Source organism: Rhinoraja longicauda, chromosome 4 (assembly GCF_053455715.1).
Source record: "Rhinoraja longicauda isolate Sanriku21f chromosome 4, sRhiLon1.1, whole genome shotgun sequence".
Classification (NCBI taxonomy): domain Eukaryota; kingdom Metazoa; phylum Chordata; class Chondrichthyes; order Rajiformes; family Arhynchobatidae; genus Rhinoraja; species Rhinoraja longicauda.
Genome location: NC_135956.1, coordinates 45,999,922 through 46,072,010, shown reverse-complemented (window position 1 = coordinate 46,072,010; position 72,089 = coordinate 45,999,922). Strand labels below are relative to the sequence as shown.

Sequence of the window (72,089 nt, the reverse complement as noted above, 5' to 3'; positions counted from 1 at the left end):
TTGTTGAGACGTTGCTGAGGCCGCACTTGGTATATTTTATTTAGTTTTGATCACCCTGCTGGAGTAACAATGTAATTTGTTTGGGAAAGTGTTTAAAGAAGATTTATGATGATGTTGCAAAAACTTGAGACCCTAAGCTGAATGGGGATGTTGTGCAGGCTAGGACTTTATTCTTTGGAGCGCAGTAGGCTGAGTGGTGATGTTATCAATGTCAAGTCAAGTCAAGTCAAGTCAATTTTATTTGTATAGCACATTTAAAAACAACCCACGTTGACCAAAGTGCTGCACATCTGATTAGGAAAAAAAAAAAGAAACATACAGTGGCAGGCAGCCAAACACAACGGCGCGGCCATATATTAAAAAATGAGGGGAATAGAAAGGATGATTGCACAGGCTTTTTCAGATTGTGAATGCACAGGGTAAGGGAAGCAAGAACTAGAGACCATGGGTTTAAAGCTGGGACAGAAAGATTGAATAGGAGCCTGAGGGGACAACATTTTCTGCAGACGTTGGTAAGTACATGGAAGAAACAGCCAGAAGAAGTAGTTGTGGTAGATACAATAACAACATTTAAAAAACATTTGGACACGTACTTGGACAGGAAAAGTTCAGAGGGATATGAGCCAGACACAGGTAAATAATACAAACCCGGGTCCTCTTGGTCAGCATGGCCGAAGGACCTGTTTACGTGCTGTTTACGTATTCTATACCACTGTTTACGTAAACCACTGTTTACGTGCTGTATTCTATAACTTCATTGCCACAGACATTTGCGCTTTCCAACCTGTCAGTCTCACATTCAAAATTAACAATTGGCCTAAAATCTCTGTCAAAGGATCAGCAAATTTCTCTCCCACTCTCTTGGTATGTGAGTGTTTCATAATTCTCTATTGACGTGCTATCTAGCAAATCATACTCTCTACGAGTACAATTTTGCCATACACTGTACTCACAGAAGAAAAAGGCACAGCGTGCTGGAGTAACTCAGCAAGTCAGGCAGTATATTTGGAGAACATGGATAGATGACGTTTCTGATTGGAACCCTTCTAATAAACAAGCATCTGCAGTTTCTTGTAACTACACCATACAACAGGTAGCTCAAAAAGAAAAATAACCAGAGTGCAGAATATAGTGTTACAGCATTACAGTGTTTCACCTAGATAGAAAGTGCTGATCTGAAAAAATTGCAAGGGCCACAATGAGGTAGATTGGGAGATTGGGACTACACTCTAAGCTTCTAAGAAGTAGTCTTTTCAGTAATTTGATAACAGCAGGGAAGAAGATGTTCCTGAATCTGGTGGTACATGCTTTTAAGTTTGATGGGTGACTTGAGAAGAGGGAATGACCAGGGTGCGAGTGGTGCTTGATTATGTTGGCTGCTTTCCCAAGGCAACATGAAGTGTAGATGGAGTCGATGGGAGAGGGCTAATTTGTGTGATGGACTGGGCTGCATCACATCAAGCACCAGTTTACACTGATCCCACCCTAACCCATTTTATTCTATCACATTCCCATTAACTGACCACGCCAACCGTCCACCCCGCCCCCCTCCAACCCCCCTGCCCCGCCCCCCCCCCCTCCCCTCCACTCTCTTGCACACTAGGGACAACTTTTGGTGGCCAATTAACCCACCAACCCACCTGTGTTTGGAATGTGGTAGGAAACCAGATCACACATTGGGATTTAAAATCACACTGCCTACTTCTGTCTATTATTGTTTAAAAAGTAGAACTGACAGAATTGCGGCCAGGGTGAAAATTAATCGCAGTGCATATAAACGGTTCCCAACTGAGACAGCATGATCCAGTTGAGCTTGAGGATGGGGGAGGGGAGGTGGGGGGGGGGGGGGTAATGATCATGTTTAGAGAGGTCTTTGTTTAATAATATGAGCAATTTAGCTGAAAAGTACACACGGAAAGTAAAAGTAATTCAAAATATCCGTGTCACGCCCATTGTAGGTTGATCGCTGGGGCGGCCCCTCTAAAAGGTCATGCCATGACATCATCATGTATTTTTAGGCAGGGCTGAGGTTATTTTGCAAACAGTGGACAAGTGACTGCTTTAATCTGAAACCTCTAGTGTATATAAGAACTGACGAGGCTGGTGGTACAGTAAAGACCTCTCCTCTACAACAACTCCCTATCCGCACTGTCTCAGTAATCATGCAAACCAAGAGCCGATACCTCCAGTAGCATCCGATACAAATCCCCTTGATCTATTGTAAAAGCACTGGTTACAGTGAGAAGGGGTTCCTGCACATGTTTGGACTTTAACCAAGTTTTTAAATAGTCCAAAGGTTTTACGTAATGTTCCAACATGTAATTCACCAACTATTCACAATACTAACGTTTGTAAAACCTGGAAGTGACATGACAACAGTGAGTTAATATAAAGTGAGTGAGTTAGTAATAAGTCAGTCAATGAGAACACGTCTCGTTTTAAACAGACAGACATATTAATGCAACTGACTTATTCAAACTGCTGCAGTTCAGAAATTTGCCTGAAGGTTAGGAAGTAATCAGATTTAGAAGTGAAGATATACTGTGTGCACAACTTTTGATAGTTTCTCTTAACTGAAAGTTTTACTCAGACACATGCACACACTCATACACACACATACACACACACATGCTCACTCTCAACATGCACACACACAGACACATGCACACACTCACTCACATGCACAAAGAAACTCATCCACACACTCATGCGCAAACATACAGGTACACATGGACATGTGCACTCAGATATGTGTGCAACATAAAACAATCATATATATTTAAACACATTTACACACAAACACGTATAAGCAGGTGCACATGTATACACAAGCCTGAATGGACTTATGTGTACCCACAATCGCACATGCGTATTTGCCCACATATATATACACACATGCTCACACATGCACATACAAGTGGCCATGACAACACGCAAACACATGCATGCACATTCACACGCTCAGGAACACCGACATGTAAAAATACACACAAACACATGTAGCACATATATCCACATGCGTTCATGAGTGTGTGTGTGTACCCAGACATATGTGTACACAAACATATGCGCGCAAGCAATCTGCTCGGACTACTTACAATCCTTATCACTGAAGCAATATCACTAAAGGCCGATCATTATCACAATGTTACTGGGAAGCCTCTACCCTAATCGACATCACATTTCCTCATTTCATTAGTGACTGTGGTGATGAATGACATTGCACCATAAGTTTAACTCGCAGGGACATGCCTGGGTCTTGTTTCTGGGACTTCCAGTTGTTTGTCATAGGGTCATAAGGAATAGTAGAATTAGGCCATTCGGTCCATCAAGTCTACTCCGCCATTCAATCAGGGCGGGCCAGTGTCAGGTTGTCTCCCTTACCCAAAGTGGCCCCAGGTTTGGTGTCCAGTTAGCCTGCCAGTATTGGGCAAGTGAACATTAGTCAGACACAGAAGAGATGCAGAGAGTCCAAGCACTTTCCAGATATGTATTGCTTTTCTATCTCATGGAGATGGTGAATGGCAGCTGGGCCAATAATTTCATGTTCATAAGTTCTCGGAGCAGAATTGGGCCACTCGGCCCATCAAGTCTACTTCACCATTCATTCATGGCTGATCTATCTTTCCCTCTCAACCCCATTCACCTGCCTTCTCCCCATAATCCCTGACACCCTTACTAATCAAGAATATGCCTTAAAAATATCCATTGATGGCCTCCACAGCTATCTGTGGTAATTAATTCCACAGATTTACAACCCTCTGACTAAAGATTTTTTTTCTCATCTTTCTAAAGGTACATCCTTTTATTCTGAGGCTATGGCCTCTGGTCCTAGACTCTTCCAATAGTGGAAATATCCTCTCCACATTCACTCTATCCAGGCCTTTCACTATTCGGTAAGTTTCAATGAGGTTCCCCCTCATCGTTAGGAAGGAGAGATAGATCAGCCATGATTGAATGGACGAGTAGACTTGATGGGCCAAATGGCCGAATTCTACTCCCATCACATGATCTTATGATCCTTCTAAACTCCAGTGAGTACAGGCCCAGTGCCATCAAACACTTATCATATGTTAACCCAATCATTCCTGGGATCATTTTCGTAAACCTCCTCTGGATCTTCTCCAGCGCCTGCACATCCTTCCTCAGATATGGGGCCCAAAACTGCTCACAATACTCCAATGTGGGACACCATAGGATTCTCAGTTGAGTGGGCCGATGGTCTCCTATTCTCCAACCCCCAGATCACCACAGTGTTTAGGTACATGTCCTCAGTTCCACCCGAGGGGTCAAGGAGAGGTGAAACATTGAGATATGTAAGAAGGAACTACAGATGCTGGTTTAAACCGGAGATAGACACAAAAAGCTCGAGTAACCCAGCAGGACAGGCAGTATCTCTGGAGAGAAGGAATGGGTGACGTTTCAGGATGAAACCCTTCTTCAGACTTAGATATTCTGCAGCAGAGTAGGGAAGGTCAGACGTCCTCAGGAACTGATGGGTGAGACTCTGCCTGATGAGCATGGGGAAGGGGTCCCAGGTTAGTGGCCTTTTTCACGGACGTGCTAATACTCAGAAGTAGCATAGGCACATCCCAACATTGGCATGAAGACAGCATCAGGTCCAATTCACTTCTTTAGCAAACGTAGGAAGATAGATTGGGAGCAGGAGTAGACCACCAGCTCCTCAAGCCTGCCCATAGATCCATAGTTATGGAATATGGACAGGCCCTTCACCCCAACACGTCCATGTTGACATGATATCTTCCTTAGGGGGAAAAAAAGGATGGGTGACGTTTCAGGTCAGGACCCTTTTTCAGACTGGTCTTCAGTCTGAAGAAAGTCACCCATCCTTTTTCTCTAGAGGTGCTGCCTGACCCGTTGAGTTACTCCAGCACTTTGTGTCTATGTTTGCTATAAACCAGCATTTGCACTTCTTTGTTTCTACATGATATCTTCCTCGACAGGTTCCCTATATTTACCCCCAAATTCTTCTAAACTTCTCCTTTCTATGACCTTGTCCAAATAATTTATTAGACTTGTAATTAAACCTATCTCAAACACCTCCTCTGACAGCTTGTTCCATGTACCCACCACCCTCAGTGTGAAAAGCTTGCCCCTCAGGTTCCCATTGAATCTTTCCCTTCTCACCTTAAACCTATGCCCTCTGGTTTTAGACTCCCTATTTTGGTGGAAAAAATCTCTGACCATCCACTTTATCTATTCCCTCCCTCCCTCCCTCCCTCCCTCCCTCCCTCCCTCCCTCCCTCCCTCCCTCCCTCCCTCCCTCCCTGAAGAGTTTTAATATATAGATAACAAAATCATCCCTCAGCCTCCTTCGCACTCGGGACAATGTTCTGACACTAAATAACACCATGGCTGACCCGACTGCGCCTTCAACTCATTGACACTGATTAAACACTTCAGTGATCAGCTCTTGGACATGACCATGCCATTGGCCAATGCCTGGCCAACTCTGGGCGTTAACAGCTGTGTAATCCAGTTGTGCCTCGTACGTATTATTCCATTAACTGATTCAGATTCAGATGAGTTCATTGTCAAATACACCAGGGTGCATTGAAATTTCCTGCTCGCAATCTTGTGGAGTAAACAGCATACGTACAATAATGATAAGTACTTCAGCGACTACAATGACGAGTGCAAAACAACAAAATGGCGTGAGATTGGAGTGCATTAAGAGATCACCCCTCCCCTCTCCCGTCAGGCAGAAGATACAACAGCATGAAAGCACAAACCGTGTAGGAAGGAACTGCAGATGCTGGGTTACACCGAAGATAGACACAAAATGCTGGAGTAACTCAAAAGGTCAGGCAGCATTTCTGGAGAGAAGGGATGGAGGTGAGAAGGAAAGATAAATTAGCCATGATTGAATGGCGGAGTAGACTTGATGGGACGATTGACCTAATTCTGCTCCTGTGATTTATGCACTTATGACTTATTCCCTAGTTGTACTCATGTGTGGTATAATTTGACTGGATAACATGCAAATAACGTTTTGTGCTATATCTCAGCACACCTGACAGTAATAAACCAAAACTGGAATGGAAGTTAGTTGACATATAGGAAACAGAGAATAGAGATAAAGAGGTCTTTTATAGGGAGGCTGTGATAACTATTGGAATACAGCATTATTGGAGCTTGGAGCCTAGCTATTCCCTATAGGATAAAAGCATATCTTCCCACTGTGCCGTTCTATCTATACATTCAGTGTTATCAATTCTATACATTGGGAGTGCTCGCACATTCTGTATAAAAGGCACTATTTCAACAGATGTGGCCTCCTTCGATGATACATCCTTCAAGTATTTGGGAGGCCTTTAACACAGGGCCATTCTCCTAATGGCTTGTGGCAGCTAAACCCTAGAATGTGGTTCTTCCCTAAAGAGTCTTTGCAATGGCTGCTTCGAGACTCAGCACGTACTCCTGTACCCTGTAATGTATCAGTCAGAAGCATTGCCTTACGGCCAACAAGATTCGAACAGACGAAAGAATGTCTTTCACTGAGTTGATGATCTTCCAGCAGAACTTGATGTGTAGCTCGGGGTGCATCAATGGGAAGAGCCCATGGATCAGAGTCCTCTGTTACGCAACTGCTCAGGATGAACCTCGATAAGGATGGCAAAATGGCGCACTGGTACAGTTGCAGCCTTACAGTGTCAAGGACCCGATTTCGATCCCGACTAAGGGTACTATCTGTACGGAGTTTGTACGTTCTCCCTGTGACCGAGTGGGTTTTCTCTGGGTGCTCCAATTTCCTCCCACATTCCAAAGACCTACAGATTTGCAGGTTAAATTGGTTTGGTAAAATTGTAAAATTGTCCCTAGTGTGTAGGATAGCATTGATGGATGGGGTGATCGCCGGTCGGTGCGGACTTGGTGGGCCGAAGGGTTTGTTTCCTCACTGTATCTCTAAAATCCAAAGCCTAAAATATAAAGAACATTTTTTCCAGACTTTCTTTGCAAATAGTCCACGAAGAACTGGGTAAAGGCTTTGTGGGGAAAATCCACAGTTTTGGGTCCTTCCACTACTAGATGCTGAGGGGCCAGGTCTCATGTAACAGTTCCTCAAACACTTCACAAGTATATTATTTAAGGAGTAAACATGAGATGCACTGATGCAACGTATGACGCTGTTTGAAACTGATGGAGCAATGAATGTAGGGAGACCCATGTATCAAATGCATTTAGATGCAAATATCTGGACTTACATAGTGGGACAGGCAGCATCTCTGGAGAGAAGAAATGGGTGACGTTTTGGGTCGAGACCCTTCTTCAGAAGCATTTACCATGAATAAAGAGACTTTTTGAAATCACAAAAAGGAATGTGTGCTTGCCTGGCCCAAGCAGATGACTAATCTCAAACCAGGGTAAAAGCATCCCTCCCCAATATTTGGTATTTCAAATTGCAGTCCAACCTTGCAAATAATTTAATGACCTGCACTTACTAAACTGTGTTGACGATGTTTAACTGTGTGATGATTGCTTAACTGGGAAGCGTTTCCCGAGCTGTAAGTGATGAGTTTATGTTGATTGTTTTTCGTCTGGGCAAATATCCAGTGATTATGCGAGCCCTCATTCTCCCATCCCCCTGGCCACCACAACTGAAGGCTTCTCAAGTACTGTGAGTTGACTCTGGAGAGGTCATTAACGGCTCCTTTTGCGCAGCTCCCACTGTCTGGACATCTTGGTAGAATATTAAACAAAAGCACATGTGGCTTCAGGCTACATTGCATTGCCTGGATTTACATTGCCAGCCTTGTGTTGTCACACTTCTTTCGAGATAAGGACGACACGTGTGGCTGATTCGGGAAAATAGACCGGGGCATTTTTACCCTCTAAATATTCAAAACATTTCACAATTAAGTTTCGGAGATACCTTGGAGTGGTTTAAAAAGACATTTGGACAGGTACATGTAATGTTTGAGAGGTACAGTATATGGGCAAATGGGACTAGCTCAGGTAGCCAACTTGGTCTGTTTCTGTGCCATGTAATTCTATGATTCCATAACCCGTGCACAGCACACAAACCCAAATCCCTTCCCATCTCCCACATAAGCCAATGCAATGTTGTAAAAGAATCCCACCCCTGCTCTGGTACAACATTGCTTGTCTCAGAAGTCCAACAATTGTTGCAAGTTCAACCATGCAAAACCCAAACTCAACCATTGCCCCTCAATTCTCTTCCATCTTGTGCCAAAGATACTTTAAAATGTTGTTGATTCAGACATCTGTGTTAAAAGTAGAAGATGCTGAAAAGACTTAGCAGTTCACGCAGTTTCTGTGGAGAGAGAGAGAGAGAGAGAGAGAGAGAGAGAGAGAGAGAGAGAGAGAGAGAGAGAGAGAGAGAGAGAGAGAGAGAGAGAGAGAGAGAGAGAGAGAGAGAGAGAGAGAGAGAGAGAGAGAGAGAGTGAGAGAGTGAGAGAGTGAGAGAGTGAGAGAGTGAGAGAGTGAGAGAGTGAGAGAGTGAGAGAGTGAGAGAGTGAGAGAGTGAGAGAGTGAGAGAGTGAGAGAGTGAGAGAGTGAGAGAGAGTGAGAGAGTGAGAGAGTGAGTCGTAGAATCAGGGGTGAATAGTTTAGGGCTGAGATGAGATCAAATTTCTTCATTCAGTGGGAGGGCTGTAGTGATTCAGTCACTGAGTCAATTCAAAGCAGACATCTTAGTTTAGAGATAAAGCGCAGAAACAGGACCTTTCGGCCCACCGGGTCCACGCCAACCAACAATCCTCGCACCGTGGGCGGCACGGTAGCGCAGCGGTAGAGTTGCTGCTTTACAGCGAATGCAGCGCCGGAGAATCAGGTTCGATCCTGACTACGGGTGCTGCACTGTAAGGAGTTTGTACGTTCTCCCCGTGACCTGCGTGGGTTTTCTCCGAGATCTTCGGTTTCCTCCCACACTCCAAAGACGTACAGGTATGTAGGTTAATTGGCTGGGTAAATGTAAAAATTGTCCCTAGTGGGTGTAGGATAGTGTTAATGTACGGGGATCGCTGGGCGGCACGGACTTGGTGGGCCGAAAAGGCCTGTTTCCGGCTGTATATATATGATATGATATGATATGATGATATTAACACTATCCTATACCCACGAGGGACAATTTTTACATTTACCAAGCCAATCAACCTACAAACCTGTATGTCTTTGGACGTACCTGTACATCTATATCAAATTGTCCAGTCAAGAGCTCAAATTTTGCAATCAGTAACAATGTGGTGGTTCTTCCTGGAGAATAGCTGGCCACAGAGATTGAGAGTCATAGAGTCAGCCTTTGACCCAACTTGCCCATCCTCGACCAACATGCCCCATCCGCACTTGTCCCACTAGCCTGCGTTTGGCCCATATTCCTCTAAACCTATCCTATCCATGTACCCGTCCAAATGTTTTTTAAATGTTCTCATAGTACCTGCCTCAACTACCTCCTCCAGCAGCTTATTCCATATACCTACCACCCTTTGTGTAAAAAAGTTGACCCTCATGTTCCTATTAATTAAACCTATGTCCTCTGGTTTTGATTCCCCTATCATGTCTCCTTTATGGACATCAATGGTTTCAAAGAGATACTGCAAAGAGATTCCTGGCAAACATAAAGGTTTGATCAAAGCACAAAGTGCAGGAGGAATTCAGTGAGTCAGGCAGCATCAATGGAGAGAGCCTACCCCTGCTAATAAAGACCCCTTTCAAGTGAATGGAGTTGTACTCAGGCTGGGGCAGTCTGAAGAAGGGTCTTGAGCCAAAACGACACCTATCCATGTTCTCCAGAAATGCTGTCTGACCCACTGGGTTACCCTAGCATTTTGTGTCCTTTTGTTTATTATCTAGCATCTGCAATTCTATGTTTCTCATACACATCTTTTGCCAAAAACTAATTGATTATGCATATGAAGGTAGACAAATCTCCTTGGCCTGATCAAATATATCTGAGGAGACTGGGAAGCCAGAGAGGAAATGTAATTGCCCTGGCTGAGATTTACGAGTCTTCATTAAAAGCATGTGAGGTGTTGGAATACTGAAGGATGGCAAATGTTATGCCTCTATTCAAGAAGATCTGCAGGGGAAAGCTTGGGAACTTCAGTTCAAAGTTTAAGGTGAGTGGGGAAATGTAATGGGAACCTGAGGGGTAACTTTTTTACACAAAGCGTGGTGGGTGTATGGAACGAGCTGCCGGAGGAGGTAGTTGAGGCAGGTACTATCGCAACGTTTAACAAACATTTGGATAGGTACATGGATAGGATAGGTTTAGAGGGATCTGGGCCAAACACAGGCAGGTGGGACTTGTGTAGATGGGACATGTTGAACGATGTGAGCAAGTTGGGCCGAAGAGCCTGTTTCATTGCGGTTTGACTATAACTCCCTTCCAGGCTTGTAGATAATTATTTCCGATATTAAGGGAATCGAGGAATATGGGACCAGCATTGATAAGTGGGACAGAGATACAAGATCAGGCATGATTATATTGAATGTTGAAGCAGACACGAGGGGCCAAATGGCCTCCTCTTGTCCCTACTTCATATCTTCCAACTAGGATGTGCTCCAAAGTGATTTTGTGGCCATAGCAGCTGCTTTATTGGGAAGTAACCTGATGTTAGCAGGAAATTTCATGTTGAGCATTTATTAAAAACGGGCAGAGATCTCCATAAAATCTTTAATGGTTTCCATCAGTGAGCAGAACAGATTGATGCTTTTACAGAGCAGTAAAGTTATTGTCTTGAATTAACACTTGCATCTAGATACTGGAAAGATCATCTGTATGTAAGATCTTTAACAGCATGGTAATTAAGTGCAGATTGTTTTTTTTTTGTTTCCTTTCCTTTAACTGGACAAATGTCACAAGAGTTTTCTTGTATTTATTCATGAGATTATAGATATTTCTGTCAATGTCAAATTTTGACAATGCTGCTTCATCACCCTCAAATAAACCTGCTGGACCATTTACAGACAATTAAGAGTCGCCCATATTGACACAAAAATCAGCAGACGCTGGAATCTTGTGCAAAATAACTGAATAACTCAGCGGGTCAGGCGGCATCTGTGGAGGGAATAGATAGGTGAGGTTTCAGGTAGGGACCCTTTTACAGACTATTTGTAGTTGCGGGGAGAAAGCTGGAAAAGAGAGATAGGAGCTGTACAAAGCCTGGTAATTGATAGGTGGATGCAGGTGAGGGGGGTTTGATGGACCTGGAGTCATATCTAGGCCACAGTGGGCAGAGATGGCAGGGTTTTCAGTGACATCAGTGAACCAGATAGATCTTAACAACCATCTGATGGTTTCATTATCATCATTACTGATACAGGCCCACCACCAATTTTCCAGCAACTGATGGTCTGGCACCTCCTCTAATCCGGACAAAATTACGAGAGTGCACTTGAATTGCCCCCTGGAAGTCCCCCAGAAAATGTGGCTCCTAGGCTGGGTGAGGCGGCCGATCTCAACCTTATCGGGATCACCACCGACTGACTTCCGATCGACGGCTTGAACTTGCCCTCTGCGGCTGGGACTCTGGAACGACAGTCCGGACCCATTCCCATAGCCAACCTCTGCGGCCAGACTTCGGATCAGTGGTGCTTTAGAGACATGGGAGGGGTATAATTAGTGGTTCAGAGGTATATTGTTCTATCATTATTATGTAACTACTGTTGGTCCGATAAAACGGATAATCGGGCAAGGTTCTGGAACCGAGGTTGCGGAAAAACGGTGGTGGACCTGTATTAAACCTTTCACCACAGATTTATTTCATAAACTGCATATAAATCCATGTGGAAATTCATTCACGTCTCTGGAGACCTGGACCCAGTTTCTGGATCTTTTTCTCAGTCAATGCTTGGGGTTGAGGATGAGTTGCTTCCCTGGATCATAAGCATGGACTCTTAATCAATTTCCTAATTGCACTGATTTTGCTTGGAAATGTTCACTAACATAATTCACTCTGGACATTAATACAATCTACAGCAGGATAGAGATCAGCAGGATAGAGATTGGCCAGTGCCTGGAACATGCGTCCAGGAGTGGTGATATCATATCATATCATATATATACAGCCGGAAACAGGCCTTTTCGGCCCACCAAGTCCGTGCCGCCCAGCGATTCCCGTACATTAACACTATCCTACACCCACTAGGGACAATTTTTACATTTACCCAGCCAATTAACCTACAAACCTGTACGTCTTTGGAGTGTGGGAGGAAACCGAAGATCTCGGAGAAAACCCACGCAGGTCACGGGGAGAACGTACAAACTCCTTACAGTGCAGCACCCGTAGTCAGGATCGAACCTGAGTCTCCGGCGCTGCATTCGCTGTAAAGCAGCAACTCTACCGATGGAGGCAAATACAACAGTAACATTTAAGAGACTTTTGGATAGGCATATGGATATGCAGGGAATGGAGTGACATGGATTCTGTACAGGCAGATGAGAGCTGGTCTTAACATCATGTTCGGCACGGACATTGTGGGTCACTTGTTCCTGTGCTGTGCTGTTCTACATTCTATATTCTATAAATATTGCTCAATCTCTTTCCATTAAACATCCTCTTTCTGCAACATGTTTTTCATAGATATTCCATCTGCCATGTTCTCGCCCACTCGCTTATCTTCTCAATTTCCCTTGAAACTGCACACCATCCTTCTCCCATCACACAATCTAGTTTGGATTTTTAGTGTCAGCAAACTTGGAAATATAACATTTGGTCCATTCTGCACATATCACTGATATAGTAGGTGACTCAATACTGGATTATATAGTAACATTTTTTTTCAGTGCTTAGTAACCACATTTCTTGGCGATAATCGTTTACATCCAGTGAGGTTAGGAGCCCTCGTCATTACTACATTTAATTTATTTTAAAGTTCCACAATACTCTCCTGCCAAAACCTTTCCACTACTATATGAGAGGATTTTGCCAATTCACATTCATAGTCTCCTTTCATCAGCTTCCAGAACTTTACCTCATAATTCCTCTGCTCTTTCACAGTCATTCATAATTCAAACCTGCATCTTTCTTATTAGAAAAAAGATAATTGCCACTTGTGTTGAAGAAACTGAATCATACCCCTATTTCCATTGTTCTTTCATTAAAACTTTTGGATCTGCTCTTCTTCTGAATCACATACGGTTGCATTGCAAGGGGCCCATTTCCTGGCAATTGCGTGTGCTTCCTTGGTCATGAGCTAGTGTGTGACGCAGGATGCTGAGGAATAATAGATTCATAGAGTTAAACAGATGGAAACAGGCCCTTCAGCCCAACTTGTCCATGCCGTCCAAAATTTCTATCCGAGCCGATTTCAACTGCTTGCATTTGGCACATATCCCTTCAAACCCTTTCTGTCTAAATGTCTTTCAAACATTGTAATTGTCCCCACCTCCACTGTTTTCTCGTTACATATATCCGCCACTCTCAACTGCAAAAAACAATTTTTCACACACATTTCTCCTGTGTGAAAATGTTGCCTTCCAAGTCCCTTTTAAATATTTCCCCAATCATCTTTGATCTAATGCCCTCCAGTTTTTAAACCCCCCAACCCTGGGTAAAAGGATGTAACTGTCCACCTTAGCTACTGCCATAATGACAACAAAAGCTGTGGAGAAAATCCCTTCAGTAGTTCCTCCGATTGTTCAGGCAGTTTGCTTTTTACTCCAGAATTTCAAATAATATGGCGAATTGTTTGCAGAGTGGAACTTTCTTCCTGGAGAGGCAGGTAGAAAGCAAAATTTCTCCTCTCAGCCCAAGTCTGGTGGGATCAAACGACGCAGGTCAGGGTGGTGGCATTTTCACCCAAGACTGAAAGGTCCTGAGGTCCTAGTCCCAACCCAGAGATGTGAGTACGTAGTCTAGGCTTAAGTTCCCAGCGCCAACCTGAGGGAGACCTGGTTTCACCTCTGAGGCAATCCTGGAATGAATCTCATAACCATCTACCAATGCATTTTGTGTAGGAAGGAACTGCTGACACAGCGGGTCAGGCAGCATCTCTATAAAACAGGAATAGGTGACGTTTTGGGTCGGAACCCTTCTTCAGATTGAAAGATATAGGTGGGTGGGTGGGTGGGAGGGGAGGGTATGGTGGCGGAAACCATTATATTTTGATGGTTATGTAGAAAATTCTTCTCTCAGTGTGAATCTTTGGAATGTTCTGCCGCTGTGGATGGTGAAGACAATGTTATTAGATATACTTAAGGTGGAGACAGATAAATATTCACACGATCTGTTGGGTATTTTGATCTGTTGGTAGAGTTGCTGCCTTACAGCGAATGCAGCGCCGGAGACTCAGGTTCGATCCTGACTACGGGTGCTGCACTGTAAGGAGTTTGTACGTTCTCCCTGTGACCTGCGTGGGTTTTCTCCGAGATCTTCGGTTTCCTCCCACACTCCAAAGACGTACAGGTATGTAGGTTAATTGGCTGGGCAAATGTAAAAATTGTCCCTAGTGGGTGTAGGATAGTGTTAGTGTGAGGGGATTGCTGGGTGACGCGGACCCGGTGGGCCGAAGGGCCTGTTTCTGCACTGTATCTCTAAATCTAAAACATCTATAAAAAAAAAGCATTGTTGAGAAGTTGATAAACTTTCATCACAACAGGTCAGGCTGGGTTATATGAAATTGTCAAACAGTTGAGTCCCAAGGGCTGTAGCTTGCCCAGTCAGAAGGTGAGGTGCTGTTCCTTGAGCTTCTACTGAGTTTAACTGGACCAGTGTAATGGGCCAAAGACAAAAAGACACAGAGGTCAGGTGAGGGGGTGTAGGATGGCAGATTAAAGTGCCAAGTGAAAGGAAACTCAGTCTTGTGACTGAATGGGTGATTGCACCCCATCTACTGTACATTTGATTTCTCTAATGCTGAGGAAATCCCAACAGATGCAGTAACCTAGATCGGGAGGAGTACAAATCTGGAAGGAGTGTTGGAATCACTGGATCATGGGATAGAAAGAGTGAAAACATCAGACGTTGTAACTACTGAGGTCCCTTTTGGAATGCTGAAGGAGGAGGGGAGGGGGGGAAATTATGTAATGGTGACATTCCGTTCAATGTTGTGGAAATTATGGAGGCCAGTCCATTTAATATGGAGGTTGTGGGGTGGAGATCGGGAAATCCTATCTTTGCTGTAACATATAGAATCATAGAGAGATACAGCATGGAGACAAGCCCTTCGGCCCATAAAAGCCAGACCAACCACTTGCACTAATCTAACAATAATACCTTTCTCTAAATTCTCTCTCTGAATTCCCTTTAACCTGCCCCAGATTCTACCACTCACCAACATGCCGGGGGCAATTTGCAGCAGCTAATTATCCCACTGGCTTGTGATGAGAGGGAAAACTGCACAGTCACAGGGAGAACGTGCAAACATTACTCAGACAGTACCAGAGGTAGGGATTTAACCCAGTTCTCTGGAGTTGAGAGGCAGAGGCTCCACTCACTGCGCCACAGAGAGAGAGAGAGAGAGAGAGAGAGAGAGAGAGAGAGAGAGAGAGAGAGAGAGAGAGAGAGAGAGAGAGAGAGAGAGAGAGAGAGAGAGAGAGAGAGAGAGAGAGAGAGAGAGAGAGAGAGAGGAGAGAGAGAGAGAGAGAGAGGAGAGAGAGAGAGAGAGAGGAGAGAGAGAGGAGAGAGAGAGAGAGAGAGAGAGAGAGAGAGAGAGAGAGAGAGAGAGAGAGAGAGAGCAGGAAAGTGAAGAGATCACAAGAGCGCTGGAGTGGGAAGGCGTGGCCAGTGAAACAAGATGTGACAGGGCTGGCAAAATGGAACGCAGTCCTCACAAAGAGCATGGTGGAAGGAGCTGGAGGAAAGACTGCTGCTACCCACAGAAAGGGTGTATTGTTGACTGGAGGTGTTAACTCTGTTTCTCTCTCCACAAATGCTCCCTGGCATGCCTGAGTGTCTCCAGTATTTTCTGTTTTCATCTGAATATTGATTATGTTCAGGAGATAGGAGTTACAGAGATAGGGAGGGGTTTAGGGGTCAGAGAGAGTTACAGATGTAGGGATGATATAGGGTGCAGAGAGGTGGTTACAGAGACAGGCAGGGATATCAGGGCAGGAAGAATTGAATTGAATTGAATTGAATAAGTTTATTGGACAAGTATGTGCACATACAAGGAAGAAGTTACAAAGATTGGAAGAGAGTTAGGAGACAGAGGGAGTTACAGAAGCAGGGAGGGTATAAGGCCAGAGGGGTGGTTACAGCAGTAGGGAGGGTATAAGGCCAGAGGGGTGGTTACAGCAGTAGGGAGGGTGTAGGATCCAGAGGGCATTACGGAGATGGAGTGGATTGTAGTGCCCAGAGGATGTCACAGAGGTGGGGAGGCGTGTAGTAGCTTGAGCAGGTTGTAGATATGGTGTGAGTGAAGAGGCTGCAGGAGTTACAGAGATAGGGAGCAGTGTAGGGGCTTAAGGGGGTTAGAGAGATAGGGGCAGTGTTGGGGCTGGAGGAGTTACAGAGATTGGAAGGGGTGTAGGGGCTGGAAGGGGTTACAAAGATAGGAAAGGTGGACGGGCCAGAGGGGATTACAGTGTTAAGAGGATGGAAGAGAGTAGATAGTGAAGGATCTTGGGGACTGTGTGGGATACAGAGATATAACCTTTCCTTTTCGTTCATGTAGATTGTATGTAGTAATGTGCGTCCGTTGCGTTATTTGCTGTTATACTGCCGCCCAACGCCCAGCTCTGACCGAGAGCCTGACTCAGATCCATCCCAATAATGCCAAGTCTGCCATTCGCAAAGGGCCCTGTTGCGAGAAATGCAATAAACTCTCCAAACACCATATGCATAACTAATCCCCAGAAACGGCCTCCCACTGCCTGCAGTATGTTTCCCTGGAGTGGGAAACGCTTTTGGTCAAAGTACTTTGGGGAATTGACAAGAATTTCAGGAGCCCTTGTGTGGGATTCATAGGTGGTAGGATATTGAGGGCAGCCGGCGGCCTCACTACCGTCTGGTTCACGGTACAGGCTGCTCTCCTGACACTGCACGATTAGAAACTTCACCTTCTGTATTTTCAGACAGGTTTGACAGAGTCTGAACACTGAGGGGGGGATGAATGACCCTTGTGCCGTGGTGTACAATGGTGTCAAATTCAAAGCTAATTGTTTTTGCTGAAGATTTGTTTTCACGAACTGCTAGATTCCGTGCACTGTTTTAAGACACGTCGATTACCATAAGTGGCTACTGGTGGTTTGAGATATATTGTGTCACACACAGTCCCTCGGCAAAGGAACACGCCCTTTGGCCCACCTATCTATACTAGCCCCTCATAGAGTTCTACTGCACAGTAAAAGGCTCTTTGGCTCAAATGATCGATATTGACCAAGGTGATTTGCTGAGGGAGTTCCATTTGTGTGAACTGGAATATACCTCTAAACCTAGTCATAAAGACATACCATATAAGCTCTTCAGCTCAACTTGCCCACACCAACCAACATGTCCCATCTACACTAGTCCCACCTGCCTGCATGTGACCCATGTCCCTCTAAATCTGGCCTAGCCATGTACCTGTCCAAATGTTTCTTAAATGTTGCTATACTACTTGCCTCAACTACCACTTCTGGCAACTCGTTCCATACACCCACCACCCTCTGTATGAAAAAATGACTCCACAGGTTCCTAATAAACCTTCACCTTAAACCTATGGTTCTTGATTCCCCTACTCTGGACAAGAGACTCTGTGCATCTATCTGATCTATTCCTCTATTCCTCTGATTTTGTACACCTCTAAAAGATCACCCCTCATCGTCCTGCGCTCCAAGGAATAAAGTCCTAGCCTGCTTAACCTCTCCCTATAGCTCAGGCCCTTGAGCCCGAGCAACATCCTCATAAATCTTCCCTGCACCCTTTCCAACTTGACAACCTCTTTCCTATAACGTGGTGCCCATAACTGAACACAATACTCGAAATGCGGTCTCACCGACATCTTGTATAACTGCAACATGACCTCCCAACTTCTATACTCAACTCTATACTTTTCCTGTAAAGAGTCAAGAGTGTTTAATTGTCATATGTGCCAGGACCAGAGCAATTACATTCTTCCTTGTTGCAGCTTTACAGGCACATTAAACGTAAGAGCACAATAAAGTAAAAATATAATAAATAAATCAATTATTCTTGGTAAATAAGACAATGATAGTGCAATCCAAAGTATGAAGTGCAGCCTATATAATGTCCACATAGCTTGCTGTTGAGGTAGTTTGAGGTTAGGGTTGTGTAGGGAGGTTCAGGAGCCTGATGGTTGATGGGAGGAAGCTATTGTTGAATCTGGAAGTAGATTCAAGAGATTCAAGATTAATGGTTCTTAGTCCCCTGCACCTTCTTCCTGATGGAAGCAGCAAGATGAGATTGTTGCCAGGGTGGTGTAGGTCTTTGATGATATTAGTTGCTTTCTTAAATGGTTGGGAGAGCGATACCTGTGATGGATTAGGCAATGTCCACCACTTTCTGCAGCCTCACTCATTTCTGGTCATTGAATCAATGAACCAAGCTGTGATGCAACCAGTCAGTATGCTCTCCACTGTACATCTGGAGATGTTCAATAGAATATTCGGTAACATGCCGAATCTCCTCAACCCTCTGAGGAAGTGGAGGCATTGATGAGGTTTCCCTGTGATTGCATCAATGTGCTGATCCCAAGACAGATCTTCAGAGATGTGTACAGCCAGGAACTTGAAGCTGTTGACTCTCTCCGCCACAATGTCCATGGAATTGTCCAAATATCTTTTAAATATTGTAATTGTGCTCCTTCTGCCGCCCCCTTAGTGTGAAACAGTTGCCCCTCAGGTCTTTGTTAAATCTTTCCAATCTCATCTTCAACCTATGCCGTCTAGTTTTATATTCCCCTACCCTGGGGAAAAGACTGTGACCCTGATGATCCTGTCTATTCCCAACAGGGAAATTCCTCTCTCGGGCAGAATCCATGACAGTTGGAACCTCTTGGTGCTGAGGCAAATGGCACAGGAAGGGCGGAGGTGCCTGGTGGTCATCAGGTAGTATGCCGGTTGATAGTGTATCCCTTCCACCCTTTGCATGTGGTCTCCATGTGGTTCCATAGACGAGGCTCAACCCATCCACAGGACAACAATGTGAGCACTGAGACACTTGGACAGGCAGGGCCACAAGAATCCCAGCCTCCTATTCACTTCAGAGATGTCCCCTGGAATATCTAAAGCAGGCACCTCAACCCACCATTGTGATACCACCAACCCTGCCTCCACAGAAGCTCCCAAATCCACTGGCAGAAGCCAGTACAACACAGAACAAGACACTGGCATGCTCTTGACCCCTTTTCCCTCCACAGATATTCCCTGGCTTGCTTTGTGTTTTACTTACCCTTTCATAAGTCAGGGGGTATGGGGAGAAGGCAGGAACGGGGTACTGAATGTGAATGATCAGCCAGGACCACATTGAATGGCGGTGCTGGCTCAAAGGGCCGAATGGCCTACTCCTGCACCTATTGTCTATTGTCTATTATAACATCTCATTCATTTCTGTGCTTAAGCTTTTTTAGGATTGTGTGCCAAGAAACAGTGGTGCAACTGGTAGAGCTGCTGCCTCACAGCGCCAGAGACCCGGGTTCGATCCTGACCTTGGATGCTGTCTATGTGGAGTTTGCATGTTCCCCCTGTGACCACATGGATTTCCTTTGGCTGCACTGGTTTCTTCCCATATTCCAAAGACATGTGGGTAATTGGCCTCGGTAAATTGCCCCTAGTGTGTCGGAGTGGATGAAAAAATGGGATAACATATAGTGTGAATGGGTGATTGATGATCGGTGTGGACTCAGTGGGCTGAAGGGCTAACATGCCATCTCTAAACTAAAATAACTAAACTAAACTAAAGAAAACACAACATGACAGGGATGGACCAAATCGCCTTTTTTTCTGCCATCTATGGTCCCATGCTGCTGTCTGAGGGTTCCTGGCATGTTCAGGTACCTCCAGTGTATGTAACTATTTTTCACACTGAGATGTGGTTGGTAATTATATGGACCCAACGGCCAGAGGTGGTGGTGAAGGCGGATACAATTACGTTGGTAAAACTGCATTTGGACAGGTACATGGATAGGAACATTGAGGGATATGGGCCAAACGCGGGCAAATAGGGCAGGTATCTTGATCAGCATTGTGGTGTTCGGTGACTCTGCAGCCCCTCTCTCGCACAGTTCAGGAGACCGTTCGGTCCATCACGTTTGCTCTAGTTACAGTCCGAGCGACCGAGTTCTTTTCCCTCTGTGACCGGTGCGGTGCGGTGCGCTTCAAGCCTGATACTATAGTGTTAATGCGAGTTGACAGCTTTCGGTTTGCGGCCGTTTCTGGGCGATTACTTCCTGCTCTGTCCAGAGTGTGTTTCCCGGAGACCGCCTGCGGCGCCCTCTGTTGATCATTACACGGGGAACATTGAAGCGCAGACAGATGTGAATGTGAATGGGTCTGCTCTGTCCCGCTGCAAATTAAGTTGTAACGTATTTTCAATAGAGCCGTTCCCGTTAACGACACCCAGATGCAAAACCTCCTTTCTCAAAACAAAGAGATACACGTACAGTGCCATTGTCAGGACATAATTGCTGGAAGGGGAAACCTGCAGAGATCTGAGCAGAAAAAAAGGAGTGGGGTTGATTAAAAAATCTCTTTCGAAGAACGAGTACCAAGTCGTCAAGTTGGAAGGACCGAGCTGGAAGGGCCGAGCGGTCTCCTTGTGTGCTGGGGGATTCTACGTTTTGTGTGTGGTAAAACGGTTCATTGCATATCATGAATCCCGAGATAACAGCACAGACGAGTAGAGAATGGAAGCCAGTCAGCCCATCCTTGTCATGTTGGGTCTTGGTACACAATCCGAAATTGCTTAAAGACCGAAGTCAATGTGATCTTTAGGCACTTTCAACCTGACACACATCTAGGCACATCTTTAGACCTTGATTAGGATGGGTGTCAGGGGTTACGGGGGAAGGCAGGAGAATGGGATTGAGTGGGATGCTTTCAAGAGAGAGCTGGATAGAGCTCTTAAGGATAGCGGAGTGAGGGGGTATGGGGAGAAGGCAGGAACGGGGTACTGATTGATAGTGATCAGCCATGATCGCATTGAATGGCGGTGCTGGCTCGAAGGGCTGAATGGCCTACTCCTGCACCTATTGTCTATTGTCTATTGTCTATTGAAATGAATGGTGGAGTCGACCAGATGGGCTGAATTGACTAATTCTGCTGGAACTAGAACTTATGAACTTCTTGGAATTTAAATATAGGATAAATAGGTCTGGAGAGGATAGCACCTTCCTTACACTATACTGGATCACCTTGACAGTAATAACACCACTATCAGGTAGCAATTCATTGATGACAGCTCAGCTTTCATTACCACATTACTGATATAGTTCATCTCTAAACTTCTGGACCTTGGTATTGGGGCCTCCATCTACAACTGGCTTCTGAACTTATTGACCGGCAGATCTCCGTCAGTGAGACTCGATCCTTAACATGAAGTCCCATTGAGTTGTGTGCTTAGTCCCCTGCTCAACTCCCTGTACACCCATGACAATGAGGCCAAGTACAACACCAACTCAATCTTTAACTATCGTTGGCTGGGTCCATAACAACAAGGAAATGTTTGTTGTATGACAAATGATGAATCAACGGGGTTTTAGTGGGAGGGAGGAAGGGGGCTCCTTCCTTGTACCATGTTTTCAGAACAATCTATCCCTCAAGGTCAGCATGGTGAATGTGCTGGTTGTTGATCTAAGGAAGTGGTGGGGGATGGGGGTGGAGGCGCTTTGCACAGACTTGTCCTCTTCAATGAAGCTGCTGTAGAAATGATCACACCTTCACGTTCCTGTGCATCCATATCACCAGCATCCTAACCTGGTTCCTTCACACTGATGCGGTGATCGAGAAAGTGCATTTACTTTCTTAGGTGTCTGAGATTTGGCATGTCCACAAGGATTCTCTCAAATTTCTACAGACACGCAATTGGAAGCATTCTGACAGGATGCATCTCAGTCTGGTATGGCAACTGTTTTGCTCGTGAGCTACTGAACCTGCAAAGAGTGGTGAACACAGCCTGGTCCATCACAGGTTCACCACTTCCAGCGAAAAGCTACATCTTCGTGGTGCATTGCATCAGGGAGGCTGAAAGTGTGGTCAAGGATGCCTGCCATCTTGGCTATTCCTTTTTCTCTCTTGTACCTTCTGGGAGAAGGTACGGGAGCTAGAAAGCCCAGACTTAACATCAGCTTTATCTCCACTGTTATCAGATTCCTGAACCACAGAAGCCTCTTTCACCTTACTTCCCTGAGGTGCTGCTGGATACACTGACCCTTAACTCTACCTTATTCAGTTATTTTGTTATTATATTGCAGTATTTCTTGTTGCATTACTTCGAATTGCACTGCAGTGGATGCACCATTTTGCTGTTTTGCACTCTTTGCTGTGTTTATTGTTGTACTCATCAGCATGTATACTGTTTATGCACTTCATGTGAACAAGGAATTTCATTGCACCTTGGTGTATTTGACAATAAACTGACCTGCATCTGAATCTGACCAAAGTTAAACTTTCTCTGACACATATACATACAATCAGACACAGATGCACAAGCACACACACACCCACAGCAGGTGCCAGAGGGAGAAGGTAAGCGAATGGGTTTACGAGGGAGCGATAGATCAGCATGATTGAATGGCGGAGTAGACTTGATGGGCCGAATGGCCTAATTCTGCTCCTATCACTTATGTTCACATTCAGACAGCACACAGAAACATTCTTTCTTTCTCTCTCCCCCTCTCTCACACACACACACACTCAAGCACACGCATGTCTTGGCCGGTGACAGCGGTAAAATATAAATGTTCCCCTGTTCGTAAGTACAGCGTGAATAGACTACTACAGTTAAAGAATTCCAGCCTTTTTCCAGGTAGCAAGGCAGCGGAGAGGGTTGGTTTCCAGGGAAGCTTTGATTTGTGCTCAGTCCGCCGGGTGGGCGGGTTTTAGAATCCCCCCCCTCCCCTCCCTCCCACCGAAACCCCATCGATTCATCGACCAAAAAAAAATTGTTAGCCTTGTTATAAAAGACGTGAAACTTCCTTTGGGCTGTACTAGTGTTAAGAGAAAGTCAGTACACCGAAGAGGAGGAGACCCGAATAAAGAAGCCTGTTAAGATTACGCACGATTTAGTGGGAGGAAAGTGACTTCTGCGCGGACTTGGTTCTCCTGGGTTTGATTTCATCCCTGGGCGCAAGAAGCTAACTGCGAATGAATGCAAAAAGAAAGAACCAATGCGAGTATTCTAAACATATTTAAGTTTTATTTATTTTGGTAACAGACGTGTCTAGGTTGATGCTGAAAAAAATCTTCACCAGCTGGGGGAAGCAACATTTTAACCCTCTGGTGTTAGGACTGAAGATTTGATGAGTCCAGGGACGCAGGAGTGAAAAGTTGCAGAAGCTTTTGCTGTTTTTGGAAGCGTCCGTTCTCTCCGCACAAATTCAAGTCAAGCTCAGTTTTTTTACAGTTCGTGTACGTGCCGTTTGATCCAAGTGCCCCCCGAGCACAAGATGAAGCACTGACTCTATCCCGAGACTTGAACTGAGAAGACCGCACACACACACACTCGCGCACACACACGGGACAACTGTGCTTAACTCAGGAGTGAGACCACTTCAATCAGAGGACGTAGCGAGGTGGGTGAATTAGTTTTTAATTACCCGACGGACAAGATTGTTATTACTTAAATTGCAAGAGAAAACACAACATTGCGATTGCAGCATCCGCAGAGTTTTATTTTATTTTTTTCATATTTTGCAATTGGTTGGTACCAGTAAACTTTTCTGATTCTTAGTGACGGATTGCAAAGGGGGAATGCAAGAACGGTTCTTATTGAAACGGTGAAGCACTTTTGTACACGATGGGTTAGTTAGGCCCAGCTTCTAGTCTGTGGCTGGGGTTGGGTTAGACAGATCTCTCAGCCCCCCCTTTCCTGCAACAGCTATACATCTGGTAAATGTAGCAGGAGTGAGGATGGGAGAACTGTACATAAACTAGGGGATAACGTGCATCTGTCTTTCAGGGAAATGATCGCTGCTGGTAAAATCAAAAGATGCATCGGCAGGATTTTTTTTTTTTGGTAAAGGTTTGTTAATGATGGAATCTCTCTTGGAGCTTATTATTTTAGCCTTCTGATCCACTTGAGTGGAATGCATTTCAAATCATTTTTATTTTACCGCCGCGTGTAAGAGGGACTTTTGGAGCACGCTTTAAAGTCATGTTGAGGTTGCTGCTGGACTTGGAGGCATTTGTTTGAAACCGTTGCTGCATGAGTGAGTGCAAGTTACCTTGCGAGAGATGAAAAGGCGGAGAGGTTGGGGGGTTGCTGCTGGAGCTGCCTCGTTGAGAGGGGGATCTCTGGCGAGTCTTGCCCACAGACTGGTGAATGTGCGAGGGGTCATTTGCAGCGCAGCGCAGCCCAGCCCGTCCCGTCACCTCCCTATTGTGGGGCAACCTCGTGGCGCCGCCGACCTGGGGAACGCCCCCCTTTTGTTGCGTCACTATCCCATCCCACGTCACGCCCAGCCGGCCGATTGGCTGCGTGCGAAGGGAATTCCCCTCGGGACCCGGGAGCCCCCGGGAGTGACGCGTGGTGGCGGCGTGAAGGTGTGGACAACCCTGGAGAGGATGATCCACCACGAAATAAACCCGGCGACCAACCACTACATATCTCCCAACTGGCGAATATTCCCAACCACGGCAATTGACTATCCATTGGCGTCGCATATTCCCAATGCATAGACCCAATGATTGCACATTGCCATCCCCTGCATTTTCCCAATCGCTTAATCCCAGCTATCCAATATCTCAATTTATCGCATATTCCTCACCACTGGATTTCCAAGCCTGCTGAACATTCCCAACGATTGTACATTCCCACGTGGCCAGAATGAAAAACGACGCTCACTTGTCTGGAAGAGCTTGTTTCGCGTCTTCGGGCCAGACACCTTTTCGTACAACTAGAAATGTAATTTAAAGTAAGACAAAGTCGCAAATAATATCGCAGTTCTAAATTCTAAAATTAAAGTAGAACTGTTGGGAGTAGAACTGTTCCCAATCACTGGGAACAGGTTCTTCAGATGAAAGGATGTAACCCCAATACGGAAACCCCCGTTTCTTTCCCCACAGATGCTGTCTGACCTGAGTATTTCCCAATATTTTCTGTTTTTTTATTTCATTTAAACAGCATTTGTTTGTCAATGTTAATGGGTTTGCATTAGTGTTGGCAGAATCTGGGCCAGTTACTAGTGGACTTTGAATGGACTGAATTATAATTTTACCTCAGCAGCACAGTCCAAGTAGTTACCAACGCAGCCTTGTGAATTGACAGACATCTCGGGGTTTGTCAGATGAATGATATTTGGCATTGGGTGCTTAAAGACTTTACAAAGAAAGTAGTGTTTCTCGCAAGCCAGAGGGTTTGTAGACGTGGAACTCAATTCATTTAAAGATAGATGCAATCAAGTTTATCCAAAAGGAACCGAGTGTTTTGCCATTAGCGTTTTAGACTTATGTGGTGCTCTGAATCTGCCTTTGAGTTTCTCTGTGGCAGTGTATGCTTTAATCCTTGGTGAAGTTATAAATGTCCCAGTGGTTGCCTGAGAGCAAAGATGAAGCACAATGTATCACAGAACTGAGGTTTGTGTAATGTGGACAATGTGTACAGAGAATCCAGCATTTCAACTTTTCCGTCAACATCTCAGAGGAGTATTAATAGTTGCCTAGTGCATTGCAATGGAGGGAGAATTGTGGGGCGATTCTGACTCAATAAGTAGTTTGAATGTTATATTGAGCGGTCAAGAGTCAAACGGAATGGCAGCCTCGAAATAAAGTGCAGGACAGGAAGAGGCAATTGGAGCCAACTGTGTTTATCCTCCAGTGCAGACCCTCTGTAATCCCACTCTGTTCCTTTACTCTCTCCTACCCTCCAATCACTGGCCCAACTCTATAAAATCTCGACCATGCTCTCGGTTACAATCACTTGATTTCCATCTCTCCTTGTCGGGAAGTGAAATTACACGGGATCTGTAAAGTTAGAGACTATTTAGAAGTAAGTTAAGGCACAAGATATAGAGCCTTGATTGTTACATACACGGTTGCTGGGTTAGTTCAGTGAATCAGATCCAGATGTGACCCTTAACTTCCCATCTGCAGGGTGGGACTTTCAACAGAGTCTGTGATTACTGCTCACAGATGGCCCTGATTATCCTCAGAGCTTGATTTGAACATTATTAAAAAAAGAGGGTTTCTCTTAGCTTTAAAGAGAGCGGGAAGCTATAACCCAGGGTAGTCAGATACAAGGTATGAGGAGTCATCTGATGTCATTGTACAGCTTGACTCCTTGTTTGGCACCGGCAACCAGTCTCAAGTTACAGCGCCCCTAATATCTGGAGGCCATAATTCTCTCTAATAGGATGATAAAGCCTCATTAGTGCAGCTGAGAAAGGTTTGCATTGGCATAGCGCCCTTCACATTGTCTTCGTGCATGAGGTTGTGTGAGGTGATATACAGTTGCAAGCCTTTCTACGGCCTTCTCATGCGAGTGGCACTGTGGCTTGAAGAGATAGTTGTTGCTGATTGTTCCTGGTTATCATACCTTCACTCCGACATACGCTCACACACACTCACACATACACACTCAAACGTATACAAACACGCGCACTCTCACACACACACACATACACACTCTAATACACACACTCGCATATACACACACTCGCTCACACACCCTCTCTCACACACACATACATACACTCACACACACACACACACACACACACGCAAGAACCAACCCCCCCCCCCCCCTTCATCCCTCCATTTAAAATAGCCAAGGTGTAGCCAGGGTAATGCCTTCAGCCTTTCTCAAAAGTGCTGCATGTCATCCAAGCAGGCCTTTCGCCACTGCGACCACTGAAACATGCCTTAGCCCCTGGAGTGGTACTTGAGCCACCTATGTTCTGACATAGAGACCACTGGCCCTATCTGAAGTACACTCTACCCTGCATTCAGTATATTATGTGTGGGATCAACATTTGTCCAAAAATTGCAATGCAATAAATTACAGGCTGTAGACAATGTTATTGGTTTGGGCCAGATAATGCTGAACAAGGATGTTGTTTCTTAGTGCTCCAGGTGGCATGTTTTTTTTTTCTCTCTCTGAAACCCAAAGTACTTCAATTCATGATCTATCCATCAGAAAAACAAATGTTGGAAGAACTCGGCCAGTCAAGCAGTGTCTACAAATGAGAACGCAGTCAACGTTTCGAGTCAGGGACCCTTCCTCGGAACCTCAATGTATCAATAGATAGCGTCAGATTTCTTGTATGCTGTGCATCTTTTGAGATTAAAGGTTCATTAAAACAATAGAAACCAAAATTTTCCAGAGCCTTTATTTCACGGGAAGGTTTATCACTTTGACTGATTTTGTTACAGGATCAGTTTATGTGTTTAACCCCATCAAGTTTGCTGATGATTGATCCTGAAATAGTGACATTGCCATTTGAATAACCATTCACGATTCACCAATCTTTTTAATACCAAAAGGCTTTGAACAGAATTTTGTGAATGTAGTCTGCAAACAGGGTCTTACATGGTATGAGGGATCACAATAGCACCGAGAAACAATGAAAAGCATTTGAAAATAAACCTAGCCTATGTACCTTGCGGACATATCTCATGCCATGAGAGTACAGATTCCCTGCAATATCCCCCTATTGGAGCCGAACTATCTCAGCTGTATTTTCCTGCATTATTCCCTATCCTTGAGACCACACACTCAAGCAGCAAGGAAATAGGCCCTAGGGCCCAACTAAATCGTGCTATATCAGGGAAATAATCAAGAATTGCAAGGCATACGGATGCTTTGATGATTTCCTCAAATAGTTGAAAATCACAGAATAAATCGTTCTTAGGTTCAAACAAAATGTTCCTTGTATGCTTTTTAAAATAACTCCTAGAATCACCTGATTTCTTGAAATATATTGTTTTCTCATACCAGTGGAACAGAACTTTCTCATCCTTGAGTCCAACCTAACCTCTTGTGACATCCCCAGCTTTACCAATGCTTCGTGATCCAAAATGCAGACACGGAAGGAACAGCAGATGCTGGTTCATACCGAAGATAGGCATGAAATGGTAGAGTAACTCCAATGGATCAGGCAACATCTCTGGTGAAAAGGAATAGATGATCTTTCAAAACCCTTCTTCAGACTGGAAGAAAGATTCCGACCTGAAACATCTCCAGAGATGCTGCCTGACCCACTGAGTTACTCCAGCTTTTTGTGTCTATCTTCGACACTTGAATTCCCCCTCCTTACCACAGTTGATGTAGGTTGTACTCCATTGACATTGCTGGAAATCAGAACATCAGGTACTTCCATGAGGCAATCTAGATATCCAGAGGTTCACCTTGAATCTCACTTTCATAGCTGACATTTGGCAGTTACTTAATTTAATTCAAAATCTGGAGGCTACTTCAGACTTGCAATTCCATCAAGGAATGTGGAATAAATCTCCGTTCACAGAGAGTAAGGAGAACGTGGAGTATCCCTCCCACAAGGATTAGTGAAATGAAGAGTAAAGATCTATTTAAAGGAAAGCTGGATAAATACCCAAGGAAAGAAGCAATAGAAGAATATGGCAATGGTGAGGACTGGACAGAAACCCCAACCATCAGCATGGAGCAGATAGATTTGTTTTGCTGTTGCACATTGTATGTAATTAGTTACATCTTGCACTTGGAGTGCTGTCCAAAGTACTGGTCTCAATGTTACAGAGGGTGCAGAGGACATTTGTGAAAATGTTGCCACACTGGAGAAGTTTAGTTATGAGGAGACGCTGTCAAGGCGGGGGTATTTTCTTTAGATCCGATGAAGCTAATGGGAGGTTTAATCAAGGCACATAGGATTGTGGAGGAACAGATAGGATAAAACAGAAGGACCCTTTCCTTTGGCATAAAAGACAGTAACTTGGAACATAGATTTAAATAAATAGAAGGGAGTTGGGGAGGAAAGTATCACTTTCAAAAGAGTGGTGATATGTACGCTCGCTCCATTAAAGGGTGGAGCATAGACAGATAAAGAGATATAGCCTGAAAACAAGCCCTTTGCCCCACTGAGTCCACACTGACCATCGACCACACATTTATACTAATCCTACACAACTTTATTCATGCTATATAGATACCAATTCAACACAGATTTAACAGCTCACCTACACACCACGGCAATTTATTGTGGCCAATTGCCCTACCAACCCACATATCTTTAGCATGTGGAAGGAAACAGGAACAGCCTGCAGGAAAACATTGTGGCCACAGGGAGCATAAAACAGACTCCAGAAGACATCAGCCGAGATCAGGATTGAACCTGGGTCTCTGACACTGTGAGGCAGTGGCTCTACAAGCTGCGCCACTGGTGGAGGAAAAACCATTACCATATTTTAAATTACCTTGATAACCACTTGAGCATCGACTCCATCTACACTTCATGTTACCTTGAAGCAACCAACACATTCAAGATTATCCAATTTTATTCCAGTCCCTCTTCTCCCTTCTGCCAGGGAGAAGATACAAAAACTTGAAAGCATGTACCACCAGATTCAGGCACAACTTCTCTCATTGTTTGCTTTAGACTTTAGACATATAACACGGAAACAGGCTCTTCGGCCCACCGAGTCCGTGTCGACCAGCAGTCACCACCCCGTACACCAGCACTATCCTACATACTAGGGACAATTTACAATTTTATCAAAGCCAATTAGCCTACAAACCTGTACATCTTTGGAGTGCGGGGGGAATCTGGTGGACCCAGGCAAATCCCATGCGGTCACAGGGAGAATGTACGAACTCCATACAGACAGCACCCGTAGTCAGGATCGAACCCGGGTCTCTGGCGCTGCAAGGCAGTAACTCTATAGCTGCACGACTGTGCCGCACCTTGTTATCAGATTACTGAATGATCCTGTCAGAAGCTAAGGCTGTAGTCCCAATCTCCCAACCTACCCGGCATTTTCTCTGCAACTGTAATGCAAAAAAAAAGCTAATATTCTGAACTCTGGTATATTTCTGTTGTCACTGCTGCTGTACTTGCCTACGGCTTGATTGTTCTCATGTACAGTATGAATTGATTGGACAGCACATAAATAAAGCTTTTCACAGTATTTTGGTACATGTAACAATAATGAACCAATGCCAATCCCAATATAAATTCTGAGCTGAGAGTCAGGTTCTGAGATTAGCCCAGCACTCCCTTTATGGTCCAACATGGACATGTTAGGCCAAAATGGCTCCTTGCATATTATTAGTATCAATGATTCTATGAAGCAAATTAAGGAGATAGGAGCTGGGGGTTTAAAGACACTGGATATTATTTATAGTCAAGGAACATCTCCATCTGTTCCTTCACTTGTTAATCTCACAATGTCTATTAAATTCATTGTAATTGCTGGATGCTCCTTGTAAAGATTTGCCACTGAATCTTCTAAAAACACTGTGTGTATTTGTTGTATGTTGTGTTTTTCACATTAATGATTTAGAAAATCTCACCCACTTTCATTTTAACACCTGAAAGATTATTGATGATTATTTTTGGGGGGTTTAGTCCGCAGTCAATTATCAATGGAAAAATCAAGCCTTCGACACTACAAACCTGGAAAAGCATACGATTAATATTCCCCCACTAACTGAGAGGTCAGGAGACAAGAGACTTGCAATCAGGAGTAACGCGCTCCCATGCTCACGACCATGAAGTGATTTTTCTTTAATCAACCAATGTAGTAAATGGGCCAGTGATTCGGAGCAGGGGCCTGCCTGGCAAATGAGGGCAGATGACATTTCAACGTGAGCTTCCTCCAAGACAGCAGATGAATAAACACACTGAATGGCCAAAGGAAAATGAATAATGAAATGTTTGCATAAATGTAGCTTCTGTTGAATAATTGAGTCCAGTGTCCCTTTGATGGTGGGGAAGGTGAGGGGGTGGAAGCTGAAACCTAAACCCATCCATTGCTTTGGCTACAGACTACAGGAAGTCAGTCAGTCATTTCATTAAAAGGGGCTGACATCATTACAGAATACTTCAGGAGTCTCTAGCTCTATATTAAGTTGAAACAATCAAGTTTCCCGACTCCAATCAGTGTTTCACCAATAAATATCACCTGGAGGTGTCCACACTTTACAAAGCAGAAAATAAAAATCTCTAACCCTGCGATTTTGCCCTCTACCATTGAATCTGATTGTGAGGAAACAGACCCATTGGTCCTCCAAGTCCCTGCAGAGTGATTTACATGAATCACTCTGAAGAGGGGTCCCGACTCGAAATGCTGTTTGTATATTTTCCTCCACAGATGCTGCCTGGACCACTGAGTTCCTCCAGCATTTTACAATAGACAATAGACGATATGTGCAGGAGTAGGCCATTTGGCCCTTCGAGCCAGCACCGCCATTCACTGTGATTATGGCTGATCATCCACAATCAGTACCCCATTCCTGCTTTCTCCCCATATCCCTTGACTCCGCTATCTTTAAGAGCTCTATTTTGTTTTCTTTTGCTCAAGATTCCAGCATCTGATGAGGGGGGAAAGATTTAATGGGAACCCGAGGGGTAACTTGTTTTACACAAAGGGTGGTGGGTATATGGAACAAGCTGCCAGAGGAGGTGGGTATGGCAGGTACTATTGCAACGTTTAACATTTAGACAAGTACAGGGATAAGGTAGGTTTAGAGAGATATGGGCTAAAAGCAGGCAGGTGGGTGTAGATGGGAACTTTTGGTCGGTGTGGGCAAGTTGGGTCGAAGGGCCTGTTTCCACGCTGTATAACTCCATGACTATCAGCAGTCTCTTGTGTCTACATTTTACATGAATAATTTCCTAACCCATTTTATTCTACCGACATTCCCATCAACTCTCCATAGCTGCTATCACTCACCTACACACAAGGTGCAGCTTGTAGGGATTAATTCACCTACTTAACCTATCTTTGGGATTGTGGGAGCAAACAAGGGCCACTTTGTGAAATCCACACGGTCACAGGGAGAATGTGCAAACTCCACCCAGACTGCAGCAGAGGTCAGGATCAGACCCGGGTCCCTGCTGCTCTGAGGCAGAGGCTCTACTAGCGGATGAAAGATTATCAGCCCTAGAAATGCACACATTGGAACTGAATGGTTACCATGGAAACGTGTACCTTGAAATGAATTGCATTTGCACAGAAACACATGCCAGTTTAATGTTAAAGCATTTTTGAAGAGGAAAAGGCAAAATGTAAGCCAACAGAAAGAACACTGTCTCTTGAAAGGTAACATAAACAGAGACAAATGGAAAAACAAACAGTACAGCATGAAGCAGAGGCCAAGGCCAACTGAATATAGGCAGCCAGACATTGAGCAGGGCAATAGCAGTTTGCCTGCTGACTCTCCCCTTCAGTACATAGACACTGGGAGGGAAAAAATAACACTCTGGTCTTCCTGCTTCATTCAATGCCGTCAAGATCTCGATGAACTTGCGTGTCGGTGAACTGCAGCAGTTTACAAACTCTTCTGGCTCTCTGCCACAGTCACCATTTCTGCTCATTGAATATGTAAGAACAGGAAGAAGGCCATTCAGCCCCTCTGGTCTGAATGGTCATTCAGTTTGACACAAAGCTGGAGTAACTCAATGGAGAGAAGGAATAGATGACGATTCGGGTCGAGACTCTTCTTCAGTAACTTCATTCAGTTAGGTTGGGATGACCTATACCTTGACTTAATTTGAAAGATTACAAACAGGCCCATCGGCCCACCGTGTCTGTGCTGACCACGATGCCAATTTAAATATCTGTTTACAATATGGTCTCTATCACTCCTTTAAAGCTCTTACCCATTAAAAGACTTACATTTTGATATTATTAATTGGCAGTTGAGTGTAACGTTTTTTTTTAGAGGGCAAGTGTTCAAACCATCTCACCATCCTTTGTATAACCTGCCCCTTCTGAAGGATGGGACCCTCCTGTGAAGGTTCTGCACCCTTGTTCTGGGTTCCTCTCATCTGAGTGGAGTGGAGGCCAGTTCGAGGCAGTGGAGGCCAGTTCGTTGGATGCTTTCAAGAGAGAGCTGGATAGAGCTCTTAAGGATAGCGGAGTGAGGGGGTATGGGGAGAAGGCAGGAACGGGGTACTGATTGAGAGTGATCAGCCATGATCGCATTGAATGGCGGTGCTGGCTCGAAGGGCTGAATGGCCTACTCCTGCACCTATTGTCCATTGAGAACATTGTTTTGCCTGATTTATACGGTTATTTTTAAACACTTCAAAATAGATTACTATCAAACCCCAGGTAAAACAATCTTGTCTACATGAGCTGCCCTCATCGTTTCATGAGTTCCCCCTGCTTAAAAATGAACTTCCTCAGTGAATGATGGTGTCAATGATAACGGCAAGAGGGAGGAGGGAGGGGGAGTGAGTGAAAGTGAAGGGGCATGAGGGAGAGGGAGGGAATGAGTTAGAGAGAGAGAGCGAGAGAGAGAGAGAGAGAGAGAGAGAGAGAGAGAGAGAGAGAGAGAGAGAGAGAGAGAGAGAGAGAGAGAGAGAGAGAGAGAGAGAGAGAGAGAGAGAGAGAGAGAGAGAGAGAGAGAAGAGCGGGGGCGGGGGGGGAGGAAGAGAGTCAGAGAGGGGAAGGGAGAGAGAAGTGGATAAGAAAAGGATAAAGAGAGATTAAAAAAGGGATAGGATGAGAGAGACAGAGAAAAGGAGAGGGGTGGAATAATGTGAGAGTGTTGGGTGAGTGACGGAGATGGAGTAAGAATAAAAGGGAAGTGTAAAATAGAGCGAGAGAGGGCAAGGCAAGAGCAGGCAAGATATTTAGAGGAAGGGGAGAGGGAGAGTGGGAGGGGTGAGGGAGATGGGCAAGAGAGAGAGAGAGAGAGAGGGAGAGACCTATTAGAATGGATAGGAACATAGTTTACTCTTGGAAGCTACCAATAACTGAACCAAAAGAAAAGCTGGGTGATCTTGGGCCAAGCGCCCATGAAACGGTTATCCTTCATGTTTTTGAATTTGGATGGAGAAGTTTTATCAGTGCCTTGTTACGTTGTGGAAATTTACCCCTGCTTCTCTCTGACCCCACAGATGCGCTGCAAAAGCCTCTCCTCCATCCTGCGGATTGTGGGGACTACTTTGTTTGGCCTGGCTCTTTTGGTGGGTATCGCAGCTGCTTATATCGTAGGTTATCAGTTCATAGCCACGGACAATTACTACTTTTCTTTCGGACTGTACGGAGCTATCTTAGCCCTTCACCTCCTTATTCAAAGCCTCTTTGCCTTCTTGGAGCACCGGAAGATGAAACGCTCACTGGAAACCCCCATCAAACTCAACAAGACAGTGGCCCTGTGCATTGCGGCCTACCAGGAGGACCCGGACTACCTGAGGAAGTGCCTGCTGTCAGTCAAAAGGCTGACCTACCCGGGGATGACCGTGATCATGGTCATTGATGGCAACAGCGACGACGACCTCTACATGATGGAGATATTCGGCGAGGTGATGGGACGGGACCGCTCGGCCACCTACCTGTGGAAGAGCAACTTCCACGAGCGGGGGCCTGGGGAGAGCGAAGAGTCTCACAGGGAGAGCATGCAGTACCTCACGGGACTGATCAGGTCAAACAAGAGCGTCTGCGTGATGCAGAAGTGGGGAGGCAAGCGAGAAGTGATGTACACTGCGTTCAAGGCACTGGGCCGGACTGTGGATTACGTACAAGTAAGGCTATTGACCTTGGAAATGGTTCCGATCAACTCGTGTGACCATGAAAGAACTCTATATGAAATGTAGCAGATGTACTTTGCATATTGCTCCAGTAAAACTTGCTATGTTTGTTAGGTCAATGTTATAATGTAGTACATTATACCAGGCTACTACAATATGGGTTAACATATGATTAGCATTTGACGGCACTGGGCCTGTACTCGCTGGAGTTTAGAAGGATGAGGGGGGACCTCATTGAAACTTATCGAATAGTGAAATGCCTGGATAGTGTAGATGTGGAGAGGATGTTTCCACTAGTGGGAGAGTCTAGGACCAGAAGCTTTGGCTTCAGAATAAAAGAGCTTACCTTTAGAAAGGAGAAAAGGAGGAATTTCTTTAGTCAGAGGGTGGTGAATCTGTGGAATTCATTGCCACAGAAGGCTGTGGAGGTCAAGTCAATAGATATTTTTAAGGTTGAGATTGACGGATTCTTGATTAGTAATGGTGTCATGGGTTATGGGTAGACTGCAGGAGAATGGGGTTGAGAGTAAAAGGTAGATCAGCCTTGATTGAATGGCGGAATAGACTTGATGGGCTGAATGGCCTAATTTTGCTCCTATAGCCTATGAACTTTGAACTATGAAACATACCAAGGGACCGTAATTGTCGAGTCATAGAGCTACACAACATGGAAACAGGCCCTTCTCCCCCTGTGTCTCCTTTCCAATCATTAACCATCCATTCACACTAATCCCATTTTATTCTCTTGCAAATATCCCTCAACTCCTCCAGATTCTACCTCTCGCCTTTACCGTAGGCGATTACCCTACCAGCCCGCACGTCTTTTGGATGTGGGAGGAAACGGGAGCATCCGGGGGGAAACCCATGTGGTCACAGAGAGAACTCGCAAATTCCTCACAGACAGTGCCGGCAGTCAGGATTGAACCCAAGTCGCCAGCACTGTGAGGCAGCGGCTCGATCAGCTGCCATCCCCCTGCATTCAAGGAAGTTCGACTGGTTTAAAAAGTAATTATAACTTGCAATTCAGAGCAGATAAGCCTGAAAGAAATGGTGATATGGGGAGGAGATGACAACATGTACATTCCACCTCTCCTTCCTCCTGCAAACCATCCCCCCAAAAAGTAATCTGCCAACTGTCTGGGATGGGTTTCGGTTTCCCACAAGAAGCTGTGTTAATAGCCAGCATTGGCTGGAACAGTCTAGTGCTTGTTAATACCTAGCACTGATTGGAAGGAGAAAGCTTGGGCTGTTTGCAGACTTAACCTGGCATTACAGAGCAGTTTACCAGAACCTCACAGTGGTTCAAATAGAGCAGCTTTGAAATAAAAAGCACCACACTCCGCCCCCACTCCCACTGTCAAATGGCCCTCCTTCCTGAACAAGTCTAGACGTTCTGTCTGTTGTCACAGGGAGAGTCATATCGAAGGCCTGAGCCTTCCTCCACTTGAGTCCATCCTGCACAGGTCCACCAAGAGACGTGAGGAGTGAACAACAGGGACAGGCTAAGCTGTTCTTCATCCCTTCTAACTTGTCGGTCTGCAGCAAACCCTAGTAAACCCTAATCAGGTGAGAGGGGGAAGATTTAATAGGAACCTGACAGAAAACATTTTCACTCAGAGGGTGGTAGGTACATGGAACAAGGTGCCAGAGGAGAGAGTTGAGGCAGCTTTAAAAAACACTTGGACAGGTACATGGATAGGAAAGGTTTCAAGGGATATGGGCCAAACGCAGGCAAATGGGACTAACTTGGATGGGTCGGCATGGATGAGTTGGGCCGAACAGCCTGTTTCTGGGCTGTATGACTCTATAAACCTGATGGATCAGGGCTTAATACTAGAATTGCCCAAGTTGCTCTGGTACAATCACCACGATGGAAAGGTTTTATTCTTGCGATTAAAATCTAGCTGATATAGTTTTATTTTTATTTGTTTACCCGAAGGAGCTTATGTGTCTCAAAATATGATCTACTTATCATTAGAATTCCTTATAATATTGTGAAATATTACAGCTTAAACAGGTTATTTATGCCAGTGAACCCACACTGCCTCATGCCAACCTCCTCTCACCCCTCCCCATTTCACTCCAAAAAAAACCTGAAAATGTTTGAAACACTCAACAGGTCAGGCGACATGGAGAGAGAAACAGAGTTGGTGTCAGGTTGGAGAACCTTCATCTGAACTTGGACAGAGAGAGAAAACAGCTTAGTTTTATGCTGCAAAGAAGATAGTGCAAGGGTTGTAGGATAATGGAATGTAAGTGGTAGGATAAGGAAAAATGGTTTACATGGGAATAAGCTGCTAATGAAGATCTTTGGTTGATAAGTTAATGAGGGACATGGATATGTGGGGAATGGAGGGATGTGGATCATGTGCAGGCAGATGAGATTAGTTTATCCTTGTATTATGTTCAGCACAGATATAGTGCACCGAAGGGCTTATTCCTGTGTTGTATTTTTCTGTACTGCAGTCTGAAGTTCCGACCCAAAACATTACCTACTCTTTTTCTCCAGAGATGCTGCCTGACCCACCGTTACCCCAGCATTTTGTGTCTCTTCAGTATAAACCAGCATCCGCAGTTCCTTCCGACACTGTATTTTTCTTTGTTTTATGAGGGGAGTCACAGAGAGTAAAACATCAAACACATAAAAACTGGGAAACACAGGTCAGAGTTCAGGGAAATGTTCAACAGGTCAGACATCAATGGAGAGAGAACCATAGTTATAAGTCAGAGAAGAATGGGCCAGCACTGAAGCAAGTGAAGAAAGCAAGTTGCCTGCAATTGTTGAAGTCAATGTCCAGGCCTTCAAGCTGGAGAGTGAGATGCTGTTCCTCAAGCTTGCATTGGACCGCAGTATAACAGTCCGAAAGCTCAGGATGGGAGCGGGAGGGGGACTTAAAGTTTCAGGCAACAGGAAACTCAGGGTCGCCAAAGCAGTTACCCAATCTGCATTTGTTTTCTCCAATGTAGCAGAGACGCAGTGAAGTGCTAGTGAATTGCTACCTCAGCTGGAAGGAATGTTTGGCAGTGGGCGAGGGGAAGGGAAGAGGTGTTGCACCTCCTGCGGGCTTTCGAGGCATACAGCACAGAAAGAGGCCCTTCAGCCCAAATTGCCCATGCCGACCAAGATGCTCCATCTGCACTAGTCCCACCTATCAGCATTTGGTCCAAATTCCTCTAAACCTTTCAATAGACAATAGACAATAGGTGCAGGAGGAGGCCATTCGGCCCTTCGAGCCAGCACCGCCATTCAATGTGATCATGGCTGATCATTCTCAATCAGTACCCCGTTCCTGCCTTCTCCCCGTACCCCCTGACTCCGCTATCCTTAAGAGCTCTATCCAGCTCTCTCTTGAATCCTGTCCATGTACCTGTCCAAATGTCTTTTAAATGTTGTTAAAGTTTCTGCTTCAATTACCTCCTCTGGCACCTTATTTCATACACTCACCACCTTCTGAAAAACTCGGGCTCCTATTAAATGTTTCCCCTCCTGATCCTATCCTCCTCATGATTTAATACATCTCTGGAACTTCATCCCTCAGCCTCCTGAGCTGTAAGGACTAAAGTCCTAGCCTAACCAACCTCTTCTTATAACTCAGGTTTTCAAGTCCTGGCAACATCCTCGTAAATCTATACTGCACTCTTTCCAGCATAACGACATCCTTCCCATAGCAAGATGACTAAAACTGAACACAATACTCCAAATGCGGTCTCACCAACATCTTGTACAACTGTGGCATAACATCCCATTTCTATATTAAATACCCTAACTGTTCAACGCGCCAAAAGTGTTCTTGACTACTCTATCTACCTATGAGGCCTCTATGTACCTGCACTCACTTCCTCTGCTCCACAACACTCCCCAGGGCCTTGCCATTCACTGTGAAGGTCTTGCCCTGGTTTGACTTTTGTTCCACAGGATGTGTTTACAATGTAGTACACACTGCTTGCTGATGTGGTGGAGGCAGATTTCATTGTGGCCTTCAAGAGTGAATTGGAGAACTATACTGCGGAGAAAGATTTGCATGGTTACGGAAAAGGACCAAGTAAATTGTCGTGGGAGAGGGCAAGCACAGACACGATAGACCAAATGGCCTCCTTCGGTGCCGCATATTGATTCTATTACCTCCACTGTATTATCACCAGTGAGTTGTCCAGGCACTTTGAGGTTAACACATGAATGTGAAGTGTGAACATAAGAACATAAGAGGTAGAAGCAAGAGTAGGCCATTTGGCCCATCAACCTGCTCCACCATTCAATAAGATTATGGGTGACCCAACCTCACCACTTTCCTGCCTGCTGCCCATCGGCGTTGACCCCCTTATTGAACAGAAACCTGCATTCAGCAATTAAGTCAGCCTTAAGTGGACAATCCCTTGTCTGATACTACAACCCTGTGTCCCACTTCCCCACACTGGGGATAACATCCGTTCGGCCTCCACCCTTTCACTTTCCCCCAGAGTTTTTCATATTTAAATAAGATCACCCCCCATTATTTCCGGCCCACTAACGCACATTTAAAAAGTGTGCGGGCTAGATGTTCCCGCTGGCTGTCCGAGATGTCTCATTCCTTGCACTGTTATCAGTGAGATTTATCTAGTGTCCAGAGAGCTTCAGGCTGAATGGAGGAGGCCAAATCCTTTATGAGACATGCCGATCCATAGCAAATAGATAGCAGGTTCTCAAAAGTGAACTATAAACCTTGCCCTGATATATAGGGTAGTCAAGGGCCCATTCCCCAGCTTAAGTCAAAGCACAGGCTGTCTGATTGTAAATAAACTGATACCAATCTAGTTCATCTACACAATGGAGACAAGTGCAGTAGACAGAACTTTTGATGTAGCAACGTGATTCTTCCTCAGTAAATGGGTTCCAGATTGATCCTGTCAGCAGCTAATGCGAGTGGGAAAATATATCTATCGGCAGTGAAGGTGGGTTGTGGTAAATGGCTTTCAGATTGTCATAAATCTGGGGAACTGTTTGCAGTCTACAAAAGGAACAATAGAAAGCTTACATTTTAAACAGCCGTTCAATTCATTCATTCAACTTTATTCAGCAGCTCCCCACCAAAGCCCAAGAGTTTTTCCATTGGTTCAGGAAATGATACAGAGCAGGAAAATTCCACTGTCTCACCCCTGAGCTGGAGGATCGATGGGACTCTTAACCATCGATAGTGAGACTCTACCTAAATTGTGGTTTTACCAAAAATGTGTGTTTCACAATCTCTGGCCTCAGGTGCAATGATTTAGTTTAGTTTATTGTCACATGTACTGAGGTACAATGAAAAGCTTTTGATGCATGCTAGCCAGTTAGTGGAAAGACTAAATATGATTACAATCGAGCCATCCACAGTGTACAGATACATGATAAAGGGAATAGTGTTTAGTGCAAGATAAAGTCCAGTAAAGTTTGATTAAAGACAGTCCAAGGGTCTCCAGTAGGGTTGCCAGCTGTCCCATATTAGCCGGGACATCCCGTATTTTGGGCTAAATTAATTTGTCCCATATTAGGCCCGGGGGGGGGGGGGGGGGTCACTGTAGCCCCGGATGCTGATGGCCCCGACGCTGTAGGTCCCCACAGTTTAGGTCCCGACACTCTAGGTTTCCGACATTTTAGCTCTGGACAGTCTGGGCCCGGAGGCCAGGGTGCCACCTAACGGAGGTTGCATAGCAACCAGCCTCCCGGCCGGGGCAGCCGCCGTTGGTGGAGCGGGAGCACGTGGCGGCTGGCTGGGTGAGATCACGTGGGGCAGTGATGTCACCTTGTCCCGCATTTGGGAGTGCGATAGTTGGCAACCCTACCCTCCAGTGAGGTGGATAGTAACTCAGGACCGCTCTCTAGTTGTTGATAGGATGATTAAGTTACTTGATAACAGCTTAGGAAGAAACCGTCCCTGAATTTGGGGTGTGCGTTTTCACATTTCTGTACCTCTTGCCTGATGGGAGAAGGGAGAAGAGGGAGTGGCCGACCGGGATGAGTCTCATTGTTGATTATGCTGGTGGCCTTGCCGTGGCAGCATGCAGTGTAAATGGAGTCAATGGAAGGGAGGTTGATGTGGGTGATGATCTTGGCTGCGTCCACAATTCCCTGAAATTTCTTGCAGTCTTGGATGGAGAATGGGCGGATTATCTGATCTTTTAAAACAAATTTGTATCAAACAATAATTTATTTAATTACAATCACGATACAAAACAAACCCGTGGTAACACACCCACCACCATAGTACAAAATCACCAAATTATCTAGACACTAAATTTTCAAACAACTATATTACAATCCTTACAAATATACTAAATAACTACTCTCCAACTATGTCCCTCTCCACCCGGGTGCGGACGTAACCCCGGAAAAGGGGTAAGCATCCGGCTCGGGCAGAGCCCTCTTCCGCTTGGCGCCGAGACTCGCAGATAGCCAGCTTAGCCAGGCCCAGGAGCAACCCAACAGAGCAACCCAACCAGGACATCTTCGGACCTACCCTCTTCCCTGTGCACGGGGTGTCCAAAGATGAGGATGGTGGGTGAGAAATGCAGCCAGAAGGCAAGGAGCAGCCCCTTTAGATGATGGAACAGGGGCTGCAACCTCACACACTCCCCCATATACATGTGGAACACAGACTCTTCCAGCCCGCAAAAGTGGCAGGCAGCTGGCGAGTCTGAACCGCGAGAAAAACAGGTTGCAGGGGACTCGATCTGTCAACCCTTGGTTTCAGGATATCGTCAGCTCTTCCTGGCCTGAGTGTCTGTGCCCACCCTCTCGCTACCTCCTGAGCTCGCTGTCCTCCCTCTTATCCACACTCCGTCTCTTTCCCCACCTCATCCACTTCCAAGGCTTGTCTCCTGCACTCCCATGCTCTCTCCCCTTCCTCTCACTGACTCGCGGGTCATCTCCCCAGCATTCTACCCTCTCAGCCCTCAATGTTGGGCTCTTGCCCCTCCTTCTCCCTCCTCCTGAGCTCCCTCCCCAATCTATCTCTCCCTTCCTTTCCTCGGTACTGGAATGACCACCCTCCCCTCCCCCCAATCTTGTTCCCTCCACTCCCCTCCATACTTCTGAGCTTTCTCTTTATCAAAAGTATGCCCAGACTTTTGGCATAACTGGAAGTATAAACATCGCTATTTTACATTATGCCTTATCCTTAACTAGGCTGAAGCCTTTTGAAGTTGATCCCACTGTCTGGTGCGGCAATAATTGACATCAGACTGTCGAACATTTGGCAGAGGAAATTGAAAATGGAGAACCAAGCACTTGAGCTGTTGAAAAATAAAATCCTTTTGAATCAGATCAGCTTCAATGACTGCTAAATAAAGTCTTGAAGACACACGGCACAGAAACAGGCCCTTCATTCCACTGAGTCCCCTCCAAAGAACCACACTTTTACACACTTCTTACCCAGGCCCATTTTATTCTCCCTACGTAACTCCCCCAGACCCTTACCACCCAGCAGCATGCAAGGTAGGGGCAGTTAATCTACTGACCTGCATGTTTTTGGGATGTGGGAGGAATCTGGAACAGTAGAGTTGCTGCCTTATAGAGTCAGAGACCCGGGTTCGATCCTGACTACGGGTGCTGTCTGTATGGATTTGCACGTTCTCCCCGTAACCACATGGGTTTACCCCAGGTGCTCCGATTTCCTCCCACACTCCAAAGACAAACAGATTTATAGGTTAATTGGCTTTGGTAAGCGTTGTAAATTGTCCCTGGTATGTAGGATAGTGCTAGTGTACGGGGATCGCTCATCAGCGCGTACTCGGTGGGCCAAGGGGCCTGTTTCCACGTTGTATCTCTAAACTAAATGAAACTAAACTAAACTAAACAATGCATCTAGGGGTAGGCCATTTAGAACAGAGATGAGGAAAAACTTTTTCAGTCAGAGAGTTGTGAATCTGTGGAATTCTCTGCCTCAGAGGGCAGTGGAGGCCAATTCTCTGAATGCGTTCAAGAGAGAGCTAGATAGAGATCTTAAGGATAGCGGAGTCAGGGGGTATGGGGAGAAAGCAGGAACGGGTTACTGATTGAGAATGATCAGCCATGATCACATTGAATGGCGGTGCTGGCTCGAAGGGCCGAATGGCCTACTCCTGCACCTATTGTCTATTGTCTATTGAATCCCACAAGGTCACAGGGAAAATGTACATACTGCACACCAGAAGTTGGAATCGAACTTAGGTCACTGGAGGTGTGCAGCAGCTCCACCCGCTGCACCTCCAAAGCCCCTCTCCCATCCAACGAGAAAATATCCATGTAAAAGAGTGTCTGCTGAGACCAAAACCGGAGAGACAGTGGCTGAAGAAGTTCCCTCCTTTGTCAATATGAAGGAAAGATTTGGATCTAAATTCAAGGTTGTTCATGAAAATCTTTATCGAGTTAGTTACAGATGAATTGGTTCCATTTTTTGGGTATGTTATTTGACGTTACCCACAACTACATAACTATTAATGTGTAGGAAGGAACTGCAGATGCTGGTTTACACAGAAGATAGACACAAAATGTTGAAGTAACTCAGCGGGTCAGGTAGCATCTCTGGAGGAAAGGAATACGTGATGTTTCGGGTCGAGACCCTTCTTCACACTGAGAGTCAGGGGAGAGATAAACTAGAGGTGTGAAATGGTACAAAACAGGTCAGAGCCGGCACCGATGGCCAATGAATTTTGTCCTACATTTGTTCCATCAGGGAGGTTTTGCCCTGTCCTCTCCTGAGTTACTACTCATGGAGTAAGCCTGGAAATTGGCCATCAGTAATAAAGCAGACACTGCAGCCTAAACAGGCAGTTCTGATTGTTCCTCCACTGCTGCTATATTACCAGACTAGTAATCCAGTTTTGAACAATCCAGATACCCCAGTTCACATCGCACCATGGCAGCTGTGGAATTTAAATTCAGTTAGTAAACCAGAGAATGTAGAACAATACAGCACAGGAACAGGCCTTTCGGCCCACAATGTGTGTGCCGAACATGATGCCAAACTAAACAAATCCCTTCTGCCTGCAAGAGGTCCATATGCCTCCATTTCCTGCATAATTGTATGCCTATCTAAAAGCCTCTTAAACGCCACTATTGTCTCTGTAAATAAATCAGGTTTGGAACAATAACTGGTAATGATAACCATAACACCAACTGAAATATTGTGAAAACCTATCTGGTTTAGGAATGCCCTTCAGGGGAGGATATCTGCCATCCATGCCTGGCCTGGTCCATACGTGACTCCAGACACACATCATGTGCCAAACTCTATAATGGCCCCTGCTCGGTCCTGGTACATTACTCAGCTGCCACCACCTTCTCAAAAAAATGTTACACTTGCCAGCAACACCCAAAACCCACAAAATGAATAGATTTTTAAAAAACATGCAGAATCTTCAAACAGGGATGAGGAACAAGCATCCTGGTTGATATTTGCTCTCCTGTGATTTGTGGCAGTTCTATTGAGAAGTCCCACTGCATAATGGATTTAGCTTGGGATCATTTCATTCAACGTTCTCTCGGGTGGGAAGTCAGGAGGAAGGCAAGTGGTCCCAGTCCACCAGCTGCTCAGACTGCCGACCAAATTTATATCAATGGATTGCAATATTGTCTGAGGTAAAGTCTAAGTCTTCAAAGTACAGGGAAGATGAAGCCATTAATGTAAATGAGCAGAGCAAAGGCAGTGTACAAACCCCGAATTAGAAGTACACTGATCGAGTCATAGAGTGATACAATGTGGAAAGGCCTTTTGGCCCAACTTGCTCACACCGGCCAACATGTCCCAGCTACACTAGTCCCACCTGCCCACATTTGGTCCATATCCCTCCAAACCTGTCCTATCCATGTACCTGTCTAACTGTTTCTTAAATGTTGACCAATGTTGAAGTTGAACAATGTCTTTGTTGCTTTTCTTACTTTGTTACTTTAGTAGACACAAGGAACTGCAGATGCTGGAATCTTGCACAGAACACAAAGTGCTGGAGTAACTCAGTGGGTCAGGCAGCATCTGTGGAGGACATGGATAAGGCAACGCTTCTGAAGGAGGGTTATGACCCAAAACGTTGCATATCCATGTGCTATACAGATGTTGCCTGACTCGCTGAGTTACTCCAGCACTTTGTGTTTTGTAGTGTTACTTTAGTAATGGCTGTTTGACCATATGCAAAGCAAGCATGAAACATCACGATGTATTCCCAACACTGGATGGGAATCGCCTCCTCCATCTCCCCCGAACCATTCCCATCTCCTTCCCAACATGTTAGCTGCAATCTAACAGTTGCCTCCAGGATCACTGTAGAGAGGTGAGAAGAGCCTGGTGAGGACACAGATTGGCCTGTTTCTGTGCTGTAAATCCAATTCTTAATCTTGGGTTAATGTTGATCGTACTCTAGCGTTTACCATTTTTCATTTCGATGCGAAACCTAGCTTTACAGAAAAGAACAGGGTTCAACTTTGGAAATGGAAGCAAATGGTGTACGTGTGGATTTGGCAAGTGGCCTGGAGCAGCCTTTAATGCACTGCTGTGGAGAATGTGCACGGGCCTGATAGCAGTGCCGAAAAGCTTAACTACACTTCCCTTCTTTCTGTAGGTATGTGACTCGGATACAATGTTGGATCCTGCTGCAACGGTGGAGATGGTTAAGATCCTGGAGGAGGACCCAATGGTTGGTGGAGTTGGTGGTGACGTACAGGTAGGGCAGCAGTTGAGGCTGCTTATGAAACTGCTTCACTCCAGACACTAATGACAGAGAATGGGTGACTATGACTGACCATTAGGAGGCAAGATGGAAGTGTTAGGAGAACGGAGCACCTCTGTTATAGGCCAAACGGTACTGTTTTTTCACCATGGCTGAAAATTTCAATGTACTGCCCCTTGAAATGGTCTCAATGGAAAAGTTCTGTGGCTGCTCTACACCTTATTGTCCCAATTTAATGGGCAGACCCACAAAGTCACAGAGTCATACAGTGTGGAAACAGGCCCTTCGTCCCAACTTGCCCACACCAACCAACCTACTCTATCTAAACTAGTCCCACCTGCTTGCATTTGGCTCATATCCTTCCAAACCTATCCTATCCATGTACCTGTTCAAATGTTTTTTAAACATTGTCAAGTCAAGTCAAGTCAATTTTATTTGTATAGCACATTTAAAAACAACCCACGTTGACCAAAGTGCTGTACATCTGATTTGGTTCCAATAGAAAAAAAATGAAAACATACAATAGCATGCAAACAGTTCACAGCGCCTCCTCAATGAGCCTCAAACGCTAGGGAGTACAAATAGGTTTTGAGCCTGGACTTAAAGGAGTCGATGGAGGGGGCAGTTGTGATAGTATGTGCCTAAACTACCTCCTCTGGCATCTCATTCCATATACCTATCACCCCTTGTGTTACGCAGTTGCCCTCAGATTCCTATTAAATCTTTCCCCTCTCACCTTAAACCTATGTTCTCTGGTTTTTGATTCCCCTGCTCTGGGTAAAAGATTGTACATTTACCCTACCTATTCCACTCATGATCTTATGCACCCCTATAAGATAACTCTCATCTTCCTGCACTCTAAGGAACAAAGTCCTAGCCTGCTCAACCTCTCCCTATAGCTCAGGGCCTTGAGTCCTGGCAACATAATCCTAAATCTTCTCTGCACCCTTTCCAACGTAACAACATTTGGTGCTGAGGAGGGAGTGATGGAAATCGGAAGTTAAAGCGATTTAGCTGATTAAAGCAGGGTTAGAAGAGTGACCTAGGGATGGGTATGAAACTTTATTCGTTTTAGCGAGTGACTTGAGTGCCAGGAGCAATGGGGTTGGGGGCAAAAACACAAGGCTTGGGAATACCCCTCCATTTCAGCCACTGGAATCCAGCGGGCAGTGGGAGGTGTGGGATGAACTGTTGCCGATAATGGCCATAACCCTTTGACTCTGCTCCCCTTCTCCAATGGCTGCCAGCAACTGTTGACCGTGAGTCCAACCAGTTCTGGGCACCAGGTACCATTACAGATAGCAAGGCCTGGCAGGGATACAGAGATTTACTGAAACACTGTGGGTGAGGCACTTCAAGTCACGTGGAAAGAAAAGCTGGGGGTGTTCTCCTCAGAACAAGGAAGGCTAACAGGAGATTTGTTTATCTCAACATAATAAACTCTTTTGATAAAGAATAAGAACAGATTCCAGTGGTAGAAGAGAGGGTTAACAAAAGAGGACAGGCTGCAAACAATAGGCAGAAGAACCAGCGGGGATAGGGGTGAAGGTTTCTTTATGCAGATAGTTACAATGACTTGAGAACAGGCTGCCCAAAAGCAGTGGCAGAAAATGAAGCAATCAAGTCAGGAGTGGAGAGTGTTAAATTGCCATCAGCACTAGGACCAGAACATTGAAATTCTTACTTGTTGCAACTTTATAGGCTCATTAAATACAACAACACAACACAACAAATAAATAAACAATAAATTATCAGTTATTTCAGATAAACCAGACCATGATAGTGCAAGCAAAAGTACATAGTACAATCTTAGCAGTACAAAGTCCATTGTAGTTCAATACTGAGGTAGGCGTGTGTTTACGGTTTTGCAGGGTGTTTCAAGAGCCTGATGGGTAATGGGAGGAAGCTGTTCATGAATGCAGGAAGTGATTGTCTTTGGGCTCCTGCACTTTCTTCCCAACGGTGGTAGTGATCTGAGAGCGTGGCCAGGGTTTTGTGGGTCATGACGATATTAGCTGCCTTCTTGAGCTTGCCGGATTAAAGTTGAAAAAGAAAATATTGGTCGGATACAGGGAAAAGACAGAAGGATTCAGAGGCCAGCAGTACATTCCTTCCTTGGGTGCATAGCCTTTTGTGCCTTAAACCGTGATGGATAGACCCCAAATAGTTTGGGAAATCCATTTAGGCATGTGACAGATGCTATACAAATGTAATTTAAAGGGGGGTGAGGGGTGATCTTATAGAAGTACCTCTTATAGAGATGGATAGATCAGGTAGATGCACAGAGTCTCTTGCCCAGAGTAGGGAATCAAGAATCAGAGGGCATAGGTTTAAGGTGAGAAAGGAAAGAGATAATAGGAGCCCGAGGAGCACATTTTTCACACAAAAGGTGGTGGGTGTATAGAACAAGCTGCCAGAGGAGGTAGCTGAGGCAGGGACTATCACAATATTTAGGAAACATTTAGATAGGTACATGGATAGGACAGGTTTAGAGGGATATGGGCCAAACACAGGCAGGTGGGACTAGGGCCATATTGGTCAGTGTGGGTAAGTTGGCCAGAAGGGCCTGTGTCCACAGGGTAAGACTCTGACTTGAAACCCCTGTTTTTTTAAAGTGTAATAACAATTGATTTCTTTTTTTCACCAATTGCCAGATTCTCAACAAGTACGAGTCGTGGATTTCGTTCCTCAGTAGTGTCAGGTACTGGATGGCTTTCAACATCGAGCGAGCTTGCCAGTCATACTTTGGGTGCGTGCAGTGCATCAGTGGGCCTCTGGGGATGTACAGGAACGACCTTCTGCACCAGTTCATGGAGGACTGGTATAACCAGGAGTTTCTGGGCTCACAGTGCAGCTTTGGTGATGACCGGCACTTGACCAACCGGGTGCTCAGCCTGGGCTACGCCACAAAGTACACGGCGAAGTCAAAGTGCCTCACTGAGACCCCAACGCAGTACCTGAGGTGGCTGAACCAGCAGACACGTTGGAGCAAATCCTACTTCAGGGAGTGGCTGTACAACGCCCTGTGGTTTCACAAGCACCACCTGTGGATGACCTATGAAGCAGTGATCACTGGGTTCTTCCCCTTCTTCCTCATCGCCACCGTCATCCAGCTCTTCTACCGGGGAAGGATATGGAACATCCTCCTGTTCCTCCTCACCGTGCAGCTGGTGGGCCTCATCAAGTCGTCCTTCGCCAGCTGCCTGCGGGGCAACATCGTCATGGTCTTCATGTCCCTCTACTCCATGCTGTATATGTCCAGCCTGCTTCCCGCCAAGATGTTTGCCATCGCCACCATAAACAAGGCGGGCTGGGGCACCTCGGGAAGGAAGACCATCGTGGTGAACTTCATCGGGCTGATCCCCGTGTCACTGTGGTTCAGCATCCTTCTGGGAGGGCTCATTTACACCATCTACAACGAGACGCAGGAACCCTTCTCTGAGTCTGAACAGACGGTTCTGATTATTGGGGCCATACTCTATGCCTGCTACTGGGTCATGCTCCTAACCCTCTACATCGTCCTAATCACCAAGTGCTGCCGGCGAAGGAAAGAGCAGAACTATGACATGGTACTCGATGTATGATGTTGGCATGTCGACACATCTTTACCATTGATAGGCAAGTGAAAGACTCCAGCATTTGGTGGCATTATCAGGCAAATGCTCCCCCCCAGGATATGAATCGTTGCTGCTTCAACTTTACGAAATGCAATAGTGTTCATATGGCTCATGCCAAAGAAACGTAAAGGACGTGAGATCTACACACGAGCCACACTGAAGGGACTAATCTGTGTGGAACTATTACGACTTGTTCTGATGTCGCTGCACTTTGTTTTCCTCATTGGACAAATTGCTTGATGGTGCTTCAGAATACCTCACTGATGGTACTTGTGGATAATAAGGTGGAGATCAATGTTTGGACACTTGAATCGATTCAATTGCTCACTCCCGCGGGCACAACCTCAGCGAGCCCATAGTCATTCAAAGCCATACAGACTGAGTGAAGGTGAGCAAGTTCCGGCTTGCAACTTTTTGGCTTTCTTACTCGTGGAAAGTGCCTCTTGCTTAATTTTTGGCCGAAGTTGTAGGATTCCTCTGTAAAGTTTACTTTTAATATTTGAATTTTCCAGACTAGCGGACTGAAGAGATTTGAAATCTGCATATCTTATTATTGTCTTTTTTGTTTTAATAATGAATCCAAAAAAGTTTTAATTGCAAATGTTAAACTTTTGCTTGAATGACTTATGTGAATATCTGAACAAAAATGTGAAAAGTTTGAGCATTTCTGACGTGGCAGTTAAAAATGAGAGCAAATAGAAACCTCCACTCGCAGCGTATGAAAGTCTAACTAGTCTCCAGTCAAGCACTAAAGTGGGTTGGACAACACAACACATCTGTGCCCTGCCTCAGTATGTTGTAGATGTTTTTATTATTATTTAGTCCATAAGCATAATTATTATAACACTGGCTGCTCCATGGTGACTCACTGGTGAGGCTCAAGCCAGTTTGGAATCCAAATTTGGGATCGCAGGGTTGTCCAGCACCAGCACTGGCTGGGGTGAGGAGCGCTCTACAGAACAACACCTTGCTCAGGAGTAAGTTGAAGAGAGGGGTAATGCCAAAAGGTATTTCTCCTATGTGAAAGTTAACAAAATGCACAGTCCCTTGCCTGCTGACGATAAACGAAGATGCAAAGCAAAAATCCTGTGGACCAAATCTAATCTCATTGACACAGTGTGAGTGAACCACCTTTATCCAAACCGTGGAATTATTGAGGAATGATTGCATACCACTATTAGAATAGAAGAATGCACCAGATAAATTTAAGGTCACAAGTGAGGCCTGTTCCTCGGCAGATGCACTGCAAACAATTGGTCACTGAAAAGCTGATCTTTAACGAGTGAATCATAGATTAGGACTCTTGTATGTATTTTTGTTTCTTCCAGAGAAAGGCTTCTCTCGGTTTCTCCTACCTGTGCCACCCATCCCCCGTGAGTATTTACACATCCTCCACAGAGTATTTACACATTTCACGAACGAGAATGCCAAATGCACATGAGAACACTTTCAAGTGACATTTTTTTTGTTGAAGGATGCAATTCTTATGTCTGTCTTTGGTTGATGGGAAGAAGGGTGGAAATAGGGTTTGACCATTTCTATCCCGTGTGAACACATTGTCAGGAGTGTGCAAGACTTTCGAGTGAGAGCTGGAATCCATAAGTTTGTATCTGGGATTATGAGTATCTACAATGTGTCTGCTAAACATTGACATTTGTTTACATTTTCTTGTTAAAATTGACTTAATTTTCTGGTAATTATAAAACAAAAATGGTAATTATCTTGATGTATTCAGCAGTATTGCGATTTTTTAAAAAAACGATCATTTTTGACATGTTATTGCAAATAATAACCAAAAATGTACATGCAAATCATTAAATCTCATAAGTTTGCAAACATTTGACAAGTCTTTATGTAGTCTATATCATTCCCCGTAGAATGTTATCATAGCTCCCTATATTTATTTAAGTTGCTACATATTCCAAAATGCAGATTGTATTAGATAAAGTTATGAATCCTACATAAATAAATATTTTTGATAACACAGAACACTTGTTTATTCTTTCACAAAATGCTGGAGTAACTCAGCAGGTCAGGCAGCATCTCAGGAGAAATTGTTTATTCTTTATCCCATAAGCAATAAAAGAGGTAAGTGCTCCATCAGAGGCACTGAATCTGTGCATCCTTGGAAGGTGGTCTGAATGAAGGAAGAACTGAATATGGGACCTTGGGAAAGTCATTTATATATGCCAAGTGGATATATACCAAGTGGACCTGTTGGGCCCAAACCTCTCCTGCATTGGTGCAGCACCTCAACTCCCCCACCCCCTCCTCCCCTCCCTCCCTCCTCCTTTCCTTCCCCCTCCCTCTTCCCTTCCCCCTCCCTCTTCCCCTCCCCACCACCTTCCCCTCCCCCCACTCCATCCCCCTGAACCCTCCTTATCCTCCCTCCCTCGGAGATAGATTTAAACTTTAAAATGTGAATAACTTTAAAAATATAACACCGATTTCAATGAAACTTCTTTCATTAGCACCAAAGGGACGACGGTGAGTAAGGTGGGCCTAAAATTGTCACGCTATCGTGTATCGTTTCGTCTGTAGTTCAGGAACAAACAAACAAACGAAAGTTTTAGTATATAGATATCACAAATACCAGATGCACGAGGAACACTGCTGATCACAGACCTTCACCCAGAATAACACTGCTATACGCTCTCTTCAATGGGTAAACCAATCCTGAGCCCGAATTTAATCCAGATTACCAAATCACCGTGGATCCCATGCATCTTAATCTGGATCTGAAGTATAGAATGTGTCAGGAGAGTGGCCGTGATGCTCCCATGTACCTGAATACAGGGTGGGAACAGTGCCCAGCGGCAGAGTTGCTGCCTTACAGCGTCAGAGACCCAGTTCGATCCCGACTACGGGTGCTGTCTATACGGAGTGACCATGTGGGTTTCCTCCGAGATCTTTGGTTTCCTCCCACATTCCAAAGATGTACAGATATGTCGGTTAATTGGCTTGGTGTATGTTTAAATTGTCCCAAGTGTGTGTAGTGTTAATGTGCGGGGATCGCTGGTCGGCGCGGACTCGGTGGGCCGAAGAGCCTGTTTCTGTGCTGTGTCTTCAAACTAAACTAAACTAAGCTGCCCACAATGAACATTCATATAGAGTCGTATAGCACAGTCTACACAGAGCATCAACCACCCATTACGGGTGATCTGGGATGTCTAGTGTTGACAAAAGTATTTGTTGGCCTGTTTCCTGAATAAAACTAATCCTACAATCGCTGTCAGCTGTTACTCTGAGCCTTTAAGTGCCAGAAACAAACTCGCCAAAAATTAAAACTTTTAAAAAAGAGTCCAATTTTACGAGAACGGGCTCATTGCTTAGCAGCAGGAGGAACGCCTCTGCAGTGGGTTAATTAGTCAGCCCACTTATTCTTGCATTGGAGAGTTTTGAAACAAGGGCCTTAAGGGAGTGAGTGAACAAAAGGAATGAATGTTATGGGAGTGGAAGGCAGGAGAGATTAAATGACAAAAGGAGGGCCTTGCAATACAAAAGGATGTGGTAATGAGACAAGAACAGAAAGAGAAGATGGGTCAGGAAGGAGGTGTGAATGGTCAGAACAGAATAGCCGGAAGGGATAAGGGGCGGGAGAATGTGAAAAAGAGGTATGGTTCCAGACAACTGGGAGTGAGGTGAAACAAAGAAGGACACAAATTGGGTAGGAAGGAACTGCAGATGCTGGTTTAAACCGAAGATAGACACAAAGGGTGGCGCGGTGGCGCGGCGGTAGAGTTGCTGCCTTACGGCGAATGCAGCACCGGAGACCTGGGTTCGATCTCGACTACGGGCGCCGTCTGTACGGAGTTTGTACGTTCTCCCAGTGACCTGGGTAGGTTTTCTCGAAGATCTTCGTTTCCCTCCCACACTCCAAAGACGTACAGGTTTGTAAGTTAATTGGCTTGGTAAATGTAAAAATTGTCCCTAGTGGGTATAGGATAGTGTCAATATGTGGGGATCGCTGGTCGGTGCGGACCCGGTGGGCCGAAAGGACCCGTTTCCGCATTGTATCTCTATACTAAACTAAACTAAACAAAGTGCTGGAGTAACTCAGTGGAACAGGCAGCATCTCTGGAGAGAAGGAATAGGTGACGTTTCGTGCCGAGACGTCTTGACCCCAAACGTCACCCATTCCTTCTCTCCAGAACGTGGATAGGCAATGTTTTGGGTCTGGACCCTTCGGGTGAAACATCAGGTGAAACAAGGTGGTTTGATCCAAATGTTGAGACCACTCTACTGATGTGTAGATGATGCCAGCCCCCACCCCCCTCCCCTGACTGGTGCATGGGTAAATGTGTCTGTGTTTAGGTTCGAGAAAAGATGAAGAATGGAGCCGCATCGACATCAGTGAGACTAAGCATAGACAAGGCGATCGTTTCACAGAGCACCTGCACTCTGTTCTCAACCGCTGTTTTAACAGCATATAATCCTCCAACACTTTCGCCACCTCCAACGGGATCCCACTACTGGCCACATCTTCCCATCTCCACCCCTTTCTGCTTTCCGCAGAGACTGTTCCCTCCGCAACTCCCTGGTCAACTCATCCCTTCCCACCCAAACCACCCCTCCCCAGGTATTTTTCCCTGCAACCGCCGGAGATGCAACACCTGCCCTTTTACCTCCCCTCTTGACTACATCCAAGGACCCCGATAGTCTTTTCAGGTGAGACCGAGGTTCACTTGCACCTTGCTCCAACCTCATCTACTGTATCCGCTGTTCCAGGTGTTAACTTCTGTACATCGGCGAGACCAAGCGCAGGCTCGGATCGTTTCGCTGAACACCTCCGCTCAAACCGCCATAACCTACCTGATCTCCCGGTTACTCAGCACTTCAACTGCCCCTCCCATTCCCAATCTGACCTTTCTGTCCTGGGCCTCCTCCATTGTCAGAGTGAGGCCCAGTGCAAATTGGAGGAACAGCATCTCATATTTTGCTTGGGTAGCTTACACCCCAGTGGTATGAACATTGACTTCTCTAACTTCAAATAGCCCTTGCTTGCCCTCTGTCTCCCCCTTCCCAGTTCTCCCATCAGTCTTACTGTCTCTGACTACATTCTATCTGTCCCGCCCACTCCCCTGGCATCAGTCTGAAGAAGGGTCTTGACCTGAAACATCACCCATTCCTTCTCTCCAGAGATGCTGCCTGTCCTGCTGCGATACTCCAGCATTTTGTGTCTACCAGCTGTTTTAATATTCCACTTGTAGGATGTAGTAAAATACATCACAGGATCAGGCTCACGATGTCTGTGCTGAACCCCAATGTCATATCAAATCCCCTTCTCATTCCCTCGCCAACCTGTCTACCATCTGCCTTCTCTGCTGCCATAGTGAGACCAAGCGCAAACTAGTGGAACAACATCTTAATTTCCATTTGGGTAGCCTATAGCTCAAAAGTGAGGGAAGAAGCATTGAATTTTCCAACCTCAGGCACCATCTGCATTCCCTTCCACCTTTCACCAGTCCACTCCGGGTCTCTCTCCCTTTGTTCATCTTTTCCATTCTCCCCCTCGATTCAGTTTAGTTTATTGTCACGTGTACCGAGGGACAGTGAAAAGCTTTTGTTGCGTGCAAACCAGCCAGCAGAAAGACAAGAAGACATGATTCCAATCGAGCCATTCAGAGTGTACAGATACATGATAAGGGAATAACGTTTAGTGCAAGGTAAAGCCAGTAAAGTCCGATCAAAGGTAGTCCGAGGGTCCCCGATGAGATAGATAGTAGTTCAGGACTGCTCTCTGGTTGCGTTTATCCCCTTTATTTTCAAGACTCTCCCACCTGGTCCCATCTGCCCAAGATCCTCAATAATCTGGCCCTACCAACCTCTGTCTCTGAACTCCCCCTCCCATCACTCCAACCTCACCTAATTCCACCTATCACCCACCAACCTCTGTCTCACCCCTCCCTCTCACCTCCATATCCTGGTTATTGTCCCTCTGCACTCTCATTCCTGATGCAGGGTCTCAGGCTAAAACGTCAATTATCCCTTTGCCTCCACAGATGCTGCTTAACCTGCTGAGGATTAGTTTAGAGATACAGCATGCAAACAAGCCCTTTGGCCCGCTCCGACCATCAATCACCCATACACTACTTCTATGTTATCCCACTTTCACATCCGACACTCTAGGGACACTTTACAGAAGTCATTTAAACTACAAACATGCACATCTTTGTGATGTGGGAGGAAACCGGAGCACCCGGAGAAAACCCAAGCCATCACAGGGAGAACGTACAATCTCTGCACAGAGAGCACTCGTTGTCAGGGTCTCTGACCTGGGTCTCTGGCGCTGTAAGGCAGCAACTCTACTGCTGTGCCCTGTGCCACCCTAGCAAGTTCCTCCAGCAATATTCTGGGGTCTTAGTTTAGTTTAGCAGCGCAGAAACAGGCCCTTCGGCCCACCGAGTCCATGCTGTCTGGCAATCCCCATACACTACCACTATCCTACACATTAGGGACAATTTACAATCTTTACCGAAGCCAATTAACCTACAAACCTGTACGTCTTTGGATTGTGGGAGGACACTGGAGCACCAGGGGGTAAACCCACACAGTCACGGGGAGAACATACAAATTCCGTACAGGCAGCACCCGTAGCCAGGCTCGAACCCAGGTTTCTAGCGCTGTAAGCTAGCAACTCTACTGCTGTGTCATCGTGCTACCCCATCTGTTTTGCTGTGCTGTAGGCATGAAGATTTGTGTCTCACTATTGACAAGCCGAGGTTGAACTTGTGGTGGTCACTATACACCAGTGAATTTGGCTGAGACCGTATGGTATTACGTGGGGAGTGCATTTAACATGTTTTGCAAGCATTTAGTTTAATATCTATTTTCACATAAGCTTCACAGCACAGGTGGTCAAAGACTTGGGAGTCACATGGCACTGAACCATGCCCTTTGGCCTCCAAGTCTGCATTGACCACCAAGCTCCTATTTATACCAATCCAGCGCTAATCCACTTTATGGTCCCCACGATCCCATCAACTCCCTCCAGACTATTCACCTACACACAGCATTATTTACAGTAACCAATTAACCTACCAACCCCCATGTCTTTGGGGTGTGTAAGAATACCGGAACAGCTGGGAGAAATCTACACAGTCACAGGCAGAAAGTGCAAACTCACATAGATGGTATCCGAGGTCAGGATCTAACCCAGGTCTCTTGAGCTGTGAGGCAGTAGCCCTGAAGGCGGGTCCCGACCCAAAACATCACCTATCCACATTCTACCTCCTGACCCGCTGAGTTACTCCAGCACTTTGTGTCATTTTTTGTAAATCAGCATCTGTAGGTCCTTGTGTCTACACTCTACCAGCTGCATCACTGTCCTGACTTGGAAATACAAGCCTTCATTTGCTGGAAATTGTTCCTCCTGCCCAGGTATTTACTCAAACATATTTAAATCTTCAATCAGACTTTAAATTCTGGTTTTACAGAAGCCAGAAGGAACGTAGAGACTGGGGAAGACCATTTGGCACCTCAATCCTGTTCATTATTCAACAAGAACATGACTGATCTGTCACTTAATACCATTTCTTGCCTTTTCCTAGATGGTACCACTAGTTCACAAAAGTCAACCAATCTCAACAGATTTAAAATTAATAATGATTTGCCAATGTGGAGGACAATTCCAAAGTTCCAGCACAACGTTTGTGGAAATGCTTCAAACTTCATCGCCAAAACCAAACTCATTTTTACCCCCAATCCCCTGATTCCTCTCTCCCCTGTTTCAACATTCACTAATCAATAGAAATAGTTTCTCTTGCTAACCGTATCAACTAACTTTTACACACTTAAAATATTGAACAAATCACTCCATAAGCTTTTAATCCTGATAGAAAGGTGTAGCTTTGTGCCATTCCTCCTTTAATATTCAAACCCTTCCAGTAGGCTAATAATTATGTACAGACTGAGAACTGGAAAAAAGAAGTCTAGATGTCAGTTTAAAATATTTGAACAATTTATAAATCTGCTACATTAGGTAAGCTAGCCAGTTGAGTTCATTCATTTTGCAAATAGGTTCTGCAAATGAAAAAACAGGAGCCATTTCTCCTTTTGGATGAGTTTGCACATTTCGAACAAGGCTCATTTAATGGTGGAACGTGTAAAAAGTTTCCTTGCGTACAGTACATGGCCTGAATAATTTGGGCTGTTTCCAGTTCCAGACTTATTTTTTAATCCTGTTAAAAGTGCATTTATTTAACCAACATCTAAAGCAACATTTCACTGACTGGTTGCTTAGAAAGCAAATTGCAGCATGAACACATTTAACCCCAAGAATTTCATTCAGCGTGCGCTGGCTTCTAGAGTTTGGCCTGAGGAAAAGGTTTTGGAAAAGTTTCGCAATAATCCACAATTCTTTTCCTGCACATTTCAGATTGAATTCACCCTTTCAAATTTATGGACAATTTCCTCTGCTTCACTCTGAATGACTCTAGCCTTAGTAAAGCACATAGAGGAGGGTCGTCATGCAGCCATGGGCACTTTCCCAGAGTGCTTGTTCTGCACTGTGTCCATATTGACTTGGTGAACCATAACTGCTGATGCAACGAACACCAGCACATAGATATGCAGTCAAAAAAAAGTGTACATAAGCATGTGTACAATCACACACACACACACACACACGCCCACACATACAAAACCATATATAGAGCAGTTTGAACATTCCAAAGTGTATTTCCTGAAGTTGACAATGCAGGGAAATGATTTTTTTCCTGAGTCTTGGAAGATCAACTGTAACTTAAATAAAGCAGAAAATGCTGGAAGTATTCAGCAGGCACCTAAGGAAAGGGAATCCGAGTTAATGGTTCAACCCCAGACCCTCCTGCTGAGTGTTTTCAGTATTTTCTGTTTTTATTCCAGATTTCCTGCGTCAGCAGTTTCTTTGATTTTTCAGTTACTGAACACATTCTAATCCCAAGAATATGGCAATGTGGCGTGGTTTATAATAATCCTTTCACAAAGCAACAACATAGTGAAGCAAAACACAAAGTGCTGGAGGAAATCAGCGTTTCAGGCACCATGAATGGATGAAATGGACTGACGACATTTCGGGTGGGGACCCTTCTTCAAACATTTCCACTAAATTTCCAGAGGTGTTCCCAAAACACAATGTGGATTCTGCCCATCAAGGTGCACTGTGGACAGGTGTTTATCTTATGACAATTCCAATGGAATGAATGGAGCAGTACCAAAAAATGAGAAATGGCCCTCTTTAACCTCACTGAAGCTTCAGGTTCTGTCCAACACAAGGGGATTGTGGAGTAGCTGCATCAGTTTTAGCTGCCCGCAGAAATTCACCTCCATTTTACAATTGCTTTATGACGGCATGCCAGCCATGAGATTAGCCAATGAGTCTGCCACAGAGTCTGTCCCAGTGTTGAGCGATGTCAGGTAAAGCTGCATCTTTTAGAGGTGTATAAAATCATGGGAGGAATAGTTTGGCTGGACGTGCATAGTCTCTTTCCCAGAGTGGAGGAATCGAGAACTAGAGGGCAAAGGTTTAACGTGAAGGGGGAAAGATTTTATAGGAATCTGAGAGGTAACTTAGTTTATGTAAAGGGTGGTGGGTGTACGGAACGGGCTGCCGCAGGCAGTTGAGGCAGGGACTAACAAAACATTTAAGAAGCAATTAGATAGGTACGTGGATAGGACAGGTTTAGTGGGATATGGGCCAAATGCAGGCACGTGAAACTAGTGTAGATGGAACATGTTGGTCAGTGTGGGCAAGTTGGGCTGAATGGCCTGTTTCCACACTGTATGGCTCTCAGACCTACCCCAAGGCTTTTCTCAATATTGCCCTCGACAATTTTGCATCACACCTCCAACACGTTACCCACGGGATTGGAACTAATCCACAGGACAAATGGGAAACTATTCAACCTGTGCCAAGTGGAGCGTAGAACCAAGGTCACCCCAGCCTCAGTAGTTAAATGGAGATACTTATGTTTCTCACGTTTAATTTAGTTTAGTTTAGCTACAGCGCAGAAACAGGCCCTTCGGCCCACTGGGTCCGCGCCGACCAGCGATCCCCACACATTAACACTATCCTACGCCCACTGACAATTTTTACATTTACCAAGCCAATTAACCTACATACCTGTACGTCTTTGGCGTGTGAGGGAAAACCGAAGATCTCGGAGAAAACCCACGCAGGTCCCAGGGAGAATGTACAAACTCCAGACAGGCAGCACCAGGATCGAACCCGGGTCTCCGGCGCTGCAAGTGCTGTAAGGCAGCAACTCTACCACTGCGCCACCGTGCCGCCCCAAGCCATCATTGATTTGTTTGCTGAGGCATGTGAGAGAATGAACACTATCCAAAACATTCACCAAAGGTCTCCTACCAGCCTTTCCCTGCCCCACAACACCATCCTCTCAAACTAAAGGTCTGTGTGTATCTGTGGAAAACATGGACCTCATCTCATATCCTGGCAGCATCTCTCAGCGAAGCTGCCAGTCAAAAATAAAACATAGAAACATAGAAAATAGGTGCAGGAGGAGGCAGTTTGGCCCGTCGAGCCAGCACCGCCATTCATTGCGTTCATGGCTGATCATCCTCAATCAGTAACTTGTGCCTGCCTTCTCCCCATATCCCCTGATTCCACTAGCCCCTAGAGCTCTATCTAACTCTCTTTTAAATTCATCCAGTGAATTGGCCTCGACTGCCTTCTGTGGCAGAGAATTCCACAAATTTACAACTCTCTGGATGAAAAAGTTTCTTCTCACCTCAGTTTTAAATGGCCTCCCCTTTATTCTTAGACTGTGGCCCCTGGTTCTGGACTCCCCCAACATTGGGAACATTTTTCCTGCATCTAGCTTGTCCAGTCCTTTTATAATTTTATATGTCTCTATAAGATCTCCTCTCATCCTTCTAAACTCCAGTGAATACAAGCCTAGTCTTTCCAATCTTTCCCCATATGAAAGTCCCGCCATCCCGGGAATTAGCCTCGTGAACCTGCGCTGCACTGCCTTAATAGTAATAATGTCCTTCCGCAAATTAGGAGACCAAAACTGCACACAATACTCCAGATGTGGTCTCACCAGGGCCCTATACAACTGCAGAAGGACCTCTTTGCTCCTATACTCAAATCCTCTCGTTATGGCGGCCAACATACCATTAGCTTTCTTCCCTGCCTGCTGTACCTGCACGCCAACTTTCAGTGACTGGTGTACAAGGACACCCAGGTCTCGTTGCACTTCCCCTTTACCTAATCTGACACCATTGAGATAATAATCTGCCTCCTTTTTTTTGCCGCTGAAGTGGATAACCTCACATTTATCTATATTATACTGCATCTGCCATGCATCTGCCCACTCACTCAACCTGTCCAAGTCACCTTGCAACCTCCTAACATCCTCTTCACAGTTTACACTGCCACCTAGCTTTGTGTCGCCTGCATCATCCAAATCATTAATATATATTGTAAATAGTTGTGGCCCCAGCACACAGCCTTGCGGCACTCCACTTGCCACTGCCTGCCATTCTGAAAAAGACCCGTTCATTCCTACTCTTTGCTTCCTATGTGCTAACCAATTCTCTATCCATGCCAATACCTTACCCCCAATACCATGTGCTCTAATTTTGCTCACCAATCTCCCATGTAGGACCTTATAAAAGGCTTTCTGAAAGTCTAGATACACTACATCCACTGGCTCTCCTTCATCCATTTTACTTGTCACATCCTCAAAAAATTCCAGAAGATTAGTCACGCAGGATTTCCCCTTCATAAATCCATGCTGACTTGGACCAATCCTTTTACTGCTATCCAAATGTGCCGTTATTAACTCTTTAATAATTTACTCCAGCATCTTCCCCACCACTGATGTCAGGCTAACTGGCCTATAATTCCCCGTTTTCTCTCTCTCGTTCCTTTCTTGAAAAGTCTGCTGCCGCCTTCAGAATGACACCACAAAGTTTGACCCTTCGAGGAAAAGAGCATTTGAAGATCAAAACCTCAAATCCCAAGCTCATGGTCTATCAGACAGTAGTGGTCCCTGTCCTCATTTGAACTAATCAGACTTGGACTACTAATAGCAAATACCTCACAGCACCAAACCTCTCAGTGCAAAATGCAAGATCCATTGCCTGTGTCCTCTCCAAGGCCAACGTTCTCTGAGCTACCCACCCACCTCCCATGTCAACCCCCTCCCTCCTGCCCTGCCTGTGTAAGAGGCAAGAAACCAAATGCCAACCTCATCAATCACCTCCAAACTCTCAAATCCCAAAGTGGCAACAATTCATCATTCACCCCCATGGAATGTTTAAGAAGGAGATTTGTTCGATAATTTTTGAATTTCAACTGGAGTGATGGAAGATAAATGTATCACTTGCTGCACTGATATTTTATATCTACAGATTTAACTCATAATCCCTTAATATCTTGGGAGAAACATTGGACTGTAGAAGATATGAAATCCAGGAGAAATTCCGGCTTCCAAATATGTAACCACTTAAAACAGCATTGAACTAATCATAGTGCAGATCAACACGGTAAATATAGAAAGAATCTGTTTCGTTTTCCTAGACCAGTTCTGTTCTGCAGTTTCGAGTAAATCGTTTTCCTCAGTGTAGCTATTACAAATGTCTGTTTCTGAAGCCATAGAAATGATTAAACATGGTGAATTTTCAAAATACTTTGGCACAATACATACTTTACACAAATCTGTGCTTGACCAATAGTTCTATAGTTCTACAATAAATAACCATTAAATTATTTGGAAAGATGTTAATGTTGTGACCCAGAGAGAGAGAGAGAGAGAGAGAGGGGGAGAAAGAGTGGGGTGGGGGGGGGGGGGGGGGGGGTTCTAGAGAGAGAGGCAGAGACAGATGCAGAGAGAGAGAGACAGGTCCAAAGAGACAGAGATAATGGCACTATGACAGAGTTAGTGAATCAAGAGAGATAGAGAGAAATAGAGTTAGAGTGAATCAAGAGTGAGAAAAGGCAGAGAAAGATAAGCAAGAGATAAGCAAGCACAAAAGGAGAGGTAGGGTGAGCAAAGAAACATAGAAACATAGAAAATAGGTGCAGGAATTGGCTATTTGGCCCTTCGAGCCAGCACCGCCATTCAAAATGATCATGGCTGATCATCTAAAATCAGTACCCTGTTCCTGCTTTTTCCCCATATTCCTTGATTCCTTCAGCCCTCAGAGCTAAATCTAACTCTCTCTTGAAAACATCCAGTGAATTGGCCTTCTTTGGCAGAGAATTCCACAGATTTACAACTCTCTGGGTGAAGATGTTTTTCCTCATCTCAGTCTTAAATGGCCTTTCCCTTATTCGAATACTGTGACGCATGATTCTGGACTAATCTGGACTGATTCTAATCCTTTAAGAATTTTATATGTTTCTATAAAATCCCCTCTCATCCTTCTAAATTCCAGTGAATACAAGCCAGTCGACCCATTCTTTCATCATATGTCATTTCCGCCATCCCGTGAATTAACCTGGTGAACCTACACTGCACTCCCTCAATAGCAATAATGTCCTTCCTCAAATTAGGAGACCAAAATTACACGCAATACTCCAGGTGCGGTCTCACCAGGGCCCTGTACAACTCAGTAGGACTTCCTTGTTCCTAAACTCAAATCCTCTCGCAATGAAGGCCAACATGCCATTAGCATTCTTCACTGCCTGCTGTACCTGCATGCTTACAAGCACACCCAAGTCTCGTTGCACCTCCCCTTTTCCTAATCTGACACCATTCAGATAATAATCTGCCTTCCTGTTCTTGCCACCAAAGTGGATAACCTCGCATTTATCCACATTATACTGCATCTGCCATGCATCTGCCCACTCACCCAACCTATTCAAGTCACCCTGCAGCCTCATAGCATCCTCCTTGCAGCTCACACTGCCACCCAGCTTTGTGTCATCCGCAAACTTAGAGATGTCACATTTAATTCCCTTGTCTAAATCGTTAATATACATTGTAAATAACTGGGGTCCCAGCACAGAGCCTTGCGGCACCCCACTAGTCACTGCCTGCCATTCTGAAAACTACCCGTTAATTCCTACTCTTTGCTTCCTGTCTGCCAACGAGTTCTCTATCCATATCAATACCCTACCCCCAATACCATGTGCTCTAATTTTGCACACTAATCTCTTGTGTGGGACCTTGTTAAAGGCTTTTTGAAAGTCCAGATACACCACATCCACTGGCTCTCCCTTACCCATTCTACTTGTTGCATCCTCAAAAAAATTCCAGAAGATTAGTCAAGCATGATGAGAGAAAACAAATGAGAGAGAGAGACAGACAGAGAGGGAGAAAGATAGAGAAGAAACCGCTTCTGCAGTGAGTTTGGAAGGCAAGTCCTGAGTCTGTGAGAGTGGGGATTTAGATGTGCACAGATATGTTTGTCATGTATTCACGGGAAGCTTAAAGACTGAGTCTTCAAACAAAGTGCCGCATGGATCAAGAGGTTACATTCTTAACTGCTTATTCCAACAATTTATTTTACTCTCCTTAAAACCTCCTGCTTGACTTAGCAAGTAAGAATTGGGATTCACAGGGTATTAAATTAAATCTAAATCTAAATGGCAGGAAAGGCTCCAAGGGTGGAGAGTGAAAAAGAGTTAATGGGCAATGTGTGAGTTTGAGTTAATTCAGATGTTAAGATGTTAAAACAGTCTTAAGTCCAGAAGAACCCCCTCAAACTCACCCTATCCAATTTAAGCACATACAAAGGCAATAAATGATGTCCCTGGTTGCTCAGTTAAATATTTTACTGAGGCTGTGTGCTGCAGATTTTCTCTATTCAAGCTTTACTTTGGCTAAGCATTTGGATTTTGGGCAGCTGAAGGGTGGCAAGGATGGCTGTGTGGTGAGACAAGTGCCTTTGAGCAAGGTTAACATGCTTCCCCTCATTCACCCCCCTACTAACCAGTTACACACTCCATTCAGTTGTGCCCTTTTGACTAACCCACTCTGACCCTGCACTGGTCAGACTGCATTTGGGTCATTTAGAATATTGTGAGCAGTTTTGGGCCCCATTTCTGAGGAAGAATGTACTGGTGTTGGAGAGGGTCCAGAGGAGGTTTACGAGAATGATCCCAAGAATGATTAGGTTTACATAAAATGAGTGTTTGACAGCACTGGGCCTGCACTCGTTGGAGTTTAGAAGGATGAGAGGGGACCTCATTGAAACTTACAGAATTGTGAAAGGCCTGGATAGGGTGAATGTGTGGGGGGGGGAGGGGGGGGGGATGTTTCCACTAGTGGGAGGGTTAGGACCAGAGCCTCAGAATAAAAGAACATACCTTCAGAAAGGAAATGAGGAGGATGTGATGCTCCTAATCCTCTCTCTTAATGTACAATCCCCTCAACACCCTCCAAGCCTCCAGTTTCCCCCAATTTACAGGGAGCTGGTCAGAAAACACCCATCAGATTATAGGTAAAGCCAATGCTACAGACTAGTCCCTAGGGAAGAGGAGTCTAAAACTAGAGGGCATGAATTTAAGAAGGAAGACACAATGTTGGAGCAGATCGGTGGGATAGGCAGCACCTCAGAAGATCATGGATAGGCAACGTTTGAGTTGGGACACTTCTTCAGAATGATTTTGGAGGGGGCGGTGGGGGGGGGGGGGAAGAAAGATGGAAAGAGGCGGGGCTGGACAAAACCTGGCAGGTAATAGGCTGATGTGGGTGAGTGTTCTGAAGAAGGGTCTGGACCTTTCCACTCCACTCTCGCCTGGCTGTGCCCCGCCTACACTGGCACCTGTTGCCCCTTCCCCGTTTCTTCCACCGAGCTCCACAATTTGCAACTCTTTTGGTTTTTGTCTCACACCTTCCTTCTTTTCATCTCTGGCCTTTATCCAACAATCTGCCTAAATAACCCTCTTCATCTATGCCAGCCTATTACCTGTAGATGGACACAAAAAGGTGGAGTAACTCAGCAGGACAGGCGGCATCTCTGGAAAGAAGGAATGGGTGACGTTTCGGGTTGAGACCCTTCTTCAGACCAGATGTGGACCTCTGATATGAATTCAAAAATACAGCATGGAAACAGGCCCTTCAGCCCATTGAGTCCATGCCAACCAGCGTCTCTGGAGAAAGGGAATATTTGACGTTTCGGGTCGAAACCCTTCTTCAGACCTGAAACGTCACCTATTCCTTTTGTCCAGAGATGCTGCCTCACCTGCTGAGTTACTCCAGCAATTTTGTGTTTGTCTTCTGTGTAAACCAGCATCTGCAGTTCCTTCCCGTTCGAGACCCTTCTTCAGTCTTTTTCAGGTTAATGACCTTTCATTGGAAGGAGAGCTTTCTCACCTGTACAACCTGTCCTTCTGAGTATTCCTAACGTTTTGCTTTCAGTGACAAAAAGATGGAAGTTAGGACTTTTCCAAATGATTAATTAGACATTAAGGCGAAGCTCAATTGGCTTCAGGTTGTAACTTCCAAATGTTTAAGTTTCAACTCAATGAGCTGCCTCTGAAACACTGAGCCACTTCGTCATAAGCGGGGCAAGGGTTTGCAGTGTGGGAATGTAATTAAATTGTTTCTTGCTTGCCGATATTCCAGCAAACATTTAAGATCTCCACAACCAGTGGTGTTTAAACTGCGTGGGACATCTGTTTTTCCAGCATATAGCCTATGCATCTGGCTCTGTGGTGGTCCAGGTTCTGTGATGATTCAGTCTAGAACGGGCTCTCGACAAGTTGAAATATTACTCAGCAGTGATAAAGCCCAGCTGGATTATAATACATCATCCCTGTGACGGATACTTCAGACTTTGGCATGTCTCCCAGGCCACTTAATGAAAAAAGTTTCAATCTTGAAGCATAAACGGTAATGCTTTTCACAAATGTCGAGAAAGCTCCCACTTCACCACCTGTAACAAAAATGAGACTGGTGTGTGGGTAGGTTAATTCAGTCAGAATACCATCTAGCTGATAACACAGAACCAACACGGGCAGGCCCTGGCGGGCAATTTGGTAATTCTTCTACTTCCAAACTTTGAATAACTAATTACAGCGGGATTGTGGGAAAGGATAATTGAGCATTTCCTGTGTGGAAAATATGTGACAATAGCAACACAGCTGAAAGTGAATAGATTGCTGGCTTTGGAAGTTTTCTTCAGCACTTGAGTTTTACACTGAAAGTGGTTTTATATATATTATGAGCAGAACTGATTAATACCCTGTTATGACCCTTGAGACAATCCTTGTGGAACACAGCACCCAACAGCATGGAAACAGGCCCTTCAGCCACCATGTTCAAGTCAACAATCAGGTAGCAATCCATGTGTGGGAAGGAACTGCAGATGCTGGTTTCCACTGTGGATAAACACAAAGCGCTGGAGTAACTCAGTGGATCAGGCTGCATCTCTGGACAAAATGAATAGGTGATGTTTCGGGTCTGAAGAAAGGTTTCAACCCGAAACTTCACCTATTCCTTTTCTCCAGAGGTGCTGCTTGGCCAGTTGAGTTACTCCAACATTTTGTGTCTAGGTACGAATCCATGCTAGGATTTGATTTATGTTTATTATTGTCACGTGTACTGAGGTAGAGTGACTTTGTTTCGCATGCTATCCAATCAAATCAAATAATGCTATACAGAAATACAATCAAACCAAACTCAAGTACATGTACAATAGGTGGAACAAAAGAGGAAGATACAGAGTGCAGAATATAGTTCTCAGCATTGTTTTGCATTGGTTCCATGAACAAAATTTGATGTAAGCAATAGGGTAGAGATGAATCGGACAGTACCCTATCTTATGGAAAGATGTTTCAGAAGCTTGATAATAGAGGGGGGGAACCCACTAATCCCATTTGCCAGCACTTGGTGCCTGACCTTCTCTGCCTTGACAACGAATGTCCACAACTAGATACTTTATAAATGTTGTGACAGCCTCTGCCTTCCACCACCACCTCAGGCAGTGCTTTCCAGATGAGAATTACCCTCTGGATGAGAGAGATTTCTCCTCAGATCCTCTCTCAACCTCTTACTCCTCACCTTCAACCTATGCCTTGCAACTTTAGGCAACCCTATAACGGGGGCAAGTTTTCTATATGTTCCTCATCATTTTGAACAGATCTCTCTCTCAACCTGCTCTGCACAGGGGAAAGCAACGTCTATCCAGTCTCTGAAGATACAGGAGACCACAAATGCTGGAATGTTGAGTAAAAAACAATCTGCTGGAGGAGACACAAAAGAATGCAGATGTTGGAATCTTGAAAAAAACACAAACTGCTGGAGGAACTCAGCAGGCCAGGCAACATCTGTGGAGGGAATGGATAGGCAACATTTCAGGTGGAGACCCTTCTTCAATCCCAGTCTATCCAATATCTCCTTATATCTAAACTGCCAGAGTTCTGCACTATAGCTTGGAAATAGGCAGGCCATTCTTGCCTGTTCATTAGGATTGGAAGAGTCAAGGAACCCAAGTTCTCAATATTCTATAGAGACCGTCTGCGAGATCCCCAACTCACGTCAGTTTTCCTATGAGTGTAAGAGGGTGGTTTAGAGCACTGCCTGCAGTCCGTCTGTCTTTTGTGTTTTTTGTTGTTTTTGTCTCAATTGTAGTGTTAATATGATGTAGTGTTGTATGTTATGTTTTGGGGGGGGGGGGGTGGGAGGGAACGGGAACTGTAACTGTAACATTCTCTCTCCAGAACGGAGACGCGACCTTTGTTCTGTATCGTGTCTCCGTTCCCGTTGCGGCCTACCACCGGCCATGCACCTGGGACCACCTGGGTCTCTGGTTCGCAGAGCCCGCGGTCCGGACTCACCACCTGCGGCGCTGGCTGCCTGCGAATGCTGCGGGAACGGCTGCGACTCGTCTCCGGAGGCTCCGGCGCGGGCCACGTGGACGTCGGAAGCCCGCAGGCCCCTGGATGGGGGCCGACATCGGGAGCTCCGGCAGCGGCAGAGGCAACGTGTCCGCCCGCCCCGAATCGCGGGGCTTGGGTCGGCCCGCCACGGACCTTTCACCATCCGGCGCGGCCTGAAATAGGCCTCGGGATTTTTTTTCACCGCCCAGCGGGGGCTTCAATATCGGGAGCCCCGACCGCCCCGACGTGGCAACTCCAACAGCCTGACCGCGGGACAAGACGGCAGGGAAGAGAAAAAGACATTCTGGCCTTCCATCACAGTGAGGAGGGACTGGAGGAGACTCACTGTGATGGATGTTTCTTTTTGTTTGGTGTTAGTTGTGATTGTATGTGTTATTGCATTTTTATTGATTAATCTTATTGGTCTTATTGTTCAACTGCGGGTAATGTTTCATTTTACTACACATTTATGTGTATGTAACAAATAAACGACTATTGACTATTGACTATTGAATACAGTTCTAACTACTGACGAGACGGAGGGCTTGGTAACAGCCAGGGCTAACAGGTGAAACGGATCACATATCTCTTCAAACTGAGCTGAAAATCTTTTATGAAAAGCAAAAAAATGTTTAATATCAAAAAAAAGTACAGAAAACGCCTAAGATCAAGCAGCATTTGTGGAGAGAGAAAGAGCATTAACATTTCACGCAGATGATCTTTGATCAGGATATCCGAAATGGCCTTTGGGGCAGTTTTTCTCTCCATATATGCTGCCTGACCTGCTGAACGTTTTCAGTATTGTCAGTAATTATTAGGAATTCCTGTCTCGACCTATCTCTGTAACACCCTTCTCCTCACAGCTCTCCTAGACGTCTGTATTCCAGCTATGCCTGGAGTTTCATTATTTCCTCACTGACAGCGTTGCCTTCAGTAGTCTGGGTCATAGGTCATAAGGTCATGTTACAGGAGCAAAATTAGGTCATTCATAGAAACATAGAAACATAGAAAATAGGTGCAGGAGTAGGCCATTCGGCCCTTCGAGCCTGCACTGCCATTCAATATGATCATGGCTGATCATTCAGCTCAGTAGCCTGTACCTGCCTTCTCTCCATACCCCCTGATCCCTCTAGCAAAAAGGGCCACATCTAACTCCCTCTTAAATATAGCCAATGAACTGGCCTCAACTACCTTCTGTGGCAGAGAATTCTACAGACTCACCACTCTCTGTGTGAAGAAATGTTTTCTCATCTCGGTCCTAAAAGACTTCCTCCTTATCCTTAAGCTGTGACCCCTAGTTCTGGACTCCCCCAACATCGGGAACAATCTTCCCGCATCTAACCTCTCCAACCCCTTAAGAATTTTATATGTTTCTATAAGATCCCCCCTCAGTCTTCTAAATTCCAGCGAGTACAAGCCCAGTCTATCTAGTCTTTCCTCATATGTAAGTCCCGCCATCCCAGGGATCAATCTGGTGAACCTTCTCTGTACTCCCTCTAAGGCAAGAACGTCTTTCCTCAGGTTAGGAGACCAAAACTGCACACAATACTCCAGGTGCGATCTCACCAAGGCCCTGTACAACTGCAGCAGAACCTCCCTGCTCCTAAACTCAAATCCTCTTGCTATGAATGCTAACATACCATTCGCTTTCTTCACTGCCTGCTGCACCTGCATGCTTGCTTTCAATGACTGGTGCACCATGACACCCAGGTCACGTTGCATCTCCCCTTCTCCCAATCGGTCACCATTCAGGTAATACTCTGCTTTCCTGTTCTTGCCGCCAAAGTGGATAACCTCACATTTATCCACATTATATTGCATCTGCCATGCATTTGCCCACTCGCCTAATCTATCCAAGTCACTCTGCAGCCTCCTAGCATCCTCCTCGCAGCTAACACTGCCACCCAGCTTCGTGTCATCCGCAAGTGTCTTCGTGTCATTCGGCCCATCAAGTCTAGTCCACCATTCAATCGTGGCTGATCTATCTCTCCCTCCTAACCCAATTCTCCTACCTTCTCCCCAGAACCTCTGACACCCATACTAATCAAGAATCTATCTATCTCTGCTTTGAAAATATCCACTGATTTGGCCTCCACAGCCTTCTGTGGCAAAAAAATCCGCAGATTCACCACCCTCTGTCACAAGAAATTCCTTCTCTTCTCCTTCCTGCAGGAACCATTTAATTCTGAGGCTATGACCTCTAGTCCTAGACTCTCCCAATAGTGGAAACATCCTCTCCACATCCACTCTATCCAGTCCTTTCACTATTTGGTACGTTTCAATGTGGTCCCCCCTCATTCTTCTAAACTCCAGCGAGTACGGGCCCAGTGCTGTCAATCGCTCATCAACCCATTCATTCCTGGGATTATTCTTGTAAACCTCCTCTGGATCCTCACATCTTTTCTCAGATATGGTGCCCAAAATTGCTCACAATCTACCACAGGCAATATAAGAAAATAACTGCAGATGCTGGTACAAATCGATTTATTCGCAAAATGCTTGAGTAACTCAGCAGGTCAGGCAGCATCTCGGGAGAGAAGGAATGGGTGAAGTTTCGGGTCGAGACCCTTCTTCACAGGCAATGATGGTCCAATTCTATACTGCTATCATTGAGTCTGTCCTCACCTTTTCCATCATGGTCTGGTTTGGCTCAGCCACCAAGCACGACATCCGGAGGCTGCAACGGATCGTTCGATCAGCTGAGAAGGTTGTTGGCTGCAACCTTTCCCCCATTGAAGAACTGTACACTGCAAGGGCCAGGAAGCGAGCGGGCAAGATCATCTCTGACCCCTCTCACCCTGGCCACAAAATTGAAGCACTTCCCTCTGGAAGGCGACTCCGGACTGTCAAAGCAGCCACAGCCAGACATAAAAACAGCTTTTTTTCCACGAGTAGCAGTTCTACTCAATAACCAAAGTCTGTAGACTCTTTTTTGCTCTGGTTTATTTTCACCCACATGTTTAGACCATAATGTTGTATCCTTATTGTTTTGATATGGTTATGCTTTATTCTTAATTGTTAACTGTATGTTTGTGTTGTCATTTGTGAGCGGAGCACCAAGGCACATTCCTTGTATATGCACATACTTGGCCAATAAACTTATTCATTCATTCAATACTCCAAATGCGGCCTGACCAGCACCTTATAGAGCCTCAGCATTACATCCTGCTCCCATGCTCTTGGAATTATCAATGGTGAATTCAGCTTAAATATATTTCTTTAAAATGCACCACATTTTGGTGTGGTTGGCAACAAATTTGGCTTGATTGTACCTGGCAGCACAAGTGGAAGAGCAGTTAGTCCTACTGCCTCACAGCTCCAGCAACCTGGGTTCAATTAACTGTCCACGTGGAGTTTGCACGTTCGCCCAAATGCTGTGGTTTCCTCCCACATCCTAAAGATAAATTGGTAGTTCAATTAACTACTGCAAATTGCCTTTCCTATGAGCAAGTGGTGAGAGAATTGGGCACATGTGAGATTGAATAGATTACAGGGAAATAAATGATCGAATTAAGTGTTAAGCGATAGAATTGATAGAAAGGTTTTGACCCAGAATAGATTAAAATGGATCAAATGGCCTCGCTTTATGTGGAAGGTAAAATGTGAAAAAAAGAGAACTTTAGAAACATTTCACTGCAGTAAAGACATGCAATAAAGACTTAGATACTGCAGTAACGACAGACATGTCGAGGGAAGCTGGTCTGATGAAAGTATTCGACCCGAAACGTCACCTATTCCTTCTCTCCTGAGATGTTGCCTGGCTCGCTGAGTTACTCCAGCATTTTGTGTCTATCTTGCTGAGACAAAGATACAGAGATCCTCAAACCTGCTTTGAGGAGCTAAACTAGCATCTGTGATAGCAGAGGCCGTGGCTGATATTCCAGCCATCTAATCATCATGGGAACAACTCTGTGCACCGATGCCAGAAAACACAAGTGTGATGCTGGAGTGCCAACATCAGGGAGTCTCCCATCCCTGCTCTGTCAGTTGGCATGGCTGTGTTGTGATCCTGCCCTGAATGCAATCATCGTGACCTTTCCTTATTTTTCATCGTGTTGGCTGAACACTCTGCTTTGGTAAACATTTGTTGGAACAAAAGCTTATATCCTTGTAATAACGATATCACAAGCATCCAGACGGTGCTTGGCGTGTGAGACTTTTGCCTCCCTTAAGAAAGAAAGATGTTACTTTGATTAAAAGTCCAGAGGATAACATTTATATTCTCTGCTGGGCCCAGGGTAATCCTGCCTACCACACTCCAATTGTGGTTGTAAACAATTTTTTTT

The 72,089-nt window shown here is 45.2% G+C and overlaps 1 protein-coding gene across 1 annotated transcript; it reads left to right on the top strand.

Annotated features, from left to right (window-relative positions):
• Window positions 1-23,086: 23,086 nt before the first annotated feature.
• On the top strand, window positions 23,087-50,952 carry has2 (hyaluronan synthase 2). Its single transcript, XM_078397666.1, has 4 exons — window positions 23,087-23,655; window positions 34,120-34,746; window positions 45,301-45,402; window positions 48,063-50,952. The coding sequence occupies exons 2-4, from the start codon at window positions 34,120-34,122 to the stop codon at window positions 48,990-48,992; spliced, it is 1,659 nt and encodes a 552-aa protein (XP_078253792.1). The 5' UTR covers window positions 23,087-23,655; the 3' UTR covers window positions 48,993-50,952.
• The last annotated feature ends 21,137 nt before the right edge of the window (window positions 50,953-72,089 follow it).

Coding starts and splice junctions, on each gene's coding strand:
- has2 (XM_078397666.1), top strand. CDS start 34,120: ATGCGCTGCAAAAGCCTCTCCTCCATCCTGCGGATTGTGGGGACTACT. Junction 34,747..45,300: donor GGACTGTGGATTACGTACAA/GTAAGGCTATTG, acceptor TTCTTTCTGTAG/GTATGTGACTCGGATACAAT. Junction 45,403..48,062: donor GAGTTGGTGGTGACGTACAG/GTAGGGCAGCAG, acceptor ACCAATTGCCAG/ATTCTCAACAAGTACGAGTC.